At 40.0% G+C, this 72,089-nt stretch overlaps 1 long non-coding RNA gene across 1 annotated transcript; it reads right to left on the minus strand.

The window, feature by feature from the left end:
- Window positions 1-19,348: 19,348 nt before the first annotated feature.
- On the minus strand, window positions 19,349-54,445 carry LOC149122879 (uncharacterized). The gene is made up of 3 exons (XR_016219292.1): window positions 54,329-54,445; window positions 27,435-27,569; window positions 19,349-19,440 (listed from the first exon to the last, which is right to left on the minus strand). It is a non-coding gene; the product is annotated as an uncharacterized LOC149122879 (long non-coding RNA).
- Window positions 54,446-72,089: the final 17,644 nt, after the last annotated feature.

The following is a 72,089-nucleotide window of genomic DNA, read 5'->3' on the forward strand; positions in this document are numbered from 1 at the left end:
TTTTCCCGGAGATATTTTCTAGTATATGCTTTGAGCTTCCCATGCTCTTTTACTGGTAGGTGTTCTTCCTTTACCTTCTTTCATATTGATGGCTGTGTTTCTGTGTTTCTGAGTGTAGCACATCTTTAAGTATCTTTTGCAGGGCCGGACGACTGGCGGCAAAGTCTTTCACTTTCTGTTTGCTATGAAAGGTCTTTATTTCACCTTCATTCACAAATGAGAGCTTAGCAGGATATAATATTCTGGGCTGGCAATTTTTCTCTCTTAGCACCTGTGCTATGTCTCGCCATTCCCTCCTAGCTTGTAGGGTTTCTGATGAGAAGTCTGCTGTGAGTCTGATTGGAGATCCTCTGAAAGTAATCTGATGTTTCTCTCTTGCACATTTTAGGATCTTTTCTTTATGTTTCACTGTGGTGAGTTTAATTACAACGTGTCATGGTGAGGATCTCTTTTGGTCATGTTTATTGGGGGTTCTATGAGCTTCCTGTACTAGGATGTCTCTGTCCTTCTTCAAATCTGGAAAGTTCTCTGCTAGTATCTCACTAAAAAGGCCTTCTAATCCTTTCACTCTCTCCATGCCTTCAGGAACTCCTAGAACTCCAATGTTGGTGTTTTTAATAGTATCCTGTAGATTCCCAACAATATTTTTTTAGATTTCTAATTTCTTCTTCTTTTCCTTGGTTTGACTGTATGTTTTCCTGTGCTCTATCTTCTAAGTCCGATATTCTCTCTTCTGCTTCACCCATTCTGTTTTTAAGGCTCTCTAATGTGTTTGTCATTTGATCTATTGAGCTCTTCATTTCATTTTGATTTCTCTTCACTATCACACTTTCCTGTTCTGCTAGTTTCTGCGTTTCATTTTGATTCTTCCTTAAAATTTCATTTTCACGAGAGAGATTTTCAATCCTGTCCAATAAGGATTTCTGTAGTTCAAGGATTTGCTTTGAAAACTTCTAAATGATCTTATCATAAATTTTTTGAAATCCATATCTTGCATTTCTTCTATCTCATCATCTTCATAATCTTGGCTTGGGGTGTTTTGTTTATTTGGAGGCATCATAGTGTCATCGTTGATCTTGTTCCCTTGATGTCTGTGTTTGTTGCTTGGCATAATTAATTCTTCTTTCGTCACTGTGCATTTTTTAATTTTTTTATACTATGTCCGTGTTAAGTGGACTGCCTGCTGTTGGAGGAGCCTTGGAGGCTTGAGATGGGTGTGGCCTGAGAGCTCTGCTTGGTTATGGGTTACGGGTGTGAAAAGGTGACACCCTCAGTTTATGCGTGGTAAATCTCTCTCTTTTTATTTATTTATTTATTTATTTTATTTATTCAGGGGGTAAGTAATGCCACACCGTCTGGCTGTGCAGAATTGATGGTATTTAGCTTCCAATCTCTGGCTTCTACCCAAAGAGTCTGTGCAGGCTCTGTTTCTCCTCTGGACTCCCACTGGGTTGCCTAGGCTACTGAATTGTAGTGACTCAGTTCCTTAGCTCTCCCCTGTTGTTATGTAAATCCAGAGAGGGGGCCTGCTCTTTGTCTCTTGCAAACTCTTGGAAACTCTTGCAAGCCTTGATGCCTTGCAACCTTTGCAAGGTTGTTGGAGAGAGAAACCCCCCACCTTTTTTTTCCTTCTCTCCGGTAGTGAGTCTGGTGCACTTTCTGGCTCCCCTCTAGATTCTGACCTCCGTTTCCCCACCAATGTCTCAGGTTTTTGAGCTCACCTCCCCTTCCAGCACCGATGTGTGGACTCAGAGCCCTGGGCATCTCTCCTCTCCCTGCTGGTGTCTGTGTCACATCGACTCCCCTTCCCGCACTGGCACTCAGACTCTGCAGCTCCTGCAGTTCGGCTTCCGTGCGGTGGGCGACCCTGCTCTTGCAGTAGGTCCTCCGATTCACAGGCACTAGATCCAGAAGAGTTTCCTCTGCAATATTTTGCTGGTCCTTTTTCTGAGGATACCGTAACTACCCTTATATTAAACTAAATTTTCCCAGATTATCAGTGTGCGCCCTCACTATTCCGCCATCTTGGCTCTGCCCCCCTCAAAAAGCACTTTGACAGTGATTTCTTGGTTAAATTTCACCAGAATTCCACACCACTTTGTCCGGATATGCCTGGAGGAAAGCAGAAATATCTGGTCTGTTGTGGCTATCTCAATTCCAGATATTGCTATAGCTTCTGTGTTTCTGGAGTTTTCTAGAAATTATCAATGGACTTGATGGTTTTGAATGCATTTTAGCATGTAACATTTTGTTTTCTACAGGCAAATGCAAATTGGTTCCCATGGAGTCAAATCCTCCACACATTCAAATTTTTCTGGCAGAAAGCTTCAGAAACCCGAGCAAACATGATATTTGTGTTCATAAACTTGACGTTGGATCCACATGCCAAAAGAAAGATTGTGCTTTTCTCCAAAACCACTTTGACGGTGATTTTTCGGTTATATTTCACTTGAATTCTACACCAATTTGTCCGGATATGCCTGGAGGAAAGCAGAAATACCTGGTGAGTTGTGGGATTCTCAGTCCCAGATCTTTTACAGTCTCAATGTTTGTTTGTGTTTTCTGGACATTATCTATAGACTTTATGGTTTTGAATACATTTTAGCATGTAACTTTTTGTGTTCTACCATCAAATGCTAATTGGTTGCACATGGAGTCAAATCCTAAACACATTAGTGTTTTCCTGGCAGAAACCTTCAGAAACCCGAGCTAACATGATATTCGTGTTTATAAACTTGATGTTGGATCCACCTTCCAAAGAGAAAAACTGTGCTTTTCTCCAAAACCAATTTGACTGTGATTTTTTTGGTTCAATTTCACCCGAAATCCAAACCAGTTTTTCCAGATATGCCTGGAGGAAAGCAGAAATATCTGGTGTGTTGTGGCTATCTCATTCCCAGATCTTGCTACAGCCTCTGGGTTTGTTTGTGTTTTCTGAACATTATCTGTAGACTTTACGGTTTTGAATGCATTTTCGCATGTAACTTTTTGTTTTCTACCGGCAAAAGCTAATTGGTTCCACATGATGTCAACTTCTAGATTTTTCGAATTTTCCTGGCAGAAAGCTTCAGAAACACGAGTAAACATGATATTAGTGTTTGTAAACAAGACATTGGATCCACTTGAGGAACAGAAAGATTGTGTTTTTCTCCAAAACCACTTTGACGATGATTTTTGTGTTAAATTTCACCTGTATTAAACACCACTTGGTAAGGATATGTCTGGAGGAAAGCAGAAATATCTGTTGTATTGTGGCAATATCAGTCCGAGTTCTTGCTACAGCCTCTTGGTTTGTTTGTATTTTCTGGACAAAATCTACGGACTTGACGGTTTGGAAAGCATTTTAGCATGTAACTTTTTGTTTTCTACCGGCAACACTAATTGGTTGCACATGGAGTCAAATCCTCCACACATTAGATTATCCTGGCAGAAAGCTTCAGAAACCTGAGCAAACATGATTTTGCATTTATATACATGACATTGGATCCACTTGCTGAAGTGAAAGATTGTGGTTTTCTCCAAAACCACTTTTACGACGGTGATTTTTGGGTTAAATTGCACCCAACATCCATAAACTTTGTCTGGATATGCCTGGAGGAAAGCAGTAATATCTGGTGTGTTGTGGCTATCTCAATCCCAGATCTTGCTACAGCCTCTGTGTTTGTTTGGTTTTCTGGACAATATCTACTTACTTGACGGTTTTGAAACATTTTAGCATGTAACTTTTTGCTTTCTACAGGCAAATGCTAATTGGTTCCACATGGAGTCAAATCCTGCACACATTCGAGTTTCCTGGCAGAATGCTTCAGAAACCAAAGTAACATGGTATTTGCATTTATATACATGACATTGGATCCACTTGCTGAAAAGAAAGATTGTGCTTTTCTCCAAAACCACTTTGACGGTGATTTTTTGGTTAAATTTCACCTGAATTCCAAACCACTTTGTCCAGATATGCCTGGAGGAAAGCAGAAATATCTGATGTGTTGTGGCCATCTCAATCCCAGATTTTGCTACAGCCTCTGTGTTTGTTTGTGTTTTCTGGACATTAATACGGACTTTACTGTTTTGAATGCATTTTAGCATGTACTTTTTGTTTTCAGCGGGAAATCTAATTGGTTCCACATGGAGTCAAATCCTCCACACATTCGAGTTTTCCTGGCAGAAAGCTTCAGACCCGAACAAACAAGATATTTGTGTTTATAAACATTACATTGGATCCACTTGTCGAACAGAAAGATTGTACTTTTCTCCAAAACCACTTTGACAGTGATTTTTAGGTTAAATTTCTATTGTATTGCACACCACTTTGTCCGGATATGTCTGGAGAAAAGCAGAAATATCTGGTATGTTGTGGCTATCTCAGTCCCAGATCTTTCTACAGCCTCTGTGTTTGCTTGTGTTTTCCGCACATTATACACCGATTTTAGGGGTTTGAATGTATTTTAGCATGTAACTTTTGATTTTTGCTGGCAAGCACTAATTTTTGCACGTGGTGTCAAATCCTGCACACATTCGAGTTTTCTAGGCAATAAGCTTCAGAAACCCAAGAAAACATAATATTTCTGTTTTCAAACATGATATTGGATCCACTTACTGAACAGAAAATTGTGCTTTTCTCCAAAACCACTTTGAAGGATATTTTTTGATTAAATTTCATCCGAATTCCACAATACTTTGTCCAGATCTGCCTGGATGAAAGCAGAAATATCAAGGGTGTTGTGGCTATTGGAATCCTAGGTCTTGCTACAGCTCTGTGTTTGTTTGTGTTTTCTGGACATTATCTACGGACTTGAGGTTTTGAGTGAATTTTAGCATGTAACATTTTGTTTTCTACCGGCAAACACTAACTGGTTCCACATGCAGTCAAATCCTCCACACTCTCAAGCTTTCTTGGCAGAAAGCTTCAGAAACCATAGAAAACATGATACTTGTGATTGTAAACATGACATTAGATCCACTTGCTGAAGAGAAAATTGTGCTTTTCTCCAAAACCACTTTGACGGTGTTTGTTATATTTCTACAAATTCCACACCACTTTTTCCGGATATGCCTGGAGGAAAGCAGAAATATCTTGTGTATTGTGGCTATCTCAATCCTGATCTTGCTACAGCCTCTGTGTTTGTGTTTTCTGGACATTATTACGAACTTTAGGTTTTGAACGAATTTTATAATGTAACTGTCTGTTTTCTACTGTCAAACACTAGAAGGTCCACATGTAGTCAATCCTCCACACATTTGGGTTTTCCAGGCAGAAAACTTCAGAAACTCAAGCAAACATTATATTTATGTGTCTAAACATGACATTGGATCCACTTGCCGAATGGAAATAATTTGATTTTCTCCAAAACCACTTTGAAGGTGGTATTTTGGTTAAATTTCACCCGAGTTCCACAACACTTTGTCTAGATTTGCATGGATGAAAGCAGAAATGCCTGGTGTGTTGTGGATATCTCAATCCAAGATCTTGCTATAACCTCTGTATTTGTTTGTGTTTTCTGGACATCATCTACGGACTTTAAGGTTTTGAGTGAATTTTATAATCTAACTTTTAGTTTTCTGCTGACAAACCCTAATTGGTTCCACATGGAGTCAAATCCTCCACATATTCGAGTTTTCCTGGCAAAAAGCTTCAGAAACCCATGAAAATAGGACATTTCTGTTTGTAAACATGATACTGGATCCACTTGCCGTAGAGAAAGATTGTGCTTTTCCCCAAAACCTCTTTGAAGGTGATTTTTTGGTTAAATTTCACCCGAATTCCACAACACTTTGTCTAGATATTCCTGGATGAAAGCAGAAATATGTGGTGTGTTGTGTCTATGTCAATCACAGATCTTGCTGCAGCCTCTGTGTTTGTGTGTAATGGACATTATCTACGGACTTTGCGGGTTGGAGATTATTTTACCATGTAACTTTTGTTTTTCTGCTGGCAAGCACTAATTGGTTGCACATGGATTCAAATCATCCTCATATTTGATGTTTCTAGGCAGAAAGCTTCAGACACCAGATAACACATAATATTTCTGTTAGGAGACATGACATTGGATCCACTTGCTGAAGAGAAACATTGTGCATTTCCCAAAACCACTTTCATGGTGATTTTTTGGTTAAATCTCATCCAAATTCCACAACACTTTGTCTAGATATGCCTGGATGAAAGCAGAAATATCTGGTGTGTTGTGCCTATGTCAATCCTAGGTCTTGCTACTGCCTCTGTGTTTGTTTGTGTTTTCTGGACATTATCTACAGACATGACAGTTTTGAATTCATTTTAGCATGTAACTTTTAGTTTTCTGCTGGCAAATACTAATTGGTTGCACATAGAGTCAAATCCTTCACACATTTGAGTTTTATAGGCAGAAAACTTCAGAAACCCAAGCAAACATGATATTTGTGTTTGTAAACATGTCATTGGATCCACATGCCGAACAGAAATATTGTGCTTTTCACCAAAACATCTTTGACGGTGATTTTTGGGTTAAATTTCACCCAAATTCCACAACACTTTGTCCGGATATGCCTGGAGGAAAGCAGAAATATCCAGTGTGTTGTGGCTATCTCAATCCCAGATCTTGCTACAGCCTCTGTGTATTTTTGTGTTTTCTGGACATTTTCTAAGGACTTTACGGTTTTGAGTGAATTTTAGCATGTAATTTTTGCTTTTCTGTCGGCCCACCCTAATTGGTTCAACATGGAATCAATTCCTCCACACATTCGTGTTTTCTAAGCAGAAAGCTTCAGAAACCTGTGTAAACATGATATTTGCTTTTGTAAACATGACACTGGATTCACTTGCTGAAAGAAAGATTCCAATTTCCTCCAAAACAATTTTCATGGTGATTTTTCGGTTAAATTTCACCCAAATTCCACACCACTTTGTCTGGATATGCCTGGAGGAAAGCAGAAATATCTGGTGTGTTGTGGGTATGTCAATCCTAGATCTTGCTACAGCCTCTGTGTTTGTTTGTGTTTTCTGGACATTATCTATGGACTTTATGGTTTTGAGTGAATTTTATAATCTTTTAGTTTTGTGCTGGGAAACGCTAAATGGTTCCACAAGGAGTCAAATACTCCACACATTCGAGTTTTCCTGGCAGAAAGCTCCAGAAACCTGAGCAAAAATGCTATTTGTGTTCATAAACATGACCTTGGATCCATTCACCGAAGCGGAAGAGTGTGCTTTTCTCCAAAACCACTTTGACAGTGATTTTTGGGTTAAATTTCACCCAAATTCCACAACTCTTTGTCCGGATATGCCTGGATGAAAGCAGAAATATCTGATGTGTTTTGGCTATCTCAATCCCAGATCTTGCTACAGCCTCAGTGTTTGTTTGTGTTTTCTGGACATTACCTATGGTCTTTACGGTTTTGAGTGAATTTTAGCATGTAATTTTTGCTTTTCTGTCGGCAAACCCTAAATGGTTCAACATGGAGTCAATTCCTCCACACATTCGTGTTTTCTAAGCAGAATGCTTCAGAAACCTGTGCAAACATGATATTTGCTTTTGTAAACATGACACTAGATTCACTTGCTGAAAGAAAGATTCCAATTTCCTCCAAAACAATTTTCATGGTGATTTTTTGTTAAATTTCACCCGAATTCCACATCACTTTGACCGCATATGCCTGGAAGAAAGCAGAAATATCTGGTGTGTTGTGGCTATCTCAATCCGAGATCTTGCTACAGTCTCTGTGTTTGTGTTTTCTGGACATTATCTACAGACTTTACGGTTTTCAATGCATTTTAGCATGTAACTTTTAGTTTTCTGCAGGCAAATGCTAATTGGTTGCACATGGAGTCAAATCCTCCACACATTCGAGTTTTCCTGGTAGAAAGCTTCAGAAACCCATACAAACATGATATTTGTGTTTGTAAACATGGCATTGATTCAACTTGCCGAACAGAAAGACTGTGCTTTTCTCCAAAACCACTTTGATGGTGATTTTGGGTTTATATTTCATGCGAAATCCACACCACTTTGTCCGGATATTCCTGGAGGAAAGCAGAAATATCCAGTGTATTGTGGCTATCTCAGGCCCAGATCTTCCTACAGCCTCTGTGTTTGTGTTTTCTGAACATTATCTATGGACTTGACGGTTTTTAATGCATTTTAGCATGTAACTTTTTGCTTTCTACCAGCAATTGCTAATTTGTTGCACATGGAGTCAAATACTCCACACATTAGATTTTCCTGGCTGAGAGCTTCAGAAACCTGATAAAACATGCTATTTCTGTTTGTAAACATGACATTGTATCCACTTGCTGAAGAGAAAGATTGTGCTTTTCTCCAGAACCACTTTGACGGTGATTTTTTGATTTAATTTCACCCGAATTCCACAACACTTTGTCCGGAAATGCCTGGAGGAAAGCAGAAAATTCTGGTATGTTGTGGTTATCTCAATCCGAGATCTTGCTACAGTCTCCATGTTTCTTTGTGTTTTCTGGACATTACCTATGGACTTTACGCATTTGAATGCATTTTAGCATGTAACTTTTTGTTTTCTACCTGCAAATGCTAATTGGTTCCACATGCAGTCAACTCTTAGATACATTCGAATTTTCCTGGCACAAAGCTTCAGAAACCTGAGCAAACATGATATTTTATTTTTTAACATGACATTGCATCCATTTGCTGAATAGAAAGATTGGGCTTTTCTCCAAAACCGCTTTGACGGTGATTTTTTGGTTAAATTTCACCCGAATTCCACAACACTTTGTCCAGATCTGCCTGGATGAAAGCAGAAATATCGGGGGTGTTGTGGCTATCTCAATCCCAGATCTTGCTACATCCTCTGTGTTTGTTTGTGTTTTCAGGACATCATCTACGGACTTAAGGTTTTGAGTGAATTTTAGCATGTAACTTTTTGTTTTCTGCTGGCCAACACTAATTGGTTCCTCATGCAGTCAAATCCTCCACACATTCAAGTTTTCTAGGCAGAGAGCTTCAGAAACCTGAGAAAACATGATATTTGTGTTTGTAAACATGACATTAGATCCACTTGCAGAAGAGATAATTGTGCTTTTCTCCAAAACCACTTTCACGGTGATTTTTTTGGTTAAATTTCACCCGAATTCCACACTACATTGTCCAGATATGCCTGGATGAAAGGAGAAATATCTTGTTTGTTGTGGCTATCTCACTCCTGATCTTGCTACAGCCTCTGTGTTTGTTTGTGTTTTCTGGACATTATTACGAACTTTAGGTTTTGACAAATTTTATAATGTTACTTTCTGTTTTCTGCTGTCAAACACTAGTAGGTTCCACATGGAGTCAATCCTCCACACATTTGGGTTCTCTAGGAAGAAAACTTCACCACATTTTCTGGATATGCCTGGATGAAAGCTGAAATATCTGGTGTGTTGTGGCTATCTCAATTCTGATCCTCCTACAGCCTCTGTGTTTTTTTGTGTTTTCTGGACATTAATAAGGACTTTACTATTTTGAATGCATTTTAGCATGTAACTTTTTGTTTTCTGCTGCCAAATGCTAATTGATTGCACATGGAGTCAAATCCTCCAAACATTCAAGTTTTCCTGGCAGAAAGCTTCAGAAACTTGAAAAAACATGGTATTTGTGTGTATAAACATGACATTAGATCCACTTGCCGAAGTGAAAGATTGTGCTTTTCTCCAAAACCGCTTTCACCTTGATTTTTTGGTTAAATTTCACCCAAATTCCACACTACATTGTCCGGATATGCCTATATGAAAGCAGAAATATATTCTGTGTTGTGGCTATCTCAATCCTGATCTTGTTACAGCCTCTGTGTTTGTATTTTCTGGACATTATCTACAAACCTTAGGTTTTGAATGAATTTTATAATGTAACTTTTTGTTTTCTGCTGGCAAACACTAGTAGGTTCCACATAGAGTCAATCCTCCACACATTTGTGATTTCTAGACAGAGAGCTTCAGAAACCAAAGCAAACATTATATATTTGTGTGTAAACATGACATTGGATCCACTTGCCGAATAGAAAGAATTTGCTTTTCTCCAAAATCACTTTGAAGGTGATTTTTTGGTTAAATTTCACCCGAATTCCACCTCCACCTTGTCAGGATATGTCTGGAGGAATGCAGAAATATCTGGTGTGTTGTGGCTATGTCAATCCCAGATCTTGCTACAGCCTCTGTGTTTGTTTGGTGTTCTAGACATTATCTACGGACTTTACGGGTTTGAGATTATTGAAGCATGTCATATTTGTTTTTCTGATGGCAAGCACTAATTGGTTGCACATGGATTCAAATCATCCACACATTCAATTTTTCTAGGAAGAAAACTTCAGACACCAAATAAAACATAATATTTCTGTTAGTGCACATGATTTTGGATCCACTTGCCAAAGACAATGATTGTGCTTTTCCTAAAACAAGTTTGATGGTGATTTTTTGGTTAAATTTCACCTGAATTCCACACCACTTTGTCTGGATATGCCTGGAGGAAAGCAGAAATATCTGGTGGCTTGTGACTGTCTCAATCCCAGAACATGCTACAGCCTCTGTGTTTGTTTGTGTTTTCTGGACATTATCTATGGACTTTATGGTGTTGAGTGAATGTTATAATGTTTTAGTTTTGTGCTGGGAAATGCTAAATGGTTCCACAAGGAGTCAAATACTCCACACATTCGAGTTTTCCTGGCAGAAAGCTCCAGAAACCTGAGCAAACATGCTATTTGTGTTCATAAACATGACCTTGGATCCATTCGCCAAAGAGGAAGAGTGTGCTTTTCTCCAAAACCACTTTGACAGTGATTTTTGGGGTAATTTCACCCAAATTCCACAACACTTGGTCCAGATATGCCTGGAGGAAAGCAGAAATATCTGTTGGGTTGTGACTGTCTAAATCCCAGATCTTGCTACAGCCTCAGTGTTTGTTTGTGTTTTCTGGACATTATCTATGGACTTTATGGTGTTGAGTGAATGTTATAATGTTTTAGTTTTGTGCTGGGGAATGCTAATTGGTTCCACAAGGTGTCAAATACTCCACATATTGGAGTTTTCCTGGCAGAAAGCTCCAGAAACCTGAGCAAACACTCTATTTGTGTTTGTAAACATGACCTTGGACCCATTCGCCGAAAAGTAAGAGTGTGCTTTTCTCCAAAACCACTTTGACAGTGATTTTTTGGATAAATTTCACTCGAATTCCACAACACTTTGTCCAGATATGCCTGGATGAAAGCAGAAATATCTGGTGAGTTGTGTCTATGTCAATCCTAGTTCTTGCTACAGCCTCTGTGTTTGTTTTTGTTCTCTGGACATTATCTATGGTCTTTACGGTTTTGAGTGAATTTTAGCATGTAATTTTTGCTTTTCTGCCAGCAACCCCAAATTGGTTCCACATGGAGTCAAATCCTCCACACATTCGAGTTATCTAGCCAGAAAGCTTCAGAAACCTGTGCAAACATGATATTTGCCTTTGTAAACATGACACTGGATTCACTTGCTGAAAGAAAGATTCCAATTTCCTCCAAAACAATTTTGATGGTGATTTCTTGGTTAAATTTTACCCGAATTCTACTCCAGTTTGTCTGGATATGCCTGAATGAAAGCAGAAATATCTGGTGGGTTGTGACTGTCACAATCCCATATCTTGCTACAGCCTCTGTGTTTGTTTGTGTTTTCTGGACATTATCTATGGACTTACAGTTTTGAGTGAATTTTATAATCTTTTAGTTTTCTGCTGGCAAACGCTAATTGGTCCACACGGAGTCAAATACTCCACACATTCGAGTTTTCCTGGCAGAAAGCTCCAGAAACCTGAGCAAACATGCTATTTGTGTTTGTAAACATGACCTAGGATCCATTCGCCGAAGAGGAAGAGTGTGCTTTTCTCCAAAACCACTTTGACAGTCATTGTTTTGGTTAAATTTCACCCAAATTCCACAACAATTTGTCCAGATATGCCTGGATGTAAGCAGAAATATCTGGTGAGTTGTGTCTATGTCAATCCTAGTTCTTGCTACAGCCTCAGTGTTTGTTTGTGTTTTCTGGACATTATCTAAGGACTTTATGGTTTTGAATGCAGTTTAGCATGTAACCTTTTTGTTTTCTGCTGGCAAACGCTGATTGGTTGCACATGGAGTCAAATCCTCCACACATTCGAGTTTTCTAGGCAGAAAGTTTCAGAAACCTGTGCAAACATGATATTTGCTTTTGTAAACATGACACTGGATTCACTTGCTGAAAGAAAGATTCCAATTTCCTCCAAACAATTTTGATGGTGATTTCTTTGTTAAATTTTACCTGAATTCCACACCACTTTGACCGGATATGCCTGGAAGAAAGCAGAAATATCTGGTGTGTTGTGGCTATCTCAATCTGAGATCTTGTTATAGCCTCTGTGTTTGTGTTTTCTTGACATTATCTACGAAATTTAGGTTTTGAACGAATTTTATAATATAACTTTTTGTTTTCTGCGCTCAAACGCTAATTGGTTGCACATGGACTAAAATCCTCCACACATTCAAGTTTTCTAGGCAGAAAGCTTCAGAAATCTAAGCAAACATGATATTTTGTTTGTAAACATGACATTGGATCCACAAGCCAAAGAGAAAGTTTGTGCTTTTCCCAAAACAACTTTGATGATGATTTTTGGGTTAAATTTTACCCAAATTCCACATTTTGTGAGGATATGCCTGGAGGAAAGCAGAAATATCTGGTGAGTTGTGGCTATGTCAATCTCAGATCTTGCTACAGCCTCTGCATTTGTGTATTCTGGGCATTATCTAGTGACATTAGGTTTTGATTGAATTTTACCATGTAACTTTTTGTTTTCTTCCCGCAAAAGCTAACTGTTTCCACATGGAGTCAAATCTTCCACACATTCTTGTTTCCTAGGCAGAAAGCTTCAGGAACACGAGAAAACATAATATTTCTTTTTGCAAACATGACATGGGATCTACTTGCTGAAGAGAAAGATTTTGCTTTTCTCCAAAACAATTTTGATGGTGATTTTTTGGTTAAATTTTACCCGAATTCTACACCAGTTTGTCTGGATATGCCTTGATGAAAGCAGAAATATCTGCTGTGTTTTGTGTATCTCAATCCCAGATCTTGCTACAGTCTCTGTGTTTTTTTGTGTTTTGTGGACATTATGTATGGTCTTTACAGTTTTGAGTGAAGTTTAGCATGTAATTTTTGCTTTTCTGCCGGCAAACACGAATTGGTTGCACATGGCGTCAAATCCTCCACACATTCAAGTTTTCTAGGCAGAAAGCTTCAGAAATCTAAGCAAACATGATATTTTGTTTGTAAACATGACATTGGATCCACAAGCCAGAGAAAGTTTGTGCTTTTCCCAAAACAACTTTGATGATGATTTTTGGGTTAAATTTTACCCAAATTCCACATTTTGTGAGGATATGCCTGGAGGAAAGCAGAAATATCTGGTGAGTTGTGGCTATGTCAATCTCAAATCTTGCTATAGCCTCTGCGTTTGTTTTTGTATTCTGGGTATTATCTAGTAACATTAGGTTTTTATTGAATTTTACCATGTAACTTTTTGTTTTCTTCCCGCAAAAGCTAACTGTTTCCACATGGAGTCAAATCGTCCACACATTTTGCAAACATGACATGGGATCTACTTGCTGAAGAGAAAGATTTTGCTTTTCTCCAAAACAATTTTGATGGTGATTTTTTGATTAAATTTCAACCTAATATTTGTCTGTGTAAACATGACATTGGATCCACTTGCTGGACAGAAAGATTTGCTTTTCTCCAACACCACTTTGACGGTGATTTTTTGATTAAATTTCACCTGAGTTCCACAACACTTTGTCCAGATATACCTGGATGTAAGCAGAAATATCTGGTGTGTTGTGGCTATCTCAACCCTAGATCTTGCTACAGCCTCTGTGTTTGTTTTTGTTTTCTGGACTTTATCTACGGACTTTATGGTTTTGAATGCAGTTTAGCATGTAACCTCTTTGTTTTCTGCTGTCAAACGCTGATTGCTTGCACATGGAGTCAAATCCTCCACACATTCGAGTTTTCCTGGCAGAAAAGTTCAAAAATCTGAGTAAATATGATATTTTTGTTTGTAAACATGACAATGGTTCCACTTGTGAAAGCGAAAGATTGTGCTTTTCTCCAAAACCACTTTGACGGTGATTTTTTCGTTAAATTTCACCTGAATTCCACACCACCTTGTCTGGCTATGCCTAGATGAAAGCAGAAATATCTGGTGTGTTGTGGCTATCTCAATCTGAAAATCTTGCTATAGCCTCTGTTTTTTTTTTCTTTTTTTTCTGGACATTATCTTCCGACTTTACGGGTTTGACAGAATTTTAGCATGTAAGTTTTGGTTTTCTGCTGGCAAACTCTAATTGGTTGCACATGGAGTCAAATGCTCCACACATTTGAGTTTTCTAGGCAGAAAACTTCAGAGATCCGAGAAAACATGGTATATGTCTTTGTAAACATTACCTTGCATCCACTTACAAAAAAGAAAATTTGTAATTTCCTCCAAAACCATGTTGATGGTGATTTTTTGCTTAAATTTCACCCAAATTCCACACCTTGTCCAGATATGCATGGATGAATGCAGAAATATCTGGTCTGTTGTGGATACATCCCATATCTTGCTACAGCCTCTGTGTTTGTTTGTGTTTTCTGGACATTATCTACCGACTTTACAGTTTTGAGAGAATATTAGCATGTAACCTTTGGTTTTCTGCTAGGAAAGGCTAATTGGTTCCACATGGATTCAAATCCTGTGTACATTCAAGTTTTCCTAGCAGAAAGCTTCAGAAACCTGAGTAAGCATGATATTTTGTTTGTACACATGACATTGGATCTACTTGCTGAAGAGAAAGATTGTGCTTTTCCCAAAACCACTTTGATGATGATTTTTGGGTGAAATTTCACCTGAATTCCACAACAGTTTGTCTGGATATGCCTGGAGGAAAGCAGAAATATCTGTTGAGTTGTGGCTATGTCAATCCTAAGTCTTGCTACAACCGTTGCATTTGTATGTGTGTTCTGGACATTATATAGGGACATTTGGTTTTGAGTGAATTTTACCATGTAACTTTTTGTTTTCTGCCCACAACACTAATTGATTCCACATGGAGTCACATCCTCCACACATTCAAGTTCTCCTGGCAGAAAGCTTCAGAAACCCGAGGAAACATGATATTTGTGTTTGTAAACATGTCAGTGGTTCCACTTGCCTAAGAGAAAGATTGTGCTTTTCTCCAAAACAACTGTGATGGTGATTTTTTGGTTAAATTTCACCCAAATTCCACACCACTTTGTCTGGATATGCCTGGAGGAATGCAGAAATATCTGGTGTGTTGTGGCTATCTCAATCCAAGATCTGGTTACTGGTTACTGACTTAAAACCTATGTGAAACTGGTATCAATTATAAGCTAGTATCAATAATCTAGTATCAGTAAACTAGTATCAATTATAATATTGACAATACCAGTTACAATCTTAACAATTCCAATTATAATCTTGACATTAATCCAGGTATTGATTTTAATCATACGTAGAACATAGACAAATTGCATTTTTATCATTAATCTATGTTTAGTCTATCTGTTTCCAAGCTTGAGCGATCCTGCTAGGGGGTTTCTGTGCTCTGCCAAGTGTGATGTAGTGGGCTGCTATTATTCAACTGTTTTAGATCATAGTTTCAGAGCAGAATCTCATGGTGTGTGGGGGGGCACCTTTCCAGAATGGAGTCTCAAGTGCTCCAAACTGGAGTCCCTACTGTTAAGGTGTTACTTCAAGATATTAACGCTTTATCAGTTATATAGTTTGCAAATATTTTCTACCACTATTCACTTTGCTTAGTGTTTCCTTTGCAGCACAAATCTTCTAAGCCTGATGTAATCCCTTTTGTCTCTTTCTGCTTTCATTGCCTGTGCTTCTGGGGTCTTTTCCAAGAAGTCTTTCCTATGCCAATATCTTGCAGAGTTTTCCCAATGTTTTCCTCTAGTAATATGTTGATATCAGGTCATAGATTTAGATTCATGATGAGTTGTGAGTTGATTTTTGTATGGGTGTAAGTACAGGTTTTGTTTCATATGTCTGCATGTTGAGATCCAATTTTCCCAACACTATTTGTTGAAGAGACTGTCCTTTCTCCAGGGATTGATTTTAGCTGGTTTGTCAAAGACTAGTTGGTTGTAGCTGCATGGATTAATTTTTTTGGTTTATATTTTGTTTCATTGGTATACATGTCTTTTTTTCTTCCAGTCGCAGGCTATTTTGTTTGTAACTGTCCTGTAGTATGTCTTGAAATCTGGTCTTCTGATACTTCCAATTTTTTCTTGTTTAATGTTGCTTTAGTTATTTGGGGGTCTCTTGTGTTTCTACACAAATTTTAGCATTCTTTTTTCTAGATCTGAGAAGAATGTTCTTGAGTTTTGATTGGGATCTCATTGAATCTATAAATCACCTTGGGTAGTATAAACATTTTGATGATATTAATTTTTCCAGTGCACAAACATGAAATATTTTTCCATTTTTTTGTGTGTTCTTCTATTTCTTCCTTTAATGTTTTGTAATTTTCATTGTTAAAATCTTTCAAATTCTTAGTTACATTTATTCCAAGGTATTTAATTTTTTAGTAGGTATTATGGTTGGTATTGTGCTTACAAGTTCTCAGCCTGGACTCATCATATACAAATATATTTAGCTTATCCAATTCCCAAAGGATTCAAAGTTCACTTTTTTGGTACATTATAAAAATTATAAAAGGAGTTGTTAATTATCCATCCCAGATAATAATTCCTGTCAGATCATTCATAGAAAGATACAATTATAAATGTGGATGTTAATTATAAGTGTAGGTGTTGATGAATCTGCCATAGTTTACTGTGGTATTTTTGGTTAAATTTTAAATCATTTCTGATTGCAAACTGATGAGTATCATAACATTTGTGGCAGTGAAGTGTGTTCATAACTTACATTCCTACTTTCTCTGAATTCTGAATGATTCAAGCTGGACATGGAAAGAAGTCAAAATGTAAGCTTTCTAGCCCACAGAGTTGTTGGTCTTGGTGCTTAGCAACAAAGATTCCCTTCCATTGCCCTAGTACATTACATTGCATCGTTACCTAGTCACTTACAGAGTACAGGTTTTTTGCTAAATTTACAGTATAAAACAGGGCAGACAAGAACTCATGTTCTCTCATAGGCATCCTAGAAAAGTGCTAAATAAAGAAAAGGGGGGGTGGTAGCTCATTGCCTCTTTCCAATATCTCCATTCATGCAAGTCATTCATAAATCCCACATAGAGGAACAAGTGAGCAGGGGTCAGGAGCAGTGCTCTAATGATAAGGAATTTTACTTTGTGGAGGGGGTTGTATCCTTGTCAGCTTACATTCAAAAAAGATACTCTGTCCCAGGAAAACAAGAAGACTAGGAAAGTCAGCATACCCAAATTATTTCTTTTAATTTTAAAGACTCTCTTGTGTTCAACTGTGGTCACTATGTTAAAAGGAATATTTAGAAGAATGTGAAAATTTTGAATGTTGAGCAAGGAGTTGCTCTCCTATGACACGGGTGAATCTATTGTAAGAACAATATGCATGAGTACATTCTTATAGAATATTTCAGCAGTGGTTTTTGATTTCTTACAGATTTGAGTTTTATAAAATGATGCCAAGTCATAATATTTACTTGTTTACTCAAGAGACACAAATATTTTCCTTTAAAGTGAAGAAACAAATTGTAAATCTTGAGAAGCAATTAATTCTAGTATGTGGTAATTTGCAGTAACCAGTAAGGATGGCTAAAATACAAATTTAAAATGCAAACCAAGAAGTGAAAAATGTTTTTGTTCCTTTAAAAATGAACATTACAAATTCTCTCCTTAAAATATATTTCACCAGTGACGTGGCTCACAAGGCTAATCCTCTGCCTGCAGTGCTGGCACCCAGGTTCTAGTCCCAGTTGGGGTGCTGGTTCTGTCCTGGTTGTTCCTCTTCCAGTCCATCTCTCTGCTGTGGCCCAGGAGAGCAGTGGAGGATGGCCCAAGTGCTTGGGCCCTGCACCCACATGGGATATCGGGAGGCCATGGTGGCCATTTGGGGGGGTGAACCAATGGAAGGAAGACTTTCCCTCTGTCTCTCTCTCTCACTGTCTAACTCTGCCTGGCAAAAAATAAATAAATAAATAAATAATGCTTTGTACACTCTCAGTTCTTATTCTGAAGATGTTAAAGTGTATCACATTTTTATTGAGAAGCAAAGAAAAATGTTTCATTTTAGAATATTAAAAACATACAATTTTAAATTTTGCTGAACAGTTTGTAATAGTTGAATTTGTATTTTTAGGCATAAATATGTTTTATTCTTGATGTATTATGACAGATATATTATTTTAATGGTAGTGGAATGTATGAGATAAATGATCCAACAGATTTGTTTTCATTAGATCAAACTTTCCATGGGGTACCTAAACTTAGAATGAGTTTGATATCACAACACTATTTACATTCTCTGTAAGAAAAATAAAGGATATTTGTCAATAGATTTCAAATCACAGAATGAGATAGTCCAATTATTTTTGGTTCTCAGTGATGTATTGCTGTGTTTTATAACACCATGCATTCATGAAAAATAGATATTTATTCAAAAGTTCACATTTGTACCAATTTCTTTTCTGTAGGTCTAAAATTTTTCTAAAGGTCAATCTTTCTGTAAAAAGTTCATATGTGTTGCCTGATGTAATCAATTTTTTTCTAGATTTATTTTTATTTATTTGAAAGACAGAGTTACATAGACAGGTAGAGACAGAGAGAAAAGTCTTCAATCTGCTGGTTCACTTCCCAATTGGCTGCAAAAGCCAGAGCTGAGCTGATCTGAAGCCCAGAGCTGGGTGCTTTTCTCAGGTCTCCCACATGGGTGCAGGGGCCCAAGGACTTGAGCCATCCTCTGATGCTTTCCCAGGTGCATTAGCAAGGAGCCAGGTCAGAATTGGAGCAACTGGGACTCAAACCAGCACCCATATGGGATGCTGGGACCATAGGCCGGGGTTTTAACATGCTGTGCCACAGCACTGGCCTCTGAATTCAATTTCTAAAGTGTATACACTGACAAGAAGAATTACACAAAGTACACTCATCTAACAAGGCATATCTTTGCTAAATTTAAAGACAATGGCTTTACCTGCTACACCTAATGCTAGGCTTAAGTATTTGGTTTGGAGCAATACTCATCTTCAGTTTTCATAGGTTTTATCAGAAAGTATTTGATAGTAAATCCTTTTAGTGAATATATGAAATAGATCAAACATTGAATTTGTGAAAAAAAAATGCTGCCATTCAGATCATGCCAAGTCTAAGGCTTTGCCACTTCATGATTATATACCCTTGGGCAAACCAGTTACTTACCTCTTCATGCCTCAGTTGCATTTTCTTTAAAGTTAAGATAACAGGAGCTACCTCCATTTTTCTGGAAACATAAAATTCTGGAAACATCACCTGGAATAAAATAAATGTTAGCAATTATTATTATTATCTATTCACATTTTCCTAAATAAAGGTATTTAAATATCTGTGCCTTTATGCTTAATGTTGTAGTGTACACATTTAGATACAACTCAAAATTTATTTGAAATTATATACATTCAATTTTTGTAAAACTTCATATTTTGCTTGACATTGTAACTCAAACATTGTAACTCAATTCATTTTAATTTGATGAGTGAGCCATTTCTTATCTAATTCCCTAGATAACATAACTTATTCACTCATTTGTGCTTTGTGATGATACCTGCTTCTTTTTCAAAACAGTAACTAAACTGCATCATTTTAGGTCATAAATAAATAAATAGAGTAAATTGGTATTTAAAGAAAGGGACTATTCTTTGGCAGTAATCTTAAACTAGCATATTGATGCACATTGGTAAATGCATTGGAGACTTGCTAATTGTGTATGTGCATTTATGAATGTATGTAGGGTACATGGGTGTGTGTGTGTGTATGTGTGTGTGTGCTCAATTTAAAGCTACACTAAAATTGTAGCATTATACAAAGAAATAATTCTAGAAAATCATGGTTTGCAATAATTTTTACTCTTTGGAGATTATGATGTTTAGATGATGCCTAAAAAGTTCCTGTGAATTTTTTTCAGAATTCTAGTAATATACAACACTGAAATTCATACAGAAGGGGAAAATGGTTGGGTTCAAAGATATCATTAGACTATAGAACCAATCAGCCATAATTCAGGCCCCCAAATTAAACTACTTGTATGAGAAAATTTAAGTAGTTGTATTGATGTCACATATTGTTTGCAAACAAACGTATCTTTTTAAAAATTATTTATTTATTTATTTGAAAGCCAGATTTACACAGAGAGAGAAGAGGCAGAAAGGAGAGAGAGAGGTCTTCCATCTGCTGGTTCCCTCCCCAATTGGCTGCAATGACTAGAGCTGCACTGACCCAAAGCCAGGAGCCAGGAGCTTCTTCTGGGTCCTCCATGTGAGTTCTGGGGCTCATGGACTTGGACCGTCTTCCAGTGCTTTCCCAGGCCTTAGCAGAGAGCTGGCTCAGAAGTGGAGCAGCCGAGACTCGAACCAGCATCCATTTGGGATGCTAGCAGTGCCAGGCTGCAGCTTTACCCACTATGCCACAGTGCCAACCCCAAATGTATCTTAATATAACTGTATTTGATAAACACATAACATTAGTGTTGAAAGAATAAATACTTATAAACCTCAATGAAGGCAATTTGTCATTAGGTAACAAAACCATGAAATACTATTCAATTGATTTCTAGTCCAGATATTTTTATAAAGAAATTTTAAACAGAATTATATTGATGCCAAAATATTCACAATAGAATGATTCCCAAAAGTGCAAACATATGGTAATCATTTACATTGGATGATGCTTGATAAAATTCATCCATAAATTTAATGTAGTCTATCATTTAATAAATCCTTTAAATTAATTGAATTAGTTGAGGATATGCTTTGAATAGTGTCTATAAAAAGTGTAGGGCAATAATTTATACTGACAATCATTTAATGTGTAGAAATCAATGCCCATAATGTTAATTGTATGATAGAATTATAGATTTTTTGAAACTTTCAATATTCTTGTTTTCCATGCTGCCTTGTTTTACAATGAGAAAAACATTTAAAAAATTACTTGAGAGGGAGAGACTGTAGCAGAGCTCTCATCAGTTGGTTCACTTCTCAAACACCAACAACGTAGATCTGAGTCAGCCTAAAGCTAGGAGCTGGAACTGAATGCAAGGCTCCCACATGAGTGGGGAACCCTACTACCTGACCAGTCAGCACTGCCTCTCAGGGTCTGTGCTGGCAGGAGAGTGGAGTAAGCATCCAGAGCCAAGATGTGAAGCCAAGTTCTCCAACATGGGACACTGTTCCCAAATGGCATCTTTTTAAAAAAGATTTATTCCTTTATTTAGGAGGCAGAGAGAGGCAGAAAGAGAGAGAGAGAGAGAGAGAGAGAGAGAGAGAGAGAGGTCTTCCATCCTCAGGGTTTTTCTCCAAATAGCTGCAATGGCCAGAACTGGGCCAATCAAATGCCAGGAGCCAGGAGCTTCCTTCAGGTCTCCCATGTGGATGCAGGGGCCCAAATCCTTGTGCCATCTTCAACTACTTTCCCAGGCCTTAAGCAGATAGCTGGATCAGAAGAGGAGCAATCAGGACATAAACTGACACCCATATGGGTTGTCAGGGCTGCAGGTGAAGGCTTAACTTACTAAACTGCAGCACCATCCCCCCAAAATGGCATCTTAACTGCTAAGCACAATGCCTTCCCAATGTTATCTTCATTAGAAAAAAAGGTATACCTGCATCCTTTTTGTAAGTTTGACTGTGAGTTGAACTATAGGAACTAGTTGTCTCCCTCCCTCAGGGTGGGCTGGTTGTCTAGAACACTCTGGGTCACCACTGACCCCAGGCCTCTTGGGTAGACCCCCTCATGCAGCACAGTCCCCTAGCCCATGGTGGGGCATGAGTGGAGAGGGGTGGTGAGGACCAGGGCAGCACTAAATCAGGTGACTGTGGAATTACTCTGGGCAAGGCTGGTGGATCACACTGCTGCTGGTGATTGGGAGCACATACCACTGATGCAGATTCTCATGGTTGGGAAGCAGCAGCTCAGTGGCCAGTGCCTCACACACACATTCCACTGGTTGGCTGGCTGCAGGCTCTGCCTGTGCCCACAGCATAGATCAGGTGGAGCAACTACCTGAATGAGGAGAGGGAAGATGGCACGCAGCATAGCCATAAGTAATGGAGGAAACAATTTCTCAAAGGTCAGAAGAGTTTGAATTTCTGGAGCAAAACTGCAAAGTACTTTTAAGACACTCAAAGTCAGTGACTTGCAACTGGGTGTCTGATTTTACAAAATTCCTTGAAAACAGACCCATTGCATAAGTATCTGACACATCAGAGTGAGAGAATCTGACTCTGAGGACATCCTATTTTCATTTCCACATTTTGTTGACTCTACCTTACAGCCACTCAGAATTTGAACCCTATTGTCAATCTGATTGCACCATCTGCTTCAAGTAAAATACCTCAAGTCATTTTCCAATCCAGTGAAGCTGCACATTGCTGCACCATTCAGAGGAAGAAAACATCCCAATGTCTCTCCTCCAAGTTGCCCAAGGCTCATGCAGTCAGTGTGTTGCATCCTGCAGCTGATGCCCACCTTTGTAGCCACCGATCCTGCCAGTAAATGCAGCCAGCATCTCCAAGTGTTAAGGACAACCCCTTTCAAAGAATCCACCTAAATGTAACACTGCAAGGGGAAAACATACCTTGTGCAGCTGGGTCACCAAACAGAGATGTGAGTGAAAAAGTGGCAGAAGTTGATGAAAAAGAGGGTGCTCACTTTCACTTTTCTGTGCCTACCTCAGAGACAGTCATGTATGGATATCAGCTGGCCCATGTCCTCAGGACAAAAGCTGATGATGGGTTCTCAGGTGCCCAAAGCAGCGGTCATATCTCTTGTACCTCAGTGCTTTTTACAAAGCCCATAGATGCCAATGGTGAGCTCAGATGATATCAGGCTCTCCCATTGCCTCCATTCCTGTGTTTTCCCATTTAGCAGCTAAAGTCTTTTCTCAGATTGACTCTTCCAGAATAAGAAGTCCCATCTGTAGTTATCCGGGATGTGACAAGACCTACTTTAAAATTTCTCATGTGGGACCTCAGCTGTGTTGTCTGCAATAGCCTGCATCACCTATGGGTGCCAGTTCAAGTCCTGGCTGCTCTGTTTTGGATCCAGCTCCCTGCTAATATACCTGGAAAAGCAGTGGAAGATAGCCCCAGTACTTGGGCCCCTGTACTCACATGGGAGACCCAGATGAAGATCCTGGCTCCTGGTTTCAGCCTGGCCCAGCCCTGACCATTGTGGCCATTTAGGAAATGAACCAGTGGATGGAAGATCTCTATCTCACTCTTGCTTTCTATAATTCTGACTTTCAAACAAACAAATAAATAAATAAATCTTTAAAAAACTCTCATGCGATAGTCCCCAGGACAACACATACAGGAAAAAAACCCTTTTAGCTGTAAGTGGAGAGGTTGTGAAAGGTGGTCTGCCCCTTTAGATGCACTGTCCATGGCCCTTCAGGCCAGGGCTTTAACCCACTGCACAACAGCACCGGCCCCAATTTTTATCCTTTTTAAGGAATGACCATACTGTTCTCCATAACATCTGTACTAATTTGTGTTTTCACCCACCATATATGAAGGTTTTCTTTTCCCATATGCTCTCTAGCATTTGTTATTTTTTATCATTTTGGCATAAAGTTGATATAGTATTGTTCATGGTTTTGTGTATTTTTAAATCAGACAATTTGTTTATTAAATATTTGTTTATTTGAAAGGTGGATTTAAGAGAGAGGGAAAGACAGAGATAGCTTTCATCTGCTGGCTCACACCCCAGAGTTTCAACAGCTGAGCCTGGGGCATGCTGAAGTCAGGAGCTTCATCCAAGTCTCCCACGTGAGTGGCAAGGACCCAAGTCCTTTGTCCATCTTCTGCTGGTTTCCCAGGTATTTAGCAGTGAGCTAAATTGGAAGTGGAGATTCCTAAACTCAAAGTGGAACTCACATGATATGCTGGCCTCACAGATTGCAGCTTACCCCACTTTAGCCACAATGCCAGCCCCTCTATCAATTTAATTCCTCAAAAATAGTTCAGTAATGTTGGCATCCATCTCATTTTTTCTGTTATTATTCAACTTATTGATGTCTTATTTTTGTTCACATTATTCCTCTCAATTGCTCTACCTGAGGTGAGTAGGGCTGCTGTGTTGCTTAAATGCAGTGTATGCTTTAGATTACTCATTTACTGAGTGCATGTCATTCACACAGCACTTCATTGAAGTTCTACTATGTCCCAAATCCTCTTCTAGGCACAGAATTCAGACCACTTTTCTCTTAGGCCTAGATCTTGCCTTTAACATACTACTTGGAATTTAGTAGCTCATGAAATCTGCAGACTGCATAAATGAATGAATATTTTGAGGTCTGTGCTTTCATGGAGGAACTTCATAAGAGACAGAAGGAATAAAATAAATCAAAAGTATCCACAGTATATAGAGTGTATACTATTTTACAAGTCACAGAGAAGAGGAAGAAGAAGGAAAGTAGTGAGACTAGAAAGTTTGTGGCAAGACTAACAGGCACTGGTCAAGAACTTAATAAGCCCATTAGGAAAGCAGTAAGGTTTCTTTACCCCCCTGTAGACTCTGCTCTCCAGAGGTGAACAGGGTCCTCTAAACCCACTTGCTGCACACACAAAAACCTAAGCATTGTATTCTCCCACAGGTGTTGGAGACTGATATTGTGTTCTAATTTATATTTACATAATGGCTGGTGACATCAGGCATATTCACATGTTTTGACCATTTACATTTCTTCTGAAAAATGTCTATTCAGATCCTTGCCTGTTTCTTTAGTGTATTTTTTGGAGTTTTTCCAATTTATGTAAATGTTCTGGAAATCTGTAAACATTCAGAGTTTTAATTTTTCCTGCCATTCTCTTCGCTGTATCTACACTCTGATGTTTACTTTGTTGGGAAGAAGTATCTTAGTTTGATATACTCAAATGTCTCTGTTTTTATTTTTGTTACTATTGCTATTGGAATCTTACCCAAAAGCTATTGTCTGTTGACAATATTTAGAGTTTCCCTATGTTTACTTGGGTTTTGGTCTTATGATTAGATTTTTAATTCACTGTGAGTTCACTTTCACATAGTGTAAGAGATGTTGGAGTCTATTTTCAGGCTTCTACATATGGATAATCAAGTTCCTCTGCACCACTTGTGAAACAGATTCTTCTTTCTCCAGGTCATTTTAGTTCCTTTGTTAAATATGAGTTGCTGGTAGAAATTTGGGTTTATTTCTATGCTACCTATTCTTGTCCATTGAACTATGTGTCTGTTATTATGTCAGTGCTAACACCTCTTCTTTTTTTTTGCAGTTTATTTATTTATTTGAAAGGCAGAGTTACAGAGAGGTAGAGGCAGAGAGAGAGAGGTCTTCCATCCACTGGTTTACTCCCCAAATGGCCACAATGGCTGGAGCTGTGTTGATCTGAATCCAAGTGTCAAGAGCCTCTAACAGGTCTCTATGCAGGTGCAGGGGCCCAAAGACGTTGGCCATTTTCTACTTTTTTCTCAGGCTATAACAGAGAGGGGTATAAGAAGTGGAGCAGCTGGGAAACATACTGGCACCCATATGAGATGCCGGCACTGCAGACGGTGACTTTACCTGCTTTGTCATAGTGCTGACCCTTGTAATATGTCTTAAAATATGATGTGATGTCTCCAGCTTTTTTTTTGCTTTATAATATTGCTTTAGATGTTAAGCATCTCTCATGTTTCTATATGAATTTTAGCATCATTTTTTCTAGCTCTGAGAAGAACATCGTTGGTATGTTGATTGGGATTGCATTGAATTTGCAAATTGCTTTTGGTAGTATGGACATTTTGATATTATTCTTCCCATTCACAAACACAAGTTTTCTGTGAGACTGTCAAAAAGCCTTGACAAAAATTGGACTTTATTACACAAAACTTGATCACTTTTTGGGATCATTTAAATCCATATTTTTGCACTAATATTTGATAAATAATGAAAGACTTTCCCTGAGCATTTTAGTAGGAGAAACTAAAATATTTATTTTATCAATTTCTTCAAATATTGTTTAGATGTGATATTCAAATATTGTTTAGAGCCACTGTCTGTATTCCCTCTAAATTAGGATCTTTTTGCTTTTTGCCTGTTAAACTTGCCCTTGATTCAACAACCCTTTTTAATGTAATGTAAACTGAAAATGTCATTTCATAAGCTAAAAAAATGACAAAGAAGGAAAAAGAAGGGAGGGAGGTTGAGTATATAATTATGTTCTCTGAATTCTTTCTATAAACCATATTGAATCTTTTAAAAGGTAATTAAAATTAAAACTCTAAGTTGGACCATTATGACCAATATTTAAAACAAGTGATTAAAAACTGTAGATGCCTTCAATTTTGATTATCATTCTTATTTAGACTATCTGAAAGAAATCCGGTTTCTCACTTTAAAATATACCAGTGTATTAGAATTCAGTATTAAATGACTTTGTTTAAAAGTGTTATTTAATCTATTGCTTTAAGTGGTAATACTATGGCCATTGTAAAACAAAATCCTTATCATTTTTCATAAAACAGAAAGGGCCTTTAAAACATCATCACTAAAAATATTAAGAGACCTAAAATATAACATTCTTAAAACCCAAGTGATACCATTCAAAATTTTCAAATATGCAGGGATAGTTCGTGTCAAGTAACTAAATAATTGTTAAGTGTATATACGTAATAGCTTCTATAAATTCTTTTGGCAAGGGCTGGCACTGTGGCATAGTGGGTGAGGCTGCCACCTGCAGTGCTGGTATTCCATAGGGGCATCAGTTCAAGACCTGGCTGCTCCACTCCCTATCCAGCTCTCTGCTGTGGCCTGGGAAAGCACTATAAAATGGTCCAAGTCCTTGGGCCCCTGAACCTGCATAGGAGACCAGGAAGAGGCTCCTGGCTCCTGCCTTCTAGTTGGCACAGCTCCAGCCATGGAGGCCAACTGTGGAGTGCACCAGTGAATGGAAGACCACTCTCTCTGCCTCTCCTTCTCTCTCTGTGTAATTCTGACTTTCAAATAATATAAATAAATCTTAAAAAACTTCTTTTGGCAAATAGATGAAGCTATTTGTTATACATTTCAAATAAATAGCAAACATAATAGAAAAATATATTGAATAAAATTTAAGCAACTCATAGCTATACACAGAAATTTCTCACCATAACAACATAGCAACCACTAAATTTCCAAACTTAATTTTCCACAACTTAGAATCTTTAACTCCAGAAGGAGTACTAAATTGACAGAACTGTGGCCTATGTATCAGGATACCTAATTCTAATACAGAATTATCCCTGCTACAACTTACCTATGTGACCTTGAACAATTCACTTTACTTCTCTGGGCCTTGGCATTTAGCATCCTCATGTGATAAAGGAGGCTTGGATAATATCAGTTGTACTCAAGATAGACTTCAACGATCTCTCAGTTTCCAAACAGGCACCTTAAGGGAAAGTAAAACTTTAGATCAAAGCTTACATTTTTAAATATAAATATATTTTAAACTGTTTCTACAACTAGTACAAAACAACACATTCAAATGTGTACCATGCCACTTTTCAATATTTGGGAATAATTAATGCATCATTTTAGAGCATTGTCTTGAGGCCAGCAGCGTGGTGTAGCCAGTAAAGCCACTGCATGCAGTGTGGGCATCCCATATGGAGGCCGGTTCAAGTCCCGGCTGCTCCACTTTCCATCCAGCTCTCTGCTAGAGCCTGGGAGAGCAGTAGGAAGTTGGCCCAAGTCCTTGGGCCCCTGAATCTGCATGGGAGACCCTGAAGAGGTCCTGGCTCCTGGCTTCAGATTGGCATATCTCTGACCTTTTAGGCCATCTGGGGAGTGAACCAGCAGATGGAGGACCTCTCTCTCTCTCTCTTCCTCTTGTTCACTATCTGTGTAACTCTGACTTCCAAATAAATAAATAAATCTTTTTAAAAAAATCAAAAGAATATTGTCTTGCACACAGTGAACCACTAAGTACAAGATATTATTAGTAATATTAGATTGAAATATTGAAGTAAACTAGGCAATAAGCCTTAAGATGCAAATTAATACCAAGAAATATAATCTCAAATTTCTGTGTTCAACAAGGTAGTCTCTTTTTCACTACTAACTTTATACTGAATAAGATATTTTGATATTTTGTTAAGAGTAAATTTATCGGGGGCCAGCGCCGTGGCTCACTTGGTTAATTCTCCACCTGTGGTGCTGGTATCCCATCTGGGCAAAGGGTTCTAGACCTGGTTGCTCCTCTTTCAGTCCAGCTCTCTGCTATGGCCTGGGAAGGCAGTGGAGGGTGGCCCAAGTGCTTGGGCCCTGCACCCGCATGGGAGACCAGGAGAAAGCACCTGACTCCTGGCTTTGGATAGGCACAGCTCCAACTGTGGTGGCCATTTGGGGAGTGAACCAACGGAAGGAAGACCTTTCTGTCTTTCTCACTGTCTATAACTCTACCTGTCAAATAAAAAAATTATTAGTTTTTCATAAAAACTGCAGTATTGAAAAGGTTCTAAAATCCCTCTAATTCTAAATGTCTGTGACTGCTAACTCATTAGCACATATTGCATTCTTTATATCTGGGTAATCATGATAATTCACTTTTAAATGATTAACAGATCTGCTTTACATATAAATGCATGCTTTACCAAAAATCATACAATAAGCAGGCTACATACTTTACTTCAAGTAAAACTGCCATATCCAGTACTACAATTGTAAATAAGACAGTTTCAATTGTTCAGCATTATCAATTATAAATTCCAATAGCATAGCAATAGTCATAAGAATAAAGGGGCTGATGCTGTGGCATAGCAAGTAAAGTTGTGGCTTGCAGTGCCGACATCCCACATGGGTGCCAGTTCAAGTCCTGGCTACTCAAATTACTATCCAGCTTTTTAGGCAAGTAAGACTTACTATCCAGCAGTAGAGGATGACCCAGACCCTTGGGCTCCCGCACCTGCATAGGAGACCCAAAAGAAGCTACTGGCTCCTGGCTTTGGATCAGCACAGCTCCAGCCATTGTGGCCAAATCAGGAGTGAACCAGTGGTTGGAAGACTGCTCTCTCTCTCTCTCCTTCTCTGTGTGTGTAACTCTGACTTTCAAGTAAAATAAATAAATCTTTTTTTTAAAAAGGACTAAATAAAAAGGAAGGTGAAGATTACAAAATTGTTTAACTTTCATTTAAGAAATATAAATTTCCAAAGTACAGCTTTTGGATTACAGTGGCTTCCCCTCCCCCATAACTTCCCTCCCACCCATAACCCTCCTATTTCCTGCTCCCTCTCCCATCCCAGAATATTACAAAATTATATGAAGGACATTTGTACAGTATACAAATATACTAATATATTCTAATGTAATATTTGAATACTTGAAGCAGGAAGGCTAAGTACTTCTTTGCCAAAATAACATGTTTTGTCCAGTGTAAAACCCATTTGCCATCCCAATACACAAAGGGATTTGGGGCAATAAGGAAAAAAGAAGTCCACACATGCAGAAATGTTAAGCAAAACAAAATAGAGAATGTATTTAGTTTCATGCAAATCACATGAGAATTAGTAGTATTCCACAAATTTCCAACAAATATTTTTAACTTTAATGAATGAATGAATTTTCAGTTACATAGCAGAAAACTTCTACCCTCTCCCATAAAACTGAAAGAGAAACTTTTCAAAAGTAAAAACGGATGAAAGAATTCTGCAATACACGTTAATGTTAAGTAGCCCAGCAGAGTTTATTTAGAAATACAAACACACACACACAGAAAATAAATACATTAAAATCTTACTGAATAGTTCAGTAATAGTTCAGGATCCAATATAGTGTGCAAAAGATTCTGGATTTCCCAGTCACTTTGTATAGGAAATGATTTGCTTTGCTATGTAGCATGTAACTTTAGATTCCTGAACACCTCCACTTTGCTTCTTACCCTGAGTCCCAGCAAATACAGGAACACAGCTGTTGAATCATTCATTTTCTGGATTTGGGAATATCAAAGAATTAATGAGTATAGAAAGTTGTACAGCAGAGACCAAGAATATCCAAGGGAGGTCAGGAAAACCAATTGAACAAGTCAAAATACTATGAATGTATACTGAATGCTCTGTTTTTAATATGTCTTACTTACCTAAAAAGACATGAGGGCTATTGCTCTCTCTCTTAATACAACTAAGGAGAAGATATAACCAATGCTCGAGAAAAATGAATAGACAGCAGAGCTAATACAAAATCCCAAAAATCCAAAATAGAATAACTGGATATGCACTCCTTACACACATCCTGAAGTGGCAATGAAGTAGAACAAATCTAAAATTAGAAAAAATTCTTTTTTTAAAGATTTATTTATTTATTTGAAAGTCAGAGTTACACAGAGAGAGGCAGAGAAGAGAGAGGGGTCTTCCATCGACTGGTTCACTCCCCAGTTGGCTGCAATGGCCAGAGTTGCACTGATCCAAAGCCAGGAGCAAGGAGCTTCTTCCAGGTCTCTCACATGGGTGCAGGGGCCCAGGAATTGGGCCACCTTCTACTACTTTCCCAGGCTATAGCAGAGATCTGGATCTATATGAGATACCAGCACTGCAAGTGGTGGTTCTACCCACTACACCACACTGCTGGCCCTGAAAATTCTTGTCAAATTAAGAACATTTAACCTTTGTTTTAGAATGAATTATTAAAATATCTAAACTGGGGGAATACATAATTTCTTTCTTTAGAAATCAGAAGAGAAAAACAACACTTCAAGGCTACTGTGACACCACACAGAAGGAATGGAGAATCATGACCTCAATTAGCCTAGGGACAGAATAAAAGGGAGGGAAATAGGAACAACAGAATTAAGATGAATAAGCTTTGACAGCTGAGAGAATATGAATGTAAAGAAAAGGCATGCAGTTAACTGAAACAATAGAGATAAGTCTGAGAGGAAAAAACATTGTTAAGACATATTAATGGGGCCATAGCTGTGGCTTAGTAAAGTCAAAAAAAATCTAAAATTTGTTTTTAAATTATATAATTAAAAAAGATAAAAAAGATGTTCAATCTAAGTCTCTACAGCATAAGATAAACATCAATTTTCCCAGGTTCTCTTTGCATTTATTAACAAAGTTTCATGGGTATAATCACTAGAGTGGCTCCAATAAGTCTTTTTATAAAACTTATCTTTTATTTTGACAGGCAGAGTGGACAGTGAGAGAGAGAGACAGAGAGAAAGGTCTTCCTTTTTCTGTTGGTTTACCCCCCAGTGGCTGCTGCGGCCAGTGTGCTGCGGCCAGCACACTGTACTGATCCAAAGCCAGGAGCCAGGTGCTTCCTCCTGGTCTCCCATGCAGGTGCAGGGCCCAAGCACTTGGGCCATCCTCCACTGCACTCCTGGGCCATAGCAGAGAGCTGGACTAGAAGAGAAGCAACTGGGACAGAATCTGGTGCTCCCACCAGGACTAGAACTCAGTGTGCCTGAGCCACAGGTGGGCCTCCCTCCAATGAAAGGGGCTAAAATCCATCAAAATAAACTCTAGGCACTGTCCTTGTGCTCCCAGTGACTTTTTCACTCTAGGGTATCACAAACCTTCTGAATTCTTTAGATCACCTGTGATGTCCATTTGTTCTCAAAGATGCAAGTAATTTCCCCTCTTGGAACCTTGTTATTAACTGTGCTGTATGAGAAATGAAGTCTCCTACACACCTTGTGCTTTTGATTCTCCAAATCATGTTGTCTGCTAGGACTTTGGCCATGAATATAGGACAGCAATACCTGAACATGATTACTGAGATCTCCTTAATAAAGGATAGATTGGGGCCAGCACTGTGGTGCAGTGGTGTAATCCTTTACCTGCAGTGCTGGTACCCCATATGTGTACCAGTTCTAGTCCCCATTTCTCCTTTTCCCATCCAGCTCTCTGCAATAGCCTGGGAAAGCCGTAGAAGCTGTTCCAAGTGCTTTGCTCCCTGCCAAAATGTGGGAGACCTGGAAGCTCCTAGCTCAGATTGGCCCAGCTCCAGACATTGCAGTCATTAGGGGAGTAAATGAGCATATGGAAGACATTTCTCTCTGTCTCTTCCTCTCACTGTCTGTAAGTACACCTGTCAAATAAATAAATAAATTCTTTATATATATATGTGTACATTTATTTATATTTGCATGTATATAAATATATTCATATATATTCTATCGTTTGAGGTAAGTCAGCTTGAGCATGTCCCGAATTGCACATCTCTTCCCTCTCTTACTCCCACTCTTATATTTAACAGAGATCACTTTTCAGTTAAGTTTCAACACTTGAGAATAACTGTGTATTGATTACAGTATTCAACCAAAAATATTAAGTAGAACAAATAAACAACAAAAATACTGAGAGGGATAACGTGTTAAGTTGTTCAGCAACAGTCAGGGCAAGGGCTGATCAAGTCACCATTTCTCATAGTGTTCATTTCACTTTAACAGGTTTCCTTTTGATATATAATAATTATAAACAGATAATATCCAAGATGGTGGAATAGTGAGGGCGTGCACCGATAGTCCGGGAAAATTTAGTTTAATAAAAGCAGAGTTACAGTAGCCTCAGAAAAAGGATCAGGAAAAAAATTGCAGAGGAAACTCTTCCGGAGCTAGTGGCTGTGACTCAGAGGACCTACTGGGACAGCAGGGTCACCCACCGCACGGAAGCCAAAGTGTGGGAGCCGCAGAATCTGAGCGCCAGTGTGGGAAGGGGGGTCAATGTGACACAGACACCAGCGGGGAGAGGAGGGACGCTCAGGGCTCCGAGTCCACACATCAGTGCTGGAAGCGGAGGTGAGCTCAGTAACCGGAGACATTGGCGGGGAAACGGCGGACAGAATTTTAGAGGGAAGCAGGCTTTGAAGCGGGAAAGTTCAACAGACTGACTACAGGAGAGAAGGAAAAAAAAAGGTGGGGGTGTACTGGTACAGACAAGTTCCTCTCTCCCCCAACCTTGCAAAGGCAAGCAAGAGACAAAGAGCTGGGATATACATAATAAAAGAGGAGAGTTAAGGCTACAATTCAGTAGCATAGGCAACCCAGTGGGAGCTGCAGGAGAAATGGAGCCTGCACAGACTCTTTGGGTAGAAGCCAGAGATCGGAAGCTAAATACCATCCATTCTGCTCAGCCTTGCAGTATTACTTACGTCCTGAATAAAAAATAAAATAAAATAAAATAAAGAAATGAATAAATAAATAAATAAATAAAGAGAGATTTACCATGCATAACCTGAGGGTGTCACCTTTGCACACCTGTAACCCTGAAGAACCAAGCAGAGCTCTCAGGCCACACCCATCTCAAGCCTCCAAGGCTCCTCCAACAGCAGGCAGTCCACTTAACACGGACATAGTATAAAAAAAAAAAACACCTCACAGTGAGGGAAAAAGAATTAACCATGCCAAGCAATAAACACAGAAATCGAGGGAACAAGATCAACAATGACACTATGATGCCTCCAAATAAACAAAACACCCCAAGCCAAGATTATGAAGATGATGAGATAGAAGAAATGCAAGATATGGATTTCAAAAAATTTATGATAAGAACATTTAGAAGTTTTCAAAAGCAAATCCTTGAACTACAGAAATCCTTATTGGACAGGGTTGAAAATCTCTCTCGTGAAAATGAAATTTTAAGGAAGAATCAAAATGAAACACAGAAACTAGTAGAACAGGAAAGTGTGATAGTGAAGAGAAATCAAAATGAAATGAAGAGCTCAATAGATCAAATGACAAACACATTAGAGAGCCTTAAAAACAGAATGGGTGAAGCAGAAGAGAGAATATCGGACTTAGACGACAGAGAACAGGAAACGATACAGTCAAACCAAAGAAAAGAAGAGGAAATGAGAAATCTAAAAAATATTGTTGGGAATCTACAGGATACTATTAAAAACACCAACATTGGAGTTCTAGGAGTTCCTGAAGGCATGGAGAGAGTGAAAGGATTAGAAGGCCTTTTTAGTGAGATACTAGCAGAGAACTTTCCAGGTTTGAAGAAGGACAGAGACATCCTAGTACAGGAAGCTCATAGAACCCCCAATAAACATGACCAAAAGAGATCCTCACCACGACATGTTGTAATTAAACTCACCACAGTGAAACATAAAGAAAAGATCCTAAAATGTGCAAGAGAGAAACATCAGATTACTTTCAGAGGATCTCCAATCAGACTCACAGCAGACTTCTCATCAGAAACCCTACAAGCTAGGAGGGAATGGCGAGACATAGCACAGGTGCTAAGAGAGAAAAACTGCCAGCCCAGAATATTATATCCTGCTAAGCTCTCATTTGTGAATGAAGGTGAAATAAAGACCTTTCATAGCAAACAGAAATTGAAAGACTTTGCCGCCAGTCGTCCGGCCCTGCAAAAGATACTACACTCAGAAACACAGAAACACAGCCATCAATATGAAAGAAGGTAAAGGAAGAACACCTACCAGTAAAAGAGCATGGGAAGCTCAAAGCATATACTAGAAAATATCTCTGGGAAAATGGCAGGGCAAAGTCACTGCATATCAATAGTCACATTAAACGTTAATGGACTTAACTCTTCAGTTAAATGACACCAATTGGCTGGTTGGCTTAAGGAAAAACACCCAACTATTTGTTGCCTACAGGAAACACATCTCTCTCTAACAAAGAGGCATGCAGACTGAAAGTGAAAGGTTGGAAAAAGATATTCCATGCCAACAGAAACCAAAAAAAGCAGGTGTACCCATATTAATATCAGACAAAATAAACTTTAATACAAAAACTGTTAAGAGAGACAAAGAAGGGCACTATATAATGATTAAGGGTTCAATTCAACAGGAAGATATAACTATTATAAATGTATATGCACCTAATTACAAGGCACCGGTCTATTTAAAAGATATGTTAAGGGACTTAAATGGAGATTTAGATTCCAATACAATTGTACTGGGGGACTTCAATACTCCACTCTCAGAAATAGATAGATGATCCGGACAGAAGATCAACAAGGAAACAGCAGATTTAATCGACACTATTGCCCAAATGGATCTAACAGATATCTACAGAACTTTCAATCCTATATCTAAAGATTTTACATTCTTCTCAGCAATGCATGGAACCTTCTCTAGGATTGATCACATACTAGGTCATAAAGCAAGTCTCAGCAAATTTAAAAGAATTAGAATCATACCATGCAGCTTCTCAGACCACAGCGGAATGAAGCTGGAAATTAGCAACTCAGGAAACCCCAGAAAGTATGCAAACAAATGGAGACTGAGCAATATGCTCCTGAATGAATGCTGGGTCATTCAAGAAATCAAAAGAGAAATCAAAAACTTTCTGGAAGTAAGTGAGGATAACAACACAACATATAAAAACTTATGTGATACGGTAAAAGCAGTATTGAGAGGCAAGTTTATAGCAATAGGGACCTATATCAAGAATTTGGAAAGGCACCAAATAAATGAGCTTTCAGCGCATCTCAAGGACCTAGAAAAACTGCAGCAAATCAGACCCAAATCTAGTAGAAGAAGAGAAATAATTAAAATCAGAGAAGAAATTAACAGGACTGAATCCAAAAAAACATTACAGAAACAGATGGATAGACCAATGGAACAGAATTGAAACACATAATATAATATGATATATTATAATATATATTATATTATAATATATAATGTAATATAATATATTATATAAAGAACTATATAATATAATATATTATAATATACATACATATATATATATATATATGATGGACCAAAATGTGGCATTCTCCATTTGGCAGAAGGGACAGGCTCCAATATCTACTGTCTATGTCTGTATGTCAGTATAATGCAGGAGGTAACCCCTCTACCAAATAAGAAAAGCTATTTCAGTTCAGCTGGACATCATTCTGCTGACTGTTGACCTTATTACTGTTAGTCTGGATGCTTTCATTGGTTGTAATCCAGGACCCAATTTTCCCATAGATATAAACATCATCAAACATGAAAATTTGGTAAGAAAAGCTTAAACTGAGAGTTATGATTAATAACTATTTTAATAAAATTTCTCAGAACCCATCTAATCCAAACCTTGGACAATTGGAAGCTGTTGTATTTGGCCCACCCATAAATGAAATGGATTCTAAATCCTTTAACTGCAAGGAGAGTATCATAGACATTAATGCTCCAAACTGATCCAGTTCCCTGCTAACGTGTCTGGAAAAGCGGCACAGGATGATTCAAATATTGGGGCTCCTGCACCCATGTGAGAGACCTGGAAGAAGCCCCTGGCTCCTGATATCAGTCTGGCCTAGCCACAGTCATTGCAGCCATTTGAGGAGTGAACAAACCAGGAGGAAGATCAATCTCTCCCACTCTCTCTTTCTAGTGCTGCCTTTCAAGTTCTTAAATAGATCTTTTAGAAAGTAGATCACTTCAATAAATTTGCCATTGCTCAGTCATGATGACTTTTACTATCTTAAGTTCTTTTTCAAAAGATTTATTTATTGGAAAGGCAGAAAGAGGAGCTGGTGGTTGTGGTGAAGTGGACAAAGCTGCTATCTATTTCATTGGCATCCTGTATGTGCACCAGTTCAAGTACCAACTATTCCATTTCTGATCCAGCTCCTTACCAATGGACTGAAAAAGCAGTGAAAGATGGTCCAAGTGCCTGGGATGCTGCCACGCACATCGGAGGAAAGCTCCTGGCTTCAACCTGGCCACACTCTGGCTATTGAAGTCATCTCAAAAATGAATTAGGTGGTAGAAGATTTCTGCCTCTCCCTCTCTCTGTAACTCTTTCAAATAAGTAATTAAATATTTTAATATGATAAAAAAGGCAGAGAGACACAGAGACAAAGCAAGAAGGAAAGAGAAGCAGAGAGATCTCCCATCTGCTGGTTCACTTTCTATATGGCTACAACTGTGCAAGACCAGGTTCTCAAGTCCCCATTTAGGTTACAGTTCTCCAAATTAGATGACAGGAATGAAAGAATTTGAGCTATCATCCATTGCTTCCCAGGGATATTAACATGAAACTGATTTGGAAGTGGAGTACCCAAAACTCAGATTAGCACTGCAATATAGGATGTGGGCATCTGTTGTGACGGCTAACAAATTGGAAAACCTAGAGGAAAAATCAACAGATTCCTGGACATACACAATATACCAAAATTGAGTCATGAAGACACATAGAAAAGCTAAACAAATCAAAAACCAAGACAGAGATTGGATGAGTAATAAAGACCCTCCCAACAAGGAAAAGTCCAGGATCAGACAGCCTCACTATTGAATTCTACAGGACTTTTAAAGAACTAATTCCAATTCTTCTCAAACTATTCAAAGCAATTGAAAGAGAGACAATCCTCTCAAACTCCTTCTATTAACCCTGCAGCACCTTAATTCTTAAACTAGAAAAAGATACAGTGGAGAAAGAGAACTATAGAAAAATATCCCTGATGGGGGCCAGTGCTGTGGCACACTGGGTTGATCCTCCACCTGTGGAGCCGGCATCCCATATGGGTGCCAGTTCTGGTCCCGGTTGCTTCTCTTCCAGCTTTCTGCTCTGGACTGGGAGGGCAGTGGAGGATGGCCCAAGTGCCTGGGTCCCTGCACCCACTTGGGTGACCAGGGAGATGCTCCTAACTCTGGCTTCTGATTGGACCAGCACCACCTGTTGGGCTATATGGAGAATAAACAAGGAGAGAAAATACTTATGTCTCTCTGCCTCTGCCTCTGCCTCTCCCTCTCTGTAGCTCCACCGTTCAAATAAATAATTCTTTTGAAAAAGTCAACAAACAATAAAGGCTGGTGGAGAGGTAGAGAAAAAGGTACCCTAACCTGCTGTTGGTGGGAATGAAGCTAGTACAGCCATTATGGAAGGTAGTATACAAGTTCCTCAGAAATCTGAAAACAAACATACCATATGATCCTGCCATCTGACTCCTGGGAATTTATCCACATGAAATGAAATAGAATATGCATAGGCATGAGTTATCTGTACCCTCTTGTTTATTACAGCTCAATTCACAATAGCTAACATGGAATCAACCCAGATGTCCATCAACTGGTGACTGGAAAAAGAATATGAGCTATATATACAGTGTAAAATACTACTCAGCCACAATTGAGAATGAAATCCTATCTTTTGTAACTAAATGGATGAACTGGAAACAATTATGCTTCATGAAAGAAGCCAGTCCCCAAAAGACAAATACCATATGTTTTCTCTGGCTGGTGGTAATTAATATATAGACAACAAAAAGTAGCATAGGAGTTAAATTGACATTTTGAGATTTGAATATTGTTCATAGCACTTTTCTGTACTCTTTGATAGAGTATACAACATATACTCATTGATATTTCTGCTACTACTCGCTGAATTCTTTATTTTGTAGAGGGTTAAAGCTTGTGATTCTAAAATAAAATCAAAGCATGCAGCTGTAAAAATTAAAAGAAAATAAAACAAGAAGGAGGGAGTTGGAAATATGAGACCAAGGGAAGATAGGGTAGGATGTTATCAGTTTGCTCTTAAATCTGTATATATAAATTACATGAAATTTGTTCACTTAATATGCATTTAAAAATATAAACTTAACACTAGAAGAAAAAGACCTGAGATCAATGTTTTCTGGATCACCACTAATAAAATTTAGTCTTCATTTATGTCTGACCATATTTAATTTCTTATTTATTTATTTTATAAGAAAATTAACATCACCATTCCTAACAAGTCCATCCTGCTTCATCCATATCTATCAGTTCCCACTCTGCTAATAATTTTTCATGTACTTAAATCCATATCATCTTAAAAAGATGCAATGCGGGGCTGGCGCTGTGGCATAGCAGATAAAGTTGCTGCCTGCAGTGCTGGCAAGGCATATGGGTGCCAGTTCAAGTCGTGGCTGCTCCACTTCTGAACCAGCTCTCTGCTATGGCCTGGGAAAGCAGTAGAAGGTGGCCCAAGTCCTTGGGGCCTTGCACACATGTGAGAGACTTGGAAGAAGCTCCTGGCTTTGGATCGACACAGAGCAGCCATTGCGGCCAACTGGGAGTAAACCAGCAGATGGAAGACCTCACTGTCTCTGTCTGTCTGTCTGTCTGTCTCTCTCTCTACCTCTCCTCTATTTGTGCAACTCTTTCAAATAAATAAATAAATCTTTAAGAAAAAAAAACCTGATTCATGTTATTATTTATGTGTTTTAGAGGCTTTGCAGATGTTGATTACATGTGCCATGAAAACCCATTAAAATGCAAATCCTATAATAGGCAACTCCATGTTCACCAAACGTAAAATCCAGTGCATGTGTTGAGAAAAACACACTAGCAATAAATTTCAAAATGCTGTTAAATATTATAAGTGGCTGTCAAAGAGCTAAAAATCTGACAGTGACTCATTATATCATTTATTTAGTACATAATGCTGAGAAAATCAGAAGTATTTGTTAAAACTTCTGCTAAAATGCACTAGATTTATAATTTTAAATGCATCTTTCCTATATGTAATGCAGTCCTGTGCTACTTTAGAGTATCAGAAATTAAAAATGTTGGACTGTTGCTGTGGTGGAGCAGGTTAACACCCTGGCCTGAAGTGCCAGCATCCCATATGGGGGCCGGTTCAATACTCAGATGCTCCACTCCTGATCCTGCTCTCTGCTATGGCCTGGGAAAGTAGTAGAAAATGGCCCAAGTCCTTGGGCCCCTGTACCCATCTGGAAGACCTGGAACTAGCTCCTGGCTCCTGGCTTTGGATCAGCACAGCTCTGGCAGTTGCAATCAATTAGGGAGTGAACATTAGATGGAAGACCTCTCTCTTTCTCTCTGGCTCTCCTCTCTGTTTGTAACTCAACTTGTAAATAAATAAATAAATAAATAAATCTTTAAAAAAATTAAGAAATTTAAAATGTGAAAGGTTTTTAAAAAATGTATTTATTTATTGTGAGGCAGAGTTACAGATAGAGAGAGGAAGAGAAAGAGAGATCTTCTATCCACTGGTTCACCCCTAAATGGCCAGAATGGCTGGAGCTGGGCCGATCTGAAGCCAGGTGCCAGAAGCCAGGAGTCAGCAGCTTCCTCCAGGTTTCTCACATGGGTGCCGGGGCCCAAGCACTCAGGGCATATTCCACTGCTTTCCTAGGCCATTAGCAAAGAGCTGGATTGGAAGTGCAGAAGCAGGGACTCAAACTGGTGCCCATGTGGGATGCTGGTGCTGCAGGTGGATGCTTACTCTACTATGCCACAGAGTGGGCCCAGTGAAAGGTTTTAGGAAGACATCTTTCATGTAGACTAGGCTGCAATATTGCAAGGTAAGGTTTAGCTTTTATTCCCACACATCAGTATTCATCTTTTAGCAACTATAAATACTGAATATCATACATATATACATAAATATAGGTAACTGCAGATTTTGTTGTCATTCTTTCTAATTCTCTTTTTAATGTCTGCTAATAGGCCATCTTATGGATTATTATATTGATGTTACCTGTACACAACCATCAGGCATTTCCACTGTTGAATGTGTTTATGTGTACAGGCAGTTTTGTTTGTGTGTACATGAATGCACATTTGATGGAGATAGCACTGACAGTAATACTGTGAGAAATCCTAACGCTGATTTCATACTTTCTGTCCTCCGCAGAGATGGCTGTCATTGAAGTAGACCACAGGGCCCCCTTTTGCTGTTATAGACTGAAATGTGCCTCCCTAAAACTCAAACACTGAAGTGCTAACCACCAACATGACTCTACCTGAAGAAAGTGCTTTTAAGCAGATCAAATGATAGATGTGTCTTCCTCATTGGAGAAAGTCTTCTGGAAAAATTGAGCCTATTAGGACCTTGATCTGATATTTTCAACCTCACAACTCTGAGAAGTAAAATTCCATGATTTAAATCATATTCTCTGTGGTATTTTCTTAGCAAATTAATATATCCTCATTTCTGCCAGCATGTTCTGCTGTCATCTAGAAGGTCCTCGTGATTAGCAGACACACATAGAAACTAAAAACTATGATTTTAGATTACCAAGTATCTACTAACACAAAAAAGATATCCCAGAAGCAACCTACTACCATCCTCCAGGACCCAGAAAAAAACAGGAATGAGTCAAGTTGCAAGGCAGTAGAAAAAAGTGAATAATGAAAGATCACAGCAGAAATAAATGAGGAAGGGTTTGGTGCTGTGGTGTAGTGGGTTAAAGCCTTGACCTGCTGTGCATGCATCCCATATATTGCTGCTAGGAGACCAGGTGCTCCACTTCCAATCCAGCTCCCTACTAATGCACCTGGGAAATCAGTGGAAGATGGCCCATGTTCTTGGGTGCTGGCACCCACATGAGAGACTTGGAAGAAGCATCTGGCCTTTCAAATAAATAAATAAATCTTAAAAAAATAGAAGCAGTGTTAGCACTGTTGGAAAAACAGACACATAGTTCAATGGAAAAGAATAGGCAGCTGAAATAAACTGACTTTTCTACAGGCAACTCCTATTTAACAAAGGAAATAAAACAAACAGGAGAAAGAAGAATCCCTTTAGCAAATGGTTTAAAGGAAAGTGATTATCCATAGGTAGAAGCCTGAAAATATGCCCCAATACCTCATACACTATGTAAAAGCAACTCAAGGTGAATTAAAAGTCTAAATATAAAACCAAAAACTAAGTAAACATATGAGAAACTGTAAAACATTAGCATAGACAACAGTTTTGGGTAAGATTCCAAAAGCACAAGTAACAAAAATAAAATATACAAATTTGAGCATATCAAATTAAGATACATCTTCACAACAAAGTAATCAACAGAGTGAAGATACAATGGGCAGAATGGCAGAAAACATTGAAAACTCTGAATATGACAAACGATTGATAGCCAGAACATGCATATATAGAACTGGAAAAACTCCAAACAAGAAGCAAAATGTACAGTTAAGAAATGGGCAATGATCAGAATAGATGTTTCTCAGAAGAAGAAATCTAAATGGTCAAGACATATATGAACATGCCCAATATCACTAGCCATTAGGGAAATGTAAACCAAAACCAATAGCAGACTCCATCTGTGGGAGAAGACAATGCTTGGGTTTTCATTTGTGCAACAAGTGGGTTTAGAGGACCCTGTTCACCATTAGAGGGCAGAGTCTACATGGAAGTAAGGAAACCTTAATGTTTTCCTAATGGGCTTGTTAAATTCTTGACCAGTGCCTATTACCTTTGCCACATACTTTCCAGTCTCACTACTTTCCTTCTTCCTCTTCTCTGTGGCTTGCAAAACCAGTATACCTTCTATATACTGAGGATACTTTTGTTTTGTTTTATTCCTTCTGTCTCATGATGTTCCTCTAAGAAATCACAACCCTCAAAGTATTCATTCATTTATGCAGTCTGCAGTTTTCATGGGCTACTACATGGCAAAGTACTAGGTTAAAGGAAAGGTATAGGTCAGGAACTGAGCAAAGTTCACAATGATGAAGCCATTGGGGAAATGAACCTGATGGAAGACCTCTCTCTCTCTCTCTCTCTCTCTGCCTCTCCTCTCTCTGTGTAACTCTGATTTTCAAATAAATAAATAAATCTTTAAAAACTAACTAAATAAATATAGTAATAACCTGGTGGCAATACCTTTCTATCAGAACATGTGAAGCATTCAAACACAGTTTGTCCCAGAAAGTCAGCCATAGTTTTCAAGGGCACATCTTCTACTCCACTTGCGGACATCTCTGTGGGGGGAAAGGGGCACTTATTTCTTCCCCTCTTCTTTCTTACCACTCTCACAGTTATAACTTCTATAGATGCTTCCACAGACAAGTCTCTATGAAATTGTAGAACTAATATCCTCCCATGTCAAAAATGTTATGGGTTTAAACACAGAACCCAAAATAAGACAAGTAACTGGCCTTCTTAATTACACAGTGTGGAATGTAAGATTCTCAGTGGCTCACTGGGTAACTGTAAAGTACTGGGCAGAGGAAAACTGTTACTTATCTGTATTTATGATGCTGTAATTCTCCACTTTATGCAAACTCAGATTAAAAGAGCTCCAGTTAGTGGGCAGCACTGTTGCATAGTGGGTAAACCTACTGCCTGCAGTGTCAGCATCCCATATGGGTGCCGGTTGGGATCCTGGCTGCTGCACTTCCCATCCAGCTCTCTGCTGTGGCCTGGGAAAACAGTCAAAGATGGCCCAAATCCCCTATCTCCTGCACCCACCTATGAGACCTGGAAAAAGCTCCTGGCTCCTGGTTTTGGATCCAAACAGCTCCAGCCATCTATCTCTGCTTCTGCCACTCTGTAACTCTGCCTTTCAAATAAATAAATAATTATTTTAAAAAACAGCTTCATCCCAGAAGAAGCTCCTGGCTACTGGCTTCAGACTGCCACAGCTCCAGCTGTTGCAGCCAATTGGGGAGTGAACCATCGGATGGAAGACCTCTCTCTCTCTCTCTCTCTCCTCCCTGTGTAACTCTTTCAAATGAATAAATAAATCTTCAAAAAAGTAGCTCCAGTTATTGACAACACAGTAGACTTGCATTGATTTTAGTTCCCTTCTCACTTTGCAAAGGGATCAGTGGCAGGTAAAAACAGTTGACAGCCTTGCTAACAGGAGAAGAAATAGTTGAAGACAGAAAATGAAAAGCAGCCAAATAAATCATCAAAGAAAGAGAAGTGGACCCCATCCAACACAAACCTTTAAAAGTGGATGCTCACAATTAACGAGTGAAACAGCTGCCCACTGAAATCTTTTCTAGGGAGGGAAGATGTCCTAAGTTCTGCTTCTGTAAACTCCAGTCATAAATCTGTCCTAATAAATCTGTCCCTGGCATCTCTTTTACAAACATACTGGACCCACTGACCATTGGAAATGTGGTCCTAAGTCATGTAGGCTGCCATTTAAACTCACCAATGCTGTAACAGCTTAGAAACTTGAATTTGATGCTCAATTCTCAGGAAATCATTCCAGTTGAGCCTAGGGCCATTAATACAAACTCCTTGGATTCTCCACTGTCTCTGTGCCTGTTTGAAAGAAGGGAGTTTTCCCACCCCAGGTTTCTGTAACAGCTTCAAATTCCAGATTGGAAAAATCTGATAATTAATACTTGAGAGGGATCAATGCACAAAGCAGCTATTCATGCTTCACACTGCTCCCTCTGGGAAAAATCTGAACACTCAGGGAAACACCCGGCAGGTGTGTCCACAGGGACCCCACCAGGAAGATGAGGTGCAGAATGAGAGCAGTGGGGCAGATCCTAGTCAGATCCTCCTTCCCACCCCTCTGCTGCCCCAGGCTCCCTGCTGAAGGCCATTCAGCCCCACCCTGCAGGAACCAGCCCAGGAAACATCAAGAGACCTGGCCAGACTGCATTCTGAGACCACCCACAGTGGGAACCCGGCTTATTTAACTGTGGAGAGCGGAATCTTTCTGCCTTCCTTTTCTGCATGTGCAGGTTCCCAGAACGGTGCCCTTTCTCTCCTGTAACCACTAAATAAAGTACATTAGGGACAGTTTGGGTGAGGTTCTGCAGGGGAGAGTCTGGGCGCTGGGAGCCTGGGAAGCAGAGGTGGGAGACAGAACAGCCGGGTCCCAGCCCTGACCTCGGGGGAAACTGCCATGATCTCTGGTGCCCAGGCACCCACCCTTCTCCCACACGCATCTCCGCCCCTTCCTGCATGCCAAACCTGCAGCAGAAAGTCCTGGGAGCAGGTACCCTTTCTTGTGGACACACGGGGAGTGAAGCGGGGAGTGCAGGGAAGAGAGTCCCTGGCACGTGGGACCCACAGGCGGAGGATGAAGAGGGAAGAAGCAGCAGGAGGCAGGCTTGGGGTGAGCACTCGGAAACTGCCTGGGATCGCATGTGCAGAGCAGGAGATGCAGTAAATGCCAGAGAAGGAGCAGCACAGCCCCCAGGGCTGACCTTGAGCAGGGAATGAACTCCCTCTGGTCCAACTCAGAGCCCCATGGACTGGCACTAGCACGCACATGCACACAGGCATTCGGAAGGCAGAATACATTGGAGCTCCTGGGAACTCTGGGTAATGGAGTCCAGGCCGCAGCATCCCTAGAGACACCAGCTGGCCCTCCCCAAGGGCTGCAGTCTGGGGTGGGTGTCCACAACCAGAGGGCATTTGCTTTTGTTAAGTCCCTCCTTCCTTTCCTTCCCACCCCAAAATCTCAAGGATCAGTTGCTGTTCTTCCTTTCCTGAATCAAATCTTAAAGAGTGACACTGCTGCTAACTGACCCCAAATCCTGGCTCCCTCATAACCTCTGTCTCTTCCAGAAAAATCTTATTTACTACTTTGGCCCTAGAAATCATAAATGGCTATGATAGAATGTAACTTTTAACAGAGGTGTAGAAGGCACGGTTTAATATCCAGTTTTGAGAATACAATTTTCATTTGTGCTTTATTGATGTTTATAGATCTTTTAAGATTTATTTATTTATTTATTTGGAAGTCAGAGTTACAGAGAAGGAGATGCAGAGAGAGAGAGAGAGAGAGAGGTTTTCCATCCACTGGTTCACTCCCCAATTGGCAGCAGCGCCACAGCGCCGACCCCTTATAGTTCTTTTCAAATCATTTTACACTGTCTTTTTATTCATCTAGTACAGAGACAGAAGAATGGACACAGAGCTTACATAGCTGAGTATTCAAGGAGACAGGTTAAGGGGTTAAATGCCTTATATCATATCATTTATACCTTAGATTAATTCTGGGGACAGTATTATCTGGAGTTTACAAAGTAGAAACTGAATGGAAAGAGATTAGAAAAACATGGTGTTTTTTAATATCATTAAAAAGACTAAGTTAAAGGCCAATCAAGGGGCCAGCACTGTGGCATAGCAGGTAAAGCTACCGCCAGCATTGACATTCCATATGGGTGGAGGTTGAGTCCCGGCTACTCTGCTTTCAATCCAACTCTCTGTTATGGCCAGGGAAAGTGGTGGAAGATGGCCCAAGTCTTTGGGCAGCTGCACCTGTGTGGGAGACCCAGAAGAAGCTCCTGGCTGCTGGCATTGGATCAGTACAGCTCCAGCCATTGTGACCAATTGGTGAGTGAACCAAAAGATGGAAGATTCTCTCTCTCTCTCTCCCCTTCTACTCTGTGTAACTCTGACTTTCAAATAAATAAATAAATCTTTTTTAGAGAGCTAATCAACATATAATACTAGCTTAAAAATCTTTCTTTTGTCTTGGGTCTCAGTTTTTAAAATCTGATTTCTCAAAGGGAAAAATGTGAGAGAGATGAAGAGTACCTAAAAAATAATTTACTGTAATTATTTACTGTAATAATTTACTGTAATGATTTACTATAATTACTGTAATAATTTACCATAAAGAACCACATAGGATTATAACGTCTAGAAAACAAAGGAGATTCAAAGTTGCTATTATTTCATGGTTATTTTTCTTATTTTTAATATCAAGGTGGTATATAAATATTACGCACTCCTAGGTATTTGTGTTGTTTGATATGTTTTATTTTTTAAGCAGAAATTCAAAGAGATAACTGGGTAACATGGAGTTCTGTGTTTCTGATTACTTCTCTCAATTAGAGATCATGGGATTAGAGTTGGTGCTAGATTAAGAATGCTTAAATCTTTATCCACTGACTTCACACCAGCATTCACTATGTTAAACAATATTCTTTGGGTAGATTGCTCTTTCTTGCCAGACTGTAAACTTCATGGGGTCTAGAAACATATTTGCTTTGACACTAAAACTCAGCATCTTGACAGTCATTTAGTTGAATAAATAAATGATATAAAAATAAATATTTCTGCCTCTCAATAACTGCCTAATAGAGAAGGAAATAGAAATCAATTTGATGACTCTCAGTATTAGGTGAATATATAATTTGTTGTTCTGACATAAGCTTGGTCATAAAAAGGGCATATTAATAATTACACAGAGTTGAAGTGTATGAATACCTAGGGCCAAGCGGGTTAAATGTTCACCCTAGCTATGTAAGGCATTCTATGTCATTAGGAGAGGGAGGAGGAAGAGGGGGGGAGTGTAGGTGGGAAGGTGGTTACGGTGGGAAGAATCACCATGCTCATTAATTAGCAGCAAAGAGAGAATCTGTGATCATTTGTTGCTTAAGAAAGGGTGATAGGCATTATTTAATTATAATGCAGGCATCAGTGTTTTCCTGTCTCTGAAATAGGAAGTCTATAACTCAGAATCCCTTGCTCTTTCATCAAAACAATTCAAAACAAAAACCTAATTAAGCATAAGAGGAAGTTATGCATTAGAAGTCTATTCTAATCTCTAGGAGGTTCAGGAGTTGGAAAATTCATCCAAAATCTTGCTGCAAAATGTCCCATACATTTTCCATGACCACTACCCGTAAGCATAAGCTCTTTTAAAGAAAAGATTTATTTATTTGAAAGTCAGAGTTACACAGAGAGAGGAGAGGCAGAGAGAGAGAGAGAGAGAGAGAGAGAATCTTCCATCTGCTGGTTTACTCCCAATTGGATGCAATGGCCAGAGCTGAGCTGATCCAAAGCCAGGAGCTAGGAGCTTCTTCCAGGTCTCCCATGTGGGTTCAGGGGTCCAAGGACGTGGGCCATCTTCTACTGCTTTCTCAGGCCATAGCACAGCTGGATCGGAAGTGGAGCAGCCAGGACTCGAACCGGTGACCATATGGGATGCTGGCACTGCAGGTGGCAGCCTTACCTGCTACGCCAGAGCACCAGTCCCCATAAGCCCTATCTTCTGTAGAACCAGCACCCCAGACACCAGCCACCACATGGCATCCCATGGCACACTCACCCCTGGCAGTGTTCTGCAGCTTCTGCTCCTCTCCACTTTCACTGGAAGAATCTGCAACTCCTTTTTTTCATGCAAGTAATTCTGATTCAGATGATGTCCCTGACACAATTGGTTGGCAAGTGCCATGGCATGTGTCCATGACCTAGCTAAATGCAAAGCTGGAACATTTTAAACTTTTCACTGCCATGGTGAGACACGGACTCCATCTAATGAAGTAGGGGATTTTTCAGGGAGTCTAGAGAATCAAATATGACAAAATGACAAATCTTAACCAAAGAGTGCCATGGTAGAGATGAAGAGAACCCAAAATGTATTTTTCTATCTTTTCTGAGTTAAGTGACTAAAAACAAAGCCAATGAGGGTGAAACAGACCCATTCTGAAAATTCCTTAACATCTTCATTTCCATCCAAATTAATAGATTATTTGAAGAAAATAAATTTTACATAAATGAAAATGCAGTACCACAGACAAGCGTACAGTACATAGGCCCTCAGTTAGCTTCAAGCCATCTGGGTCCATTAATGTGTTCTTCCAGAACCAAAGCTGCAGTACAATAGAACCACAGCCTCTGACATTCCTCCTCCACCCTGATGGATTTTGGGTTTTCCTCCCACCTCCCCTCTCCTGTGAATACATCAGTAGCAGGACAAATGGAATCCAAAGATACGATGATGTTATTTAACGTGGAATAAACATAGTGTTTTAGTCAGTACAATCCTCAATACTACAATAATAATTCTGAGTTCAGTGATTATGAAAGTATATGAAATCTATTCCTAAGTAATCATAACATCAAGAGCTGAATGTAGACTTTCAGAGTGAAAGAAACAGAGAATTGTGTAGAGATGTGTATCTCTATAATACAGATTTACCGCTGTACTTTATAGACAGTACACCATGTTTGTATTTTCTTTTCTTTTTTTTTGCATTCCGGCTTAGTTTATTACATCCAGCTTGTCACTTTGGAAATTTTATGATTAGACACTAATATACGACAAATTTTGAATCCTTACAGATAATATAGAGCACCCTAGGCCCTCCCAAGGGCAGGAAACAGACCAAGAGCTCATAGACTGGCTGCAACTGCAAGAAGCAGATGAAGATATCATCAGAAAGATACATATTCCTGAAGTGTGGCTGCTGAGCAGTTCTGCCCTTATGGATCTCATCTCTGTTTCAGATCGTTAAAGAAAGTTACATGCTTTTTGACATTTCTAAAGATTTCACTAATGAGAATCTAAGATATCTTCACTATGCTAAGAGCCTCAGAACAGCCCAAAGACTTGGGCCATTTTCTACTGCTTTCCCAGGCCATAACAGAGAGCTGGATCAGAAGAGGAGCAGCAGGGACTAGGACCGGAGCCCATATGGGATGCTGGCACTTCAGGCCAGTGCTTTAACCCGCTGTGCCACAGCACTGGCCACAATGTAGTATTTCTAATAGAAGAGTTGGTTAAGTCATTAACTCCTCTAAAATACAAGTTAAGTGTTAGTTTTTAAACTTTGATTCATTCATGAGAAAAATAAAAGGTTAATTTTCTCTTTGCTTCTGGGTATGTAAATTTTATTCTAAGAAATTAATCATGACTTTTACATCTCAGACCCTATTATGAGTAAGTAGAGAATATTGTGGGGTCATACGCTCATTCTATCAAAGGAACATTTCTCCAATTAAAGAAAACATTATGGGCATCCCATATGGGCACTGGTTCGAGTCCTTGCTGCTCCACTTCTGATCCAGCTAATTGCTATGGTCTGGGAAAGCAGTAGAAAATGGCCCAAGTGCTTGGGCCCATGCACATGCATGGGAGACCTTGAAGCTCCTGGCTCCTAGCTTTGGATGAGCCCAGCTCCAGCCATTGCAGCCAACTGGAAAGTGAACCAGCAGATGGAAGACTTCTCTCTCTCTCTATGTAACTCTGCCTTTCAAATAAATAAATAAATATTTAAAAAAAAAAAAAGATGTCCAAGTCTTACATCAGAGTACTGGGGTTCAGTGCCTAGCTCTGGTTCCTAACTCCAGCTTCCTGCAAATACCGATGCTATAAGGCAGCACTGATGGCTCAAGTATTCAGGTTTCTGCCCACACATGGGAGATTAAGAATGAGTTCATGGGCTGGCGCCATGGCTCACTTGGTTAATCCTCTGCCTGTAGCACTGGCATCCCATTTGGGTGCCGGGTTCTAGTCCTGGTTATTCTTCTTCCAGTCCAGCTCTCTGCTGTGGCCCGGGAGGGCAGTAGAGGATGGCCCAAGTGCTTGGGCTCCTGCACCTTCATGGGAGACCAGGAAGAAGCACCTGGCTCCTGGCTTTGAATTGGCATAGTGCCAGATGTAGTGGCCATTTGGGGAATGAGCCAGCAGACAGAGACCTTTCTTTCTGTTTCTCTCACTATCTTTATCTCTACCTGTCAAATAAATAAAAAAAAAAATTGAGTTCACACTCCTGGCTTCAGCCTGACCCAGTTCTGGCTGTTGCAGGCATTTTGGGGAGTAAAGCAGAGAATCAGAGTGCATTTTCATTCTCTCTCCCTCTGCCTCCCAATTAAGTAAAAAAAAATTAAAGAAACTCAAACTGGACTAAAGGTGATAATATAGGTAAGTGTCCCACTTCTTTCATATGACCAACCACTAGGTACTAAAAGTTTTCATTTTTTTCCACTCACCACATCCTTTTCCCATGACATTTAATTTCCTAGGTTTTAATTTTTCTTTTCCCTAGGTAAAATGTGACCACTTGGTGCCAATGCTGTAGCATGAGGTAAGACGCTGCCTGCAATGCCGGTATTCCATATGGGTGCTAGCTGAGTCCCTGCAGCTCCCCTTCCAAACTGGCTTCCTGCTAATGGTCCCAGAAAAGCAACAGAAGATAACTGGGGCCCTGCCACCCACATGGGACACCCAGATGAAGTTCCTGTCTTCAGTCTGGCCCAGCCCAGGCCACTGCAGCCACCCGAGGAGTAAACCAGCAGATAGATAACCTCTCTTCCACTCTGCTACATTTTCAAATACATGCATGAATCTTCCTTTAAAAAATAAAAATAAAAACCACTTAAGCTTTCAAAGGTATACAAGAAAGAAGCTTACAGCACTGATAAATTCAGGACCTAAAACATCTTAATGATTGAAAAAATCAAAGAAAAGAGCAATATACAGAAAAGCATATATTTTAGTCCCTAAATTTCTAAACCATGAACATGATTATTACATAAATATATTTATATATTTATAAGATTTGTTTTATTTACTTGAGAAAGGTATTCCATCTGCTGGTTCATTCCCCAAATTACTGAAAACCTGGGGCTGGGCCAGGGCAAAGCCAGGAGTAGGGGCCAGTGCTATGGCACAGCAGATTAACACCCTGGCCTGAAGCACTGGCATCCCATAAGGGCACTGGTTCAAGACCCGGCTGCTCCACTTCTGATTGAGCTTTCAGCTTATGGCCTGGGAAAGCAGTAGGAGATGGCCCAAGTCCTTGGGCCCCTGCAACTAAGTGGGAGACATGGAAGAAGCTCCTGGTTCCTGGCTTCAGATCAGTGCAGCTCCAGCCATTGCAACCATTTGGGGAGTAAACCATCAGATGGAAGACCTCCCTCTCTCTCTCTCTCTCTCTCTCTGTGTGTGTGTGTGTGTGTGTGTGTGTGTAACTCAAATAAACAAATCTTTAAAAGAAATCCAGGAGTCAGGGAAAATTCATCCAGGTCTCTCACTTGGGTGCAGGACCCAAGGATTTGTACCATATTCTTCTGCTTTCCCAGGTATGTTAGCAGGGAGCTGGATCAGTAGTAGAACATGCAGTTGGTGCCCATAGAGGATGCTAGTGCTGCAGGTGCTGGTATAACCCATTTTGCCACAGTGCTGCCCTGTAACAATTTTTAATTCCTAGTAATTAACAGGGAAGAAAGAAGTATGGCAGGATACCTTTTTTAAAAAAAATTATTTTATGTATTTGAAAAAGTTATATAGAGAGGTAGAGAGTGAGGTAAAGAGAAAGAGAGAGAGAGAGAGAGAGAGAGAGAGAGAGAGAAGAGAGAATCTTCTGTCTGCTGGTTCACTCCCCAAATGGCTACAATGGACAGAGCTGAGCTGATCTGAATCCAGGAACCAGGAGCTTGGGCAAAAAGGCCCAAGGACTTGGGCCATCCTCTACTGCTTTCCCAGGTGCATTAGCAGGAGGCTGGACTGGAAGTGGAGCATCTGGGACTCTACCAGCACTCATATGGGATGCCTGTATTTCAGGCCAGGGCTTTAACCTGATGTGCCACAGTGCTGGCTCCAACAGGTGACCTTTTACTCTCAATAATCTCTTCTTGGTATTGGCAGCAGTTTATAATTTTTTGTTTATTTGCCTTCTTCTTAATCTATATTTTCAAAAAATTACAAAAAGTTCCAGCACCCTGAGAACCTCCATCACAAGGGCATACAATCAGATGTTTGTCCAGAAAAGGGTGGTGTAGATGCAACGTGGAAAATGCAAGGTGAGTTGATTCATCCTTCTCAGGCTGTGGTTTCCATGGGCAACTTTTACAACCAACTGCCTTATTTGTTCCTCTTCCACAGAGTGGAAAACATGTTAAGTCATCCTATTTAGCCAAAAGCCAGTGGCAGCACTTAAATATGTCATCAATCCAGGGCCAGCATTGTGGCACAAAGGGGTAAGTTGCCAACTGTAACAGCAGCATGCCTTATGGCACTGCTTTGAGACTCACCTCCTTCATTTCTCATCCAGCTCTTTGCTTGGGAAAGCAGCAAAGATTGCCCAAGAGTTTGGGTTCCTGCACCCAGATGGGGGACTGGGACAGAGTTCCAGGGTCCTGGTTTCGGCCTGGCTCAGCCCCAGCTATTGTGGCCATCTGGAAGTGAGCCAGCAGATGAAAGACAGAGATCTCTCTCTCTCTCTCTCTCTCTCTCTCTCTCTCTCTTCCTTTTACCTAAACATACATTACATAAATAAATGAAAATGCATCCATATAGCAACTTTTTGAGGAAAAGTCTTCTGATTATTGTAGGTATTGTCTCAATGCATAAAAATATTCAGACACAAAAATTATAAACTGATTTATATTTATATTTTGCAACCACATACTTTTCAGAAAAAATTGTCTGCCATTCAGTATCAGGTATCAGTCTGAAAGCATTCATTAAAAAAATCAAGTAATTTTACTAAACACAAAAACCTCTAGTATAGGCTGCATATAAACCAGTTGCTTCCATGGGTATATACAGATTGATTTTTGTTAATTTACAGGGATCACTGCACTTCCCTGGCATGGAGCTGTCTGAAGAGTTTAAACACTGAGGGTGTGGCATTATTTCTGATATTTGCTTATTATCCAGAGTGCATTCATTAAATATCTATCATGAACTTCACACTCTATAAATCTGTTTCAAATATGTTGGTATTTAATGGTACTTACACACTTACAAACTGAGCTAATCCTCCTAACTTCTCTCTGGAATAGCTATGCCTTTGACATTGCCTTTTTTCACACATATGGAAATGCATAATATGCTTCTGTATGGTACTTCAGAATTTATAAAAGGCTTTTCAGGTAAGATTTACATAACATCATGTGAAAGTGGCCAAAGGACACAGTCTTCTCATTACTGAGGGGAGAGGTATGAAGTGACTCTCTGAACAGTTACTCAGATTCTATCAGTCAGGTTCAGAATCTTATTAGGTATCAGATACACATCTAGATTTTTTCCCCTACTGTCTCTTTGTCAGAATTCCCAGCCTATGAGTGAACTTCAGTCTGAATGAATGCTAATATTCAAGGTTCTAAGTGAAAAAATTACTGAGGTTTGTATTGGTGAGTAAAGCATGTGTCTAAATGTTACTTGTATTTAATAATAAGTATTGAATCATATGAAACTGAATATAAGATTATGCAAATTTTTAAGATGAAGAGCATATATTTAAAACCACATTCTTAAATTTTGCAAATGTGTTGAAACACCTTACTGGAGCATGTGTTTGGCATAGTGGGAAAGCCTTCCACACCCCAGTCAGAATGCCCGGGGCTCAAGCCCTAGCCCTGCTTCTGCTTCTGGCTTCCTGCTAACAGAACCCTGGGAGGCAGCAGCTGATGGCTCAAGTACTTGAGTCCCTGCCACCTATGTGGGAGACCCACACTGAGTTCCTGGCTTCAGCCTGACCCAGCTCTGGTTGGTGCAGACATTTGAGGAATGAGCAGTAAATGGAAGGGCTCTCTCTGCTTGCAAATAAACAAAAATAAATATAAAAACATTTTCTTAAGGTGTCTTGCTCACATCTAAATGATTTTCCTTTTCACAGTAAAATACCTAGCTGTCCTCTTTAGTAGCAATGCATGTTTTGCTCTCCATGTCCACTCCTAAGCTCCAAGTACTGGCAGCTCACCTTAGCATGGTGACTGGTTCCAATGTTCAAGTACTCATCTCCCATTCTCTTTTGGTGGGTCTACCAGAAAGAAAGGAGAGTGTCTATAGTGATTAATATCTTACTGTTGCTCTTGCTGTCCACCTGCAGGCCTGAAGGATAACCAACTGAATACACACTGTGAAGTTCTGGACGTAGTTTCCAAAATTCAGTCACTTTGCAGCTGAGGGACACTGTCCTGTCAATCACCTGAAAGCCTGCAGGAGTAGGGAGAAGCTGTGTTTGAAGAATTCACAAATACAGTGCATTGAAGCCAACCACTACCACCCCCACCACACCCCTAATTCAGGGTTCTGGCAAACCCCAAACCAGGAGTTTGGGACCAGGAGTGGTTCAGGAGGTGACCTCGACTCCTTACTCTGAACAGCTCCAAAGTGCCTGGTGCACCCAACAGGAGCTCAGCGCCTTGACTTCCTGCCCTCCTGCCCTTGCCACCAGGACGCCCGGCTCCCAGAGCCTCCAGGAGGCCTGCAGCAGCCCTGCAGGTCCAGGCGCACTGGGATGTGCATCCAGAGCTAAACCAAAATACAGGCCCAGCTCAAGTGTCACCTCCCCACAAAGTCACTGTCTCCTACTCCCTCCCGGAAGGCTGCAGGCCAGCACCCAGCACCGGGAGTCATGGCATTTGGGGTTCACCCGCTCTCCCACAAAGGAAGATGCCCCCATAGGAACCCCACTCCACCTGCAGGCAGGGCTGGGGGAAGAAGGGCCGAGCCAGCCTCCACCCTAGGACTGCAGCCTGGGAAAGTCCAGGGCCCCAGTGCCCTTGCTGGGCATGGGGTCTCCCTAAGTGTGCTCTGAGTCAGGGCCTCAGCCATCAGCAGCTCCCTTGCTTCCAGAATCTGCTGCAGGGCAGCTCAGGCTCGACCTGGCGGGGGGCCTTGGGCCAATCCTCACTGCCCTGGGGCAGGACCAGGGCTGCCAGATGCGCCCCATGCCGGGCTGGCTATAAAGGTGGTGGTCATTGGTGGGCATATGGTAGTTGCAGTGTGTGCGGGTGACGTGGGTGGTGTTAGGTTCTTGTCCATTTTGTTCCTTGGGGCTAGAATGCAGGTGGTGACCTGAGAGTCAGGAGGGGCAGGAGAAGAAGAGACAGACCTGGTGAGTGTGACCACCCACCTCTCCTGCCAGCCCTGCTGGCTGAGGCTTGCAGAACGTGCTGCACTTGGGGAAGCAATGAAGGCTGAGTCTTAGCAGGAAAACCAAGTGTGCGGTGCTGATTTGCTCACTGACGCAGCATCTGTGTGGTCTGCATGGGCAAACAGGGGGAAGGGCTTGGTAGGAGGGCTCTGGAGGCGCACTGGGCCCTTTTGCAGCTGCCTGCTGTAGGCATCCAGGGCAGCAGAGTCCTGCGGGGTCCCTAGAGATCCTGGCTGTGCTGTGCTTCCATCATCCACCCTCCTGCACTGCTGCTGGGGGCAGTGCTTCTGCTGTTGATATCTCATTCGAGTCCATGGTCATTTTCTCATGATGGGCTGATCTCACACAGTGACAATCATGGAACAAATCACTGTTCTGTGGCATCTGCCTCCCAGGAGCATTGCAGGTGGACAGGGGGACATGGGTGACTGATGGCACCTCCTGTGAGTGGTCTCTGGCCCATCCAGGACCGAAGGTGGAAAGGGAAGCAGAGGAGCCGGCTCAAGGCAGTCCTGCTGCGGGTTCCATCAGGAGCAAAATGTCTCCCGATTGTGGTAAACCTTGCAGGGAAACTGTCTCCTTTTGTGGGCCAGAGACAGCATCTGCTTTATTAGCTGTGCAGTGTATTGATAATTAAAATTTGGGCAGTCCTATCTTTAGTCCTCACAGTGTAGTTACATTCTGAGGAACTGATGAAACTGCTCAGTACTTCGGGACTGAGTGTAATATTAGGTGGGTAAGCCTGTTGTTGGCTTTTGGTTTATAGCTATTAGGTGACTTTATTTGGTAAAAATGCATTCAGGCTCAGTAGTGTACTCAAGGATGACCACTTAGTGAATTGTCTTTTTTTTTTAAGATTAAGAGTATTGAAGACTGGGTTGAGCTACCTATGGCAAAACTCCACCATTCCTGGGAAGGCCACAATTGGCAAGAAAAGCAGGTAGCAAGCTTTCATCAAGTAAGTTGAGATTCCTGTGTTTGCAATCTGAACAGCTCTCTGCTGAACTGGGAGGGCAACTGCTCTGATCACAACTCATTAGAGAACTGCTCTTGCAGACCTTCCCTGAAGGAAGCACTGTTGTGGTCAGAAGCATTCCAGGAGCTGCTGGCCAGCAAATGTGAATTAGACTTGAATTTAATCCATTGCAAGTATCACAAGAGTGCAGAAAGGCTGTGTCCTCAAATGAGCAGCTCACCAAGGAGAATTCGACTTAAACTAGAAGTTCTGTTTATCTCCATTTATTCCTCAGCATATTCACACCAGGTGGGGAAGATAAATCACCCTTCAGCTCTGCAATGGCAGTGCTCTTGGTTGAGGCTGAGGATGCTTTTCATTGCATGCAGTGTTTGCAAGAGACTTAGTTCCCTGAGGATTTATGCCTCTCCTGTAAATACATTTTTGGCATTAAAACAAACTGAAGTATTTATGTTTTAGTAGTATGGAACCAACTTAAGTATTTTGCCTACTGGCACCTTTGTCTTTAAAGAGCTAAATCTGCAGGATTACAGGATTGAGTAAAAACTAGAGAATAGCTAATCCTAGTACTAGAAAAGCACAGGGATTATTTGATCATTAGCTTCCTCATATTCCTCATGTTTCTTTTTCTTTTTCTACCCTACCTTCTCTTCCCTACCTACAGATGGTCTGGCTGTATTGAAGGCTTTTCTAAAAACTGAATTCTGTGAAGAAAATATAGGCTACTGGCTGGCTTGTGAAAACTTCCAAAAAAATCCACCCACCCCAGAAGCTATCCTTATATCCAAGATAAATATATGCACTCTTCTTAGAAAAAGGCCCAAAAGAGGTAAGACACAATTCCTCATTTCAGCATAAAGTGTACACTCTTGACATCAAGAAGCAACAGAGGAAGTAAAGGCATAAGACTAAAGCAAGGGCCAGGGAATCTGAAAAGCTTCCTCTCCTGGTGTCCTGGCTTTCAAATAAGTATCCCCCCTACCTGGCAGGTGAAGCTCATCACACATTACAGCTTCTGATTTTCACTTTCAAAGAGCAGAGCCCCCTTCTCTAACAAAGGATAATGAGTGATCTTTGTTTCAGATGAACATGCTTTCAAACCAAAACTCTTATTATCCAAAATATACAAGAAGCTACAACTCCCAGCTTTACAGCTGCCTGGAAAAGGGTGTATTGCTTGATGGAGAATAACTTTTTGAAGTTGTATTTATTTGCAAGGCAGAGTTACAGAGAGAAAAAAAGAGGGAAAGACAGAGGTTCACTCCCTTCCTCCAGGTCTCCCATGTGGGGGCAGAGGACCGAGCGCTTGGGCCATTCTCTGCTGCTTTACCCAGCAAAGAGCTGGGGAAGTAGAGCAGCTGGGAGTCAAACTGGCATCCATGTGGGATGTTAGTGCTGCAGCAGCAGTGTAACTTGCTATGCCACAGCACCAGCCCCCAGAAAGAACTCTTATCCCTGGTCTTTCTTTTGAGTCAGAATGCTACCAGGACTTGTGTTGAAAACCACAGATCACCACAGAACCCCATGAGAAGAAAAAGGAGCCCCAGAGTAGAGTACATGTTCTGTTTCCTAAGGCAGAAGATTTTGACTGCCAGAGACTGACATTCAATTCAGCCTGGGTGTTTGAAAAACATCCCTCACAACTGTTGATTCCAGTTCAGGTAGTAAATTAGGAAGCTGGTGACTCTCCAGGAGATACCTGTATCAGAACAGCTTCCAACACCGTGAAGACACAGGCAGGAAATATGTGGTCTGAGTGGGGTGGGTCTCGCTGGAAAAGCAGGACTCTGAGATGGAAGATAATGCAATGGAATGCTGTTGATCTAGACTCACTTAAAATCAATAGGTCTGGGATTCTGTGGCCTTAGCTACCTAGCTCTACATCTTTCCTTAAATCCATCCATGTCACCACATGGTTTTAGTTCTAGGTTTTAAGTCCAAACTAATGTAACTTGTTTATTATGTAGAATCATCCATTCTATTGTTGTGTATTGCTGAACCGGAAGTGATGTTTGAATTGTTAAATGGTATTTAAAATAGTGAGTGCTCGTGTGTAGAAAACCACAGTGGCTGTTCCAAGTGCCAAAAACTCTTGAAGGCAGCTAAGCTTTGAAGTGGTCTTTGAATATTTGAATACATTTATTTTGATAAATAATGTCATTGAATACTCAGAGTCCAGGTGTGAGTTGATTTGATTTTGGTAACTGGAAATATGACCAACATAAGATCTTTGTAGTAGAGAAGAAGCATGCATTACTGAATCTGTGCAGGGAGAACTGACAGCCCCCAGAGCTGAGATGAGGGTGGCAAGGAAGATGCTCTTTTCTAAACCTAAGTCACAGCACATCTTTAGAACGACCCAGGGTTAAAATTACTAACAGAATCTTTTATTAAACATCAAGGTCTTTGATGAGAATAGAACATTGACCTAAATCCCTTCTTGAGGATTAAGAACCAGCTAAATAGCAGGCTGCGGTGGTGACGTCGAAGGGGTTGGGGCCCAGGGTCGGGGGTCGCAGGTCCCAGTGGCTGGCCCAGAATGGTCACGGGCTCCCCGGGTCATGGGCCGGCACTGCAACATGGGGCTCCAGAGGTCAGGGGAAGCCTGCTGGGCCACTTCCTGCTTCCTTCCTTGGGCAGAGGTCAGGGATCACAAAGTGACCTAAAGTGACCAGTTCAGGGCAGAAATCCCTGAGGCACCACTGGGTCCTGGGCCTGGCCCGTGGGTGGGGCAGAAGCAGAGGGGAGATGCACAGGACCTGCGGGCCAAGGCTGCAGGTGTTCCTGTTGGCCCCCGGGCACCCACGGGGCCTCAGCCCCTTTCACAATGGAACCGCATGTGTACCTCAGACCACTTTTACCCCTAATTCCACTTTAAAGAAAGGTTTATCAAGGTTGGTGCCGTGGCATGGGGGTGCAACCACAGCCTGCAGGGCCCACATCATGGGTGCCAGTTCGAGTTCCTGCCATCCCACTTCCTGTCCCACTCCAGCCAATGAGTGCAGCGGTGATGGACAGGTGCTTGGACCCCACACCATGCAGGAGACCTGGGCGGGGGCGTGTGGGTCTTCAGCCTTGCCCAAACATTGGGGGATCAAACCAGCAGATGGAAGACCCTTGTCTCTATGCCTTTCAAATAAATCTCTTAAAATAAATAAAAAAGAAATGCAAAAAAAAGAACCAGCTAAATAGAAGTGAACTGTATGGAGACAAACACCAATGTTACAGTACTCAACTCTCCACTGCTCCAATGAACAAAGAAGACAAATAAGAGGGATATAGGCCTCCCCTTTTTGTTATCCTTCCCTTGGTTCCAACTAGCATGGGCTTCCAGAAAATGTACAGGGAATCCATTCTCTTCTGTGGTCAATACATGATCTCAGAATTTCCCTTATTCATTTGCCTAACAGATTTTGATTATGTTACTCTAGGTAAAGGGAAGGCAACAGAACTGCCCTTTTCCCCCAATTTTAAAATCTGTTATTTATTTGAAAGGCAGAGTTATAGAGAAGGGGTAGGGACAGATCTTCCATCTGCTGGTTCACTTCCCAAATTGGCCTCAGCTGAGCCAAGCTAAAGCCAGGTGCTTCTTCCAGGCCTCCCATATGTATGTAGTGGTTCAAGCACTTGGGCCACCTTCTGACGCTTTCCCTGGCACATTAGCAGGGAGATAGATTGGAAGTGGAGCAGCTGGGACTTGAATCAGCACCCATATGAGATGCTGGCACAGCAGGCCATGGCTTTACCCACTGTGTTGGTACCGTGTGTGTGTGTGTGTGTGTGTGTGTGTGTATGTATGTATGTATTTTTATTTCAAAGACTCATTTATTTATTTGAAAGGCAAGGTTAGATAGGGAGAGACATAAGAAGAGAGATCTTTCAACCTCTGGTTCACTCCCCAAATGTCCACAACAGCAGAGGCTGGGCCAAGCCAAACCCTGGAGGCTGAACAGTGGATAATATTTAGTTAATTTAAAATGAATAGGCTGTAGCTGGTGCTGTGGCATATAAGGTAAAGCCACCACCTGCAGTGCTGGCATACCTTATGGGCACTGGTTCATGTCCCAGCTGCTCTGCTTCTAATCTAGTTACCTGCTAATGTGCCTGGGAAAGCAGCAGGAGATGGCCCAAACTTGGGCCCCTGAATCCATGTGGGAGACCTGGAAGAAGCACCTGGATTTGGATTAGCCCAGCTCCAGCTGCTTGCAGCCACTTGGGGAGTAAAACAGCAGACAGAACATCTCTGTCTATTTATGTGTCTCTCTCTATAATTCTGTCTTTCAAATAAATAAATAAACCTTTAAAAAAGGTTTATTAATGTATGCTATAATCCAATCCAGTAAAAGTAAGAGAAGCATTAAATATTGCTACCTATATTTTTAATTTATTTTTTATTTTTTAATTTTTAAAACTTTATTTAGTAAATATAATTTTCCAAAGTACAGTTTATGGATTACAAAGGCTTCCCCCCATAACTTTCCTCCCACCCACACCCCTCCCATCTCCCACTCCCTCTCCCATTCCATTCACATCAAGATTCATTTTCAATTCTCTTTATATACAGAAGATCGATATAGTATATATTAAGTAAAGATTTCATCAGTTTGCACCACACAGAACATAAAATGTAAAATACTGTTTGAGTACTAGTTATAGCATTACTTCACATTGGACAACACATTAAGGACAGAGATCCCACATAAGGAGCAAGCACACAGTGATTCCTGTTGTTGACTTAACAATTTGACACTCTTGTTTATGGCATCAGTAATCTCCTTAGGCTCTAGTCATGAGTTCCCAAGGCTATGGAAGCCTCTTGAGTTCACTGACTTTGATCTTATTTAGACAAGGTCATAGTCAAAGTGGAAGTTCTCTCCTCCCTTCAGAAAAAGGTACCTCCTTCTTTGATGGCCCATTCTTTCCACTGGGATCTCACTCACAGAGATCTTTTATTTAGGTCCTTTTTTTTTCTTTTTTTGCCAGAGTGGCTTTCCATGCCTAAAATACTCTCATGGGCTCTTCAGCCAGATCCAAGTGCCTTAAGGGCTGATTCTGAGTCCAGAGTGCTGTTTAGGACATCTGCCATTCTACAAGACTGCTGTGTATCCCACTTCCCATGCTACCTATATTTTATATAGTCTAAGTATTGTATAAACTAAAATATACAACACTAGGAGTATGCTATCAGTAATTACACTACCAATCTCAGTGATTATAAATAAGAATTTTAGTAACTATACTGATTCTGGACAATGATTCAATGATTCTGTTTTTAAATTTAATAATGCCCATGAACTTAAATGTTTCTGTGTAGCTCCTAATAGAACTACAAGCCTTAGAAGTTCTATGCTGTTTAACATTTCATCTTCAGTGTCAATTCGATTATTACACTGCCAGTTTATAAAACACTTCACAGTCATGTGAAACTTACCATAAGATAGGACTGTGTAGAATAAATCCTTTAACTATAAAGACAATCTTATCTCACAAGGGAGGAAGATCCAGAGGGGTCAAATGACTTGCTAATGTCACTTAGCTCTGTCGGCACAGAAACAAGGAAAGCTCTCAGCTTCCTGCCACCTCCCCTTAAACCACCTGCCTCAACTCGATGAGCCTGTAATTTTAAGGACACTCGGGCCCCATGAGTTTAAAGGAATTTTTCAAGGTTACATGACAAGTACCAAAGCCAGAAGTAAAAATTGTTGTTTCCATCTTTCTCTTCCTTATTCACTATGGAAGTCTGATTTACAGTTATGCATTATTCAAATATCATTTACAACCAAGAAGCATTATTTTTCCCCAAATTTAACAATGAAACTACTTTTTTCCAATAGGAAGTTATTTTAATGGATGATACAAACATACTTGTTTTGTTTTTTAATTTGAGATGCAAAGAAATGAACAAGTAGACAGAGAAGTGGTATTCACCCTCTAGTTCACTGCTGAAATGTCCACAGTGGCCAGGGCTTGCCCAGGAGCAGGGAACCCAATCATCTGAGCCATCACTTGCTAGCTCCCAGGGTCTGCATGATCAGGAAGTTGGAGGCAGGGGCTGGGATCGGGAATCAAACCCAGAAACTCCAATGTGGGACACAGGTGTCTGAACCACAAGGCTACACCCTGGCTTCCAGACTTGTTTTTTTTCACCAGTCCTCTGAAAATGAAAGTTAATTACAACCTGAAATCCAAGACTCTGGAGTCCTCAGGTGTGTGTGTCTATGCAAGTTTATGCATGAGAGTTAGGTTGCCCAAGAGTCTGCAGTTTAGAGAGAACAGAAGAGTGAAACATGTGTCAGAGGATGTCAGCATTGGAGAGGTGGCTGTGCTCTAGTCAGAGGCTGAGGAGGACAAGTCCACAGAGAGCAGCAGCACCAAGGGAGAATGCTATACTAGCAAGTAAGGAGAAAAAATGTTGAAAAATAAATATTTTAAAAAGATCCAGGACCAGCACTGTGGCACAGTGGGTTAAAGTTCCAGCTTGCAGTGCCAGCATCCCATATGGGCACTTGGCTCCTGGCTTTGGATCAGCCATTCTCACTGTCTAACTCTGCCTGTCAAAAAAACAAACAGGCAGAGCCAAGATGGCGGAATAGTGAGGGCACACACCGATAGTCCGGGAAAAGACAGTTTAATAAAAGTGGAGTTACTGTAGCCACAGGAAAAGGCTCAGGGAAAAATTGCAGAGGAAACTCTCCTGGATCCAGTGGAGGTGACACGGAAGACCTACGAGGAGAGCAAGGTCGCCCACCACATGGAAGCTGAGCCACGGGAGCTGCACCACCACAGAAACAGAAGCTGAAACCGAGACCAAGAAGCTGCACCGCTGCAGAAGCCACACCGCAGAGTCTGCGCGCTAGCGCTGGAAGGGGAGGTGAGATAAAAACCTCAGTAACCCAAGACATTTCAGGGAAAGGCAGAAAAAGCCTACAGGGAACGAAAGCCCCACTGGGGAAAGCTCACCAGGCAGACTGGAGGAGAGAAAAAACAAGCAAATAAGGGGAAACGGCACGGACATTAACTTCTCCCTCCACTCACCTTACAAAGCTGAGCAAGACAAAGAGCTGGCACCATTTTACATATGGAAAGAGGTGCTGGCCATTAGCCAAGCAGAAAAACCTGACTCTGGTGGGGAGAAATAACAGGAGGTTAAGACCTAGTTAGTGAAAGTGAGGAGCTAACGAACTGAGACTGAAAATCTGAGGGGAGGGCGAGAGAACTCACCAAGTACACAAACTCGGTAACTTGGGCAAACTGGGGAGAGACTATTGAGAAATTTGAGACCACACTGAGGGCTGCATAAACTCTTTGTGTGGTACCAGGGGTAACCAGACAAATACCCACAGGTGCCAGATTTCATACATCAACTACCCCCAATTCCACTCAGCTGTGTGGAATTACTTCCCAACTGAGTCAGAAAAAAAAAGAGAGAGAGAGAGTGAGAGAGAGTGAGCAAGTGAGAGAACAATCTGGGTGAGTCACCTTTGGCACACCCTTATCCCCAAAGAACCAAACAGAACTCTCTGGCCACACCCATCACAGCCTCTAAGGATCCATCAAAAGCAGACAGTCCACTTAATCTAGAGTCACAGTATAACGAGAAGAAACCAAATATCTCCAATATGCCAAACAACAAAGGCAGAAACTGAGGTAACAAGAACAAGGAAGACACTATGACACCCCCAAATGAAATAGACACCCCAATTCAAGATTATGAAGATGATGAGATAGAAGAAATGCAAGAAGCGAATCTCAAAAAATTGATAACAACATTAAGAAGCTCTCAAAAACAAATTCTTGAACTACAGAAATCCTTAATGGACAAGATAGAAAATCTCTCTCGTGAAAATGAAATATTAAGGAGGAATCAAAATGAAATGAAACAACTAGTAGAACATGAAACTGCAAAAGTGATGAGAAATCATAATGAAATGAAGAATTCAATTGATCAAATGACAAACACATTAGAGAGCCTTAAAAACAGAATGGGTGAAGCGAAGAGAGAATATTGGACTTAGAAGACAGAGCACAGGAAAATATACAGTCAGACCAAAGAAAAGAAGAGGAAATTAGAAATCTAAAACATATTGTTGGAATCTTCAAGATACTATTAAAAAACCAAAAATTCGAGTTCTAAGAGTTCCTAAAGACATGGAGAGGGAGAAAGGATTAGAAGGCCTTTTTAGTGAGATACTAGCAGAAAATTTCCCAGGTTTGGAGAAGGACAGAGACATCCTAGTACAGGAAGCTAATAGAACTCACCACAGTGAAACATAAAGAAAAGATCCTAAAATGTGCAAGAGAGAAACGTCAGATTACTCTCAGAGGATCTCCAATCAGACTCACAGCTGACTTCTCATCAGAAACCCTACAAGCTAGGAGGGAATGGTGAGATATAGCCCAGGTACTAAGAGAGAAAAACTGCCAGCCCAGAATATTATATCCTGCTAAGCTATCATTTGTGAATGAAGGTGAAATAAAGACCTTTCATAGCAAACAGAAATTGAAAGAATTTGTTGCCACTCGTCCGGCCCTGCAAAAGATGCTTAAAGATGTGTTACACACAGAAACACAGAAACACGGTGATCAATATGAAAGAAGGTAAAGGAAGGAAACCTCAAGCAAAAGATCACAGGAAGTTCAAAACATATACATATATTAGAAAATATTTTTGGCAAATGGCAGGCCAAAGTTACTACTTAACAATAGTCACATTGAACGTTAATGGCCTGAACTGTCCAGTTAAAAGACACCGATTGGCTGACTGGATAAAGGAACAAACCCATCTATTTGCTGCTTACAAGAAACACATCTTTCCAGCAAAGATGCATACAGACTGAAAGTGAAAGGCTGGAAAAAGATATGCCATGCAAACAGAAATGAAAAAAGAGTGGATGTAGCCATCTTAATATCAGAGAACGTAAACTTTACCACAAAAACTGTTAAGACAGACAAAGAGGGGCAGTATATAATGATCAAGGGATCGATTCAACAGGAAGATACAATGATTATAAACATATATGCACCTAATTTCTGGGCACAGGTTTATTTAAAAGATTTGTTAAGGGACTTAAAGGGAGATTTAGACCCCATTACAATAGTACTGGGGGACTTCAATACTCCACTCTCAGAAATAGACAGATCAACAGGACAGAAGATCAACAAGGATACAGTAGATTTAAATGACACTATAGCCCAAATGGATCTAACAGATATCTACAGAACTTTCAATCCTACACAGAAAGCATTTACATTCTTCTCAGCAGTACATGGAACCTTCTCTAGGATTGACCACATACTAGGCCATAAAGCAAGTCTCAGCAAATTCAAAAGAATTAGAATCATACCATGCAGTTTCTCAGACCATAAAGGAATGAAGTTTGAAAATTAGCAACTCAGGAATCCCTAGAGCGTATGCAAACACAGGGAGATTGAACAACATGCTCCTGAATGAACAATGGGTCATAGAAGAAATTAAAAGAGAAATCAAAAATTTTCTGGAAGTAAATGAGGATAACAGCACCACATACCAAAACTTATGGGATGCAGCAAAAGCAGTGTTAAGAGGAAAGTTTATATCAATAGGTGCCTACATCAAGAAATTGGAAAGGCACCAAATAGATGAGCATTCAATGCATCTCATGGATCTAGAAAACCTACAGCAAACCAGACCCAAATCTAGTAGAAGAGAAATAATTAAATTCAGAGAAGAAATTAACAGTATTGAATCGAAAAAAATTACAAAATATCAGCCAAACGAGGAGCTGGTTTTTTGAAAAAATAAACAAAATTGACACCCCATTGGCCCAACTAACTAAAAAAAGAAGAGAAAAGACCCAAATCAATGAAATCAGAGATGAAAAAGGAAATGTAACAACAGACCCCAGAGAAATAAAAAGAATCATCAGAAATTACTACAACGACCTGTATGCCAGCAACAGGGAAATCTATCAGAAATGGATAGATTCCTGGACTCATGCAACCTACCTAAATTGAACCAGGAAGACATAGAAAACCTAAACAGACTCATAACTGAGACAGAACTTGAAACAGTAATAAAGGCCCTCCCAACAAAGAAAAGCCCAGGACCAGATGGATTCACTGCTGAATTCTACCAGACATTTAAAGAAGAACTGACTCTAATTTTTCTCAAACTATTCAGAAAAATCAAAAAAGAGGGAGTCCTCCAAAATTCTTTCTATGAAGCCAGCATCACCTTAATTCCTAAGCTGAAAAAAGATGCAACATTGAAAGAGAATTACAGACCAATATCCGTGATGAACATAGATGCAAAAATCCTCAATAAAATTCTGGTCAATATAATGCAACAACACATCCAAAAGAATATCCACCCAGACCATGTGGGATTTATCCCTGGCATGCAGGGATGGTTCAATGTGCATAAAACAATCAATGTGATACACCACATTAACAGACTACAGAAGAAAAACAATGTGATTATTTCAATAGATGCCAAGAAGCCATATGATAAAATACAACACCCTTTCATGATGAAAACTCTAAGCAAATTGGGTATAGAAGGAACATTCCTCAATACAATCAAAGCAATTTATGAAAAACCCACGGCCAACATCCTATTGAATGCAGAAAAGTTGGAAGCATTTCCACTGAGATCTGGTACCAGACAGGTATGCCCACTCTCACCACTGCTATTCAATATAGTTCTGGAAGTTTTAGCCAGAGCTATTAGGCAAGAAAAAGAAATTAAAGGGATACAAATTGGGAAGGAAGAACTCAAACTATCCCTCTTTGCAGGTGATATGATTCTTTATTTAGGGGACCCAAGGAACTAAGAGACTATTGGAACTCATAGAAGAGTTTGGCAAAGTAGCAGGATATAAAATCAATGCACAAAAATCAACAGCCTATATATACACAAGCAATGCCATGGCTGAGAAAGAACTTCTAAGATCAATCCCATTCACGATAGCTACAAAAACAATCAAATACCTTGGAATAAACTTAACCGAGGATGTTAAGGATCTCTACGATGAAAATTACAAAACTTTAAAGAAAGATACGGAAGAGGATACCAAAAAATGGAAAAATCTTCCATGATCATGGATTAGAAGAATCAACATCATCAAAATGTCAAATCTTCCAAAATCAATTTATACATTCAATGCAATACCAATCAAGATACCAAAGACATTCTTCTCAGATTTTGAAAAAATGATGCTGAAATGCATATGGAGACACAGGAGACCTCGAATAGCTAAAGCAATCTTGTACAACAAAAACAATGCTGGAGGCATCACAATACCAGATGTCAGGACATACCACAGGGCAGTTGTTATCAAAAGAGCATGGTACTGATACAGAAACAGATGGATAGACCAATGGAACAGAATAGAAACACCAGAAATCAATCAACATCTACAGCCAACTTATATTTGATCAAGGATCCAAAACCAATCCCTGGAGTAAGGACAGTCTATTCAATAAATGGTGCTGTGAAAATTGGATTTCCACAGGTAGAAGCATGAAGCAACACGCCTACCTTTCACCTTACACAAAAATTCACTCAACATGGATTAAAGACTTAAATCTATGACCTGACACCATCAAATTATTAGAGAGCATTGGAGAAACCCTGCAAGATATAGGTACTGGCAAAGACTTCTTGGAAAATACCCCAGAAGCACAGGTAGTCAAAGCCAAAATTAACATTTGGGATTCCATCAAATTGAGAAGTTTTTGTACTTCAAAAGAAACATTCAGGAGAGTGAAGAGGCAACTGACAGAAGGAAAAATATTTGCAAACTATGCAACACATAAAGGGTTGATAACCAGAATCAACAATGAGATCCAGAAATGCCACAACATCAAAACAAACAACCAACTTAAGAGATGGGCCCAGGAGCTCAATAGACATTTTTCAAAGAGAAATCCAAATGGCCAACAGGCACATGAAAAAATGTTCAAGATCACTAGCAATCAGGGAAATGCAAATCAAAACCACAATGAGGTTTCACCTTACCCCGGTTAGCATGGTTCACATTCAGAAATCTACCAACAAAAGATTCTGGAGAGGATGTGAGTAAAAAGGGACACTAACCCACTGTTGGTGGCAATGCAAACTGGTGAAGCCACTATGGAAGTCAGTCTGGAGATTCCTCAGAAACCTGAATATAACCCTACCATTCAACCCAGCCATCCCACTCCTTGGAATTTACCCAAAGGAAATGAGATTGGCAAACAAACAAGCTGTCTGCACAATAATGTTTATTGCAGCTCAATCAATTCACAATAGCTAAGACCTGGAACCAACCCAAATGCCCATCAAAAGTAGAATGGATAAAGAAATTGTGGGACATATACTCTATAGAATACTATCCAGCAGTCAAAAACAATGAAACCCAGTCATTTGCAACAAGATGGAGGAGTCTGGAAAACATTATGCTGAGTGAACTAAGCCAGGCCCAAAGGGACAAATATTATATGGTCTCCCTGATTGGCGACAACTAACTGAACACCAAAGGGGAAACCTGTTGAAGTAAAATGGACACGATGAGAAACAGTGACTTGATCAGCTGTTGTCCTGTCTTTTGATGTGCAATGTAATACTTTATCCAGGTTAGTATTTTTCTGTTCTAGTACAATTGGTTGAACTCTGTAATTAACACACAATTATTCTTAGGTGTTTGAATTTCAACTGCATAGTGATCCCTGTTAGGAATTTCGAAAACATTATGCGGAGTGAAATAAGCCAGTCCCAAAGGGACAAATATCATATGTTCTCCCTGATTGGTAACAATTAACTGAGCACCAAAAAGGAAACCTGTTAAAGTGAAATTAACACTATGAGAAACGGTGACTTGATCAGCACTTACCCTGACTGTTTATGAACAACTTAACACGTTATCCTTCTTAGTAATTTTTTGTTTGTTCTACTTAATACTTTTGGTTGAATACTGTAATCAATACACAGTTATTCTTAAGTGTTGAAACTTAACTGAAAAGTGATTGCTGTTAAATATGAGTGGGAATAAGAGAGGGAAGAGATGTGCAATTTGGGACATGCTCAAGCTGACTTACCTCAAACGATAGAGTTAGAAACATACCAGGTTATTCCAATTCAATCCCATCGAGGTGGCATGTATCAATGCCATCTCACTAATCCAAGTGATCAACTTCAGTTCACAATTGATCATAATGATAGGACTAAGAGCCCAAGGGATCACAGAAACAAGACTAGTGTCTGCAAATACTAGCTGATAGAATAAAAATGGGAGAGAACAATCCAACATGGGAGTGAGACACACAGTGTGTACAGTGATGTACAGTGTGATTTAATGCTATAACTAGTACTCAAACAGTATTTTTCACTTTGTGTTTCTGTGTGGGTGCAAACTGTTGAAACCTTTACTTAATATATGCTAAACTGACCTTCTGTATATAAAGAGAATTGAAAATGAATCTTAATGTGAATGGAAGGGGAGAGGGAGCAGGAAAGGGGAGGATTGTGCGTGGGAGGGAAGTCATTGAGGGGGAAGTCATTGTACTCCATAAGCTGAACTTTGGATTTTATATATATTTAATAAAAGTTAAAAAAAAGACTAATGTGTGCTAATACTAACTGATAGAATAAAAAAGGGAGAGAATGATGCAATATGGGAAGCGGGATACACAACAGACTCATAGAATGGCAGATGTCCTAAACAGCACTCTGGCCTCACAATCAGCCCATAAGGCATTTGGATCTGGCTGAAGAGCCCATGAGAGTATTTTAGGCATGGAAAGCCAAGACACTCTAGCAAAAAAAAAGGACCTAAATGAAAGATCTCCTCTAGTGAGATCCCAGTAGAAAGAACAGGCCATCAAAGAAGAGGTACCTTTCTCTTAAGGTGGGAGTGAACTTCCACTTTGACCATGACCTTGTCTAAATAAGATCGGAGTTGAAGAACTCAAAACGCTTCCATAGCCTTCGCAGCTCATGACAAGAGCCTAAGGAGATTACTGACTCCATAAACAAGAGTGTCAATTTGTTAAGTCAACAACAGGAATCACTGTGCACTTACTCCCCATGTAGGATCTCTGTCCTTAATGTGCTGTACATTGTGATTTAATGCTATAACTAGTACTCAAACAGTATTTTTCACTTTGTGTTTCTATGTGGGTGCAAACTGTTGAAATCTTTACTTAATATATGCGAAATTGATCTCCTATATAAAGAGAATTGAAAATGAATCTTGATGTGAATGGAATGGGAGAGGGAGTGGGAGATGGGAGAGTTGCATGTGGGAGGGAAGTTATGGGGGGGAAAGCCATTGTAATCCATAAGCTGTACTTTTTTACTAAATAAAAGTTTAAACAAACAAACAAAAAAAAAAACAAAAAGAAGTGGAACAGCCAGGTCTCAAACCGGCACCCATTTGAGATGCCAGCACTTGAGGCCAGGGCATTAACCCACTGTGCCACAGTGCTGGCCCCATCTTTTTACTAGTTCAGTGTATATAACTATGTTGGTACTAAACCACCTCTACTATATCATCGATAAGACCAATAAATACAAATTCAGACTTCATGTTTTACAAAAATTTAGGGGATTCTATGTTCCAATTTGAATAACATGATAAACATGTTACTGTTATAGCAGTACAGAGACTAAAAACAAATTTGATATCAGGCTTGATATTTCTAATGCTTTAAATCATAATTTTATGTTGTCAAATATTTATTTCACAATTTTAATAAAATACACTCATAAATCTGCTATATCACAATATAATGCAAACAAAAATAAACAACTTACTGGTGGTGTGTTCATTTTCTTTGGCCTGGGAAGACCACCTATTCTTAGGTGTTCAAATTTTAACTGAAAAGTGATGTCTAGGCTATGGGAGCCCCTTGAGTTCACCAACTCTGAACTTGTTTAGTCAATGCCGTATCACAGTGGAGGGTTATAAAGTCAATTGAAAATAAATCTCATTAAGCATAATGTTTGGAATAACACAGGAAGGAGGAATTTTGTAACTGTGAAGCTCTATTGTCCTGCATACTTTCCTACAGATTACATCTAAAGGTAAAGTTTAAAATCTTGGTATGGGACCTCAAATCCCATCAAACTGGATAGTAAAAATTTTTAAAGTGAACATATTAAGTGGTAAATTGATAATATAGATAGGATTACATGTTAAATGGATCATATAAATAATATGAAATGTCTGGTCAAAATAAACAGAATTAAAAAGGAGAGAATATTCCAACATGGGAAGCAGTACACAGAGAAGAAACATAGAATGAGAATCACATTAAAAAACACTCTGTCCTCAGAATCAGCCCATAAGGCATTCTGGTCAGGTTAAAGTTGCATGAGAGCAATTCAAGCATCAAAAGCCAAGACAATGTGGTAAAAAATGTTCTACATAAAGGATCTTGTGAGAGAGACCCCAGTGGAAATAAGTGGCCATAAAAGAAGGATGTGCTTTTGTCTGACAGGTGGAGAGTACTTCAACTTTGCTTGTGGACTTGTCTAGATACTGACACAGATTTTGGATACAAAGGCTACTATAGCCTTTGTAGCTTCTATAACCTAGGCAGCTCATGACAAGAGTTTTGGGTGATCACTGATATCATACATAAGAGTGTTATTTGTTAAATTAACAACAGGAGTCACTGTGCACATACTCTTCATAAAGGACTTCTGTCCTCAATGAATTGTATTATGAGAATTAACTGTAAAACTGGTT

Source organism: Oryctolagus cuniculus, chromosome 13, assembly GCF_051225735.1.
Source record: "Oryctolagus cuniculus isolate XC-2025 breed Fujian yellow rabbit chromosome 13, ASM5122573v1, whole genome shotgun sequence".
Taxonomy (NCBI): domain Eukaryota; kingdom Metazoa; phylum Chordata; class Mammalia; order Lagomorpha; family Leporidae; genus Oryctolagus; species Oryctolagus cuniculus.